Below are 72,089 nucleotides of genomic sequence, written 5' to 3'. Positions count from 1 at the left end.
CTCTCTCTGTTTGTCAAATTGACAAATAGAATATTTTTTAAAAATCAAAAAAAAAAAAAATAAAGTGAAGGTTCTCTCTTGGAAAACATTGTGGAATTTCCTCCAGAGTTTAAAAATAGTTATCATATGTCCCAGCAATTCTATTCTAGGTATATATCCAAGAGTAACAAAGACATAAATCCATGCAATAATTGCTACATGAACCTTATACCATTATTCATAATAGTTCCAAAGTAGAAAACACTTAGATGTCTATTAACTGATGAATTGACCAACAACATGTGGTATACTTGGTACAGTTGAATGTTATTCAGTAATATAAAGGAATGAAGTACTGATACGTGCTACAACATTAATAAACTTTGAAAACATCCTAAGTGAAAGAAGCCAGCCATGAAACACCACATATTACCTAATTAATTTTATGTGAAATACCCAGAATAGGAAAATTCATAGAGATAAAAAGTAGATTAGTGTTTACCTATGCCTGGGGGAGGTGGCAGTAAATGAGGAGTGACTGCTAATGTTTTCTTTATGGAGTAATGAACATACTCTAAAATTGTAATGTACAATTCTGAAAAACCATTCAATGGTAAAACTTTAAATGGGTAAATTGTATGGTATATAAATAATGTCTCAATACAGCTGTTACATATTTTTATAAAATACACTTACTAATGGAAAGGAAAAATATAAGAATTATCTAAAATAGAAATAAAACTTATTTTAATGTTTATTATTATTGTTATTTTTATTGTTATTGTTATTTTGCTCTAAAATACTTACTGGTGGTCCCCAACAAGGCAGATAAAAGAATATGGAATGTTAGGGCAATTATTCTCATGACTGTGCGTGTCTGATTACTTGAAGTCTCAAGTTATGTTTTACTGCTGTCTGAAATGTCCATATAAGAATTTCTAGGCATATTTCTTAAAAATGCAGCATCTTCCTTTAAAACAATTTAGATTAACAAATGCTCACAATTAGATAAATGCAATATGCTTTAAACATATGTTCATTTTTTGCAGCTTTGATTTTTTGTTTGGATTTTATAAGTTTTTCAGACTATTGCAAGTTCTTTTTAACTTATTACTTGAATGTTCTAAGGTATGTATAAGCAAATCCCTAATATTCTTTAGTAATTGTGTGATTCTGCAACAGCTTATTAAACATCTGTGGACATCATTTATGCTGCACAAATTATACTAGAAAACATTATAAATTCTCTTAGAATTAACTTCATAGTAGAATTAATGGTTAGTACCAAATAAATGAGCATGAAATAAGCAAAATCAGAAATTCAGAAGTCTAACCATTGCATTATTTGAAGTTTGAAAATAGATCTATATATCTAAGTATACTTAGATATATAGATATATTGATGTCATGATCAATTAAAATATTTATATATAATAAAGCTTATGGAACTAGAAACAAGAAGTTTGGTGCTAAGGATCATCTATAGGTAGTTGTTTTGCACAGTAGTGTGGGACTATAAAAATGACTATGAAATCTAAAATTGTGGAAAATGACAAGCAGTATGAAAATTATGACTTCTGTAATCCATTTAAAAAGTCAAAATATCTTTTAATATCTGCTATAAATGTTAAGGGAAATGAAAAAAAAATAGGACTCATATGGCCCTGCATCACTCTCCCTGCTTAGAGAGGAGTCTGCCTCCTTTTACACTTTCCCCTGCTCGTGTTCTCTCAGTCTCTCTCAAATAAATAAATAAAATATTTAAGAAACATAGAACTCATATTTATTTGAGGCACTGTTACTTAAAACATTAAAGTATTTTTATTTCTTTAAATAAATTCTTATCAAGAATAGTTTGAGCAATATTGGGCTTCTGTTTATCATATAACTGTTAACACAGAGTGTCCATCTTTTCAATGTCTTAGCAGATTGTCTTACTCCCTTCCAAGTTTGGAACCCACATTTCATCCTTCACACTTTAAATGTTGTGAAATATCTCTGACGGTTACTTTAAAGTGAAATGTTTTGCTGGTGTCACTTTCTCTAGAACAAATTCATCTTTTTTTGTTAAATCATTTTTCTCATTTATTTAGTAAGTTCGCCTTCACTATGTTCCTCTAGTGTCTCTAGTAAAGCAGTGCTATCAACATTTCCAAAGACAGGTATTCTCTTTATAATTTCATTCATGTTTTAATTCTAATTTCTCTTCCAGTGTTATCACTTTTCATTTCTTTGCTGTACTTTCAGCTTTGTCAATTACCACCTGAATTTTACATTTTTTTAGATTTATTGATTAACTGATTGATTGATTGATTGATTGAGAGAGAGTGCATGCAGAGGGGCAGAAGGAGAAGGAGAGAGAGCATCCTCAAGCAGATTCCATGCTGAGCTCCGAGCCTTATGAGGGGCTGGATCCCAGGACTATGAGCTCATGGCCTAAGGCAGAAATCACCAGTCTGTTCCTTGATCAACCGAACCACCCAAATGCCCCTGAATTGTTCATTTTGTAATATGATAAGGATGGATTTATATTATGTGGAAAACTGCACTTTTTTGGGGGGGGTGTCTGTGCATGAACTGAATAACAGCTTACACATGGAGCAATCTTTCACAGACTTTGGAAGAAGTGAAGTGATTACTCATGTAGTTAGTGATTCACTCATAGACAGAAACAGTAAACTTTGTACCTGGTGTAATTAGTGACAATATACCATGGTAAATGGAATATGAACCATGTTATTGGTTACCAGTGTTATTTAAGTAAATTAGGGTAACTGAAATCTGTGCCTATCACAGTTTTGCAGTTAATGGTTGGTTGTATTCTACATAAACTACTTGGAAGCTTTGGGAAAGTTTGAGGAAATTCATTTATATAATTATTATAAACACAGTTTTCTATTTCCTTTATCGTATTTGATGGATATTTACTCTCAGAGAAAGTAGAAATTGATGATCAATTCCTAAAACTCTCAGGATAATCCCAATATGTAGGACTGAAAAGCAAGCTTGTTCAAATTTTTTAAAATCATCTCTTATTGGGTAGCCCCAGTGGCCCAATTGTTTAAATTATTTAGCACTGCTTTCAGCCCGGGGTGTGATCCTGGAGACCTGGGATGGAGTCCCACATCAGGCTCTGCATGGAGCCTGCTTCTCCCTCTGCCTGCCTCTCTCTCTCTCTCTCACTCTCTCTCTGTCATGAATAAATAAATAAAATCTTAAAAAAAATCTCTTATTTTCTTATAAAATAAATGTAAAATATAAAATAGATGAAGAAAAATATTATTGTATAAAGTATAAAATGACTTAAAAAGTAAATAATAGTATTACAAATGCTTAATATAATTAATATAATTTTTCACTGAATACTATGTGACAGGAATTATGTTAAATGCTTTATGGAAAAGTTCTAGAAGTAGGTGTTATCTTCCCATTATATAGTTGAGGCAAGGTAGTTTAAATAAATGTTACAAAATTTTCAGAGCTAAAATTTGGTATCAATATATGAACCTATTTTGTTCTAATTCAAAACTCCATACTTGTTCTTCACCAAATTTGAGGCAAATAATGATCTAATATTTAATTGAAGCTATATATTTGTAACCATATTTGTATCTTTTTTTGATTTCTTATATTTGCAAATTTCTTAATTTCTCTCTGTCTCTCACTTTGTCTTTCTCTCACGTTTTAAATGAGATCTAGATTCTTGTTTTTATTTATTTTTTTATTGGAGTTCAATTTGCCAACATATAGCAAGCATAACACCCAGTGCTCATTCCATCAAGTGCCCCCTCAGTGCCCATCACCCAGTCACCCCCATCCCCTGCCCACCTCCTTTTCCACCATCCCTTGTTCGTTTCCCAGAGTTAGGAGTCTCTCATGTTCTGTCTCCCTCGATCTAGATTCTTGTTACTCAAAAAGTAAAATGCAAACTGAAAGCATGGACTTCACTTGGGAATTCATCAGAAATTCAGAATAGGAGATCCCATCCAGAACCTATTAAAATCAAGCCAATTTTAACTAAATGACTGGGTCACATATTTTCTGAATAAACTTTGGGGAGCAGTTATCTAGATTACCAACTACTCACTCATTTTTTTAAATATGTTTTTTTAAATCACCTATAAAAGGACCTAATAGATAAAAAAGATACTTATAAACCAAAGAGCTCTTATAATTTCATGTCCTTTCTCACCCCCAAAACAATCAATATCTTGACATTTTTCTTTAGGCTTTCCATCCTTTTCTTGAAAATTTTAACAAATATATATCCTTCAAGAATTCTTCTGTATGAATGAAATCATACTGTTGATATTTTCATCCACTTGCTTTATCATTCACCATTATGTTCCTGAAATTCATGCTTATTAATTGTCTTGCTTTATCTCATTTATTTACACTGTGGGATAGAATTTGATGATGTAAATATACCAAAATTTATTTATTTTCTGGCTATTGTTCACTTCGATTGGTTTTAGTTTGAAGCTAGAATAATTATTGCTGTTATAAAACTTCTTGTGTACATCCCTGAAGTATATGGCTATAAATTGGAATCATTGTGTCATAAATTAGTTATATACATTATATGGCTATACAATTTTCAAAATATTTACTTTCAGTGTATGTATTGACCTTATCATGGACTAGTAACAACAGTTCACAGAAGTATAAGCCTCCACCCACAATATAAACAGTACTGAATTATAGTGATTATATTGAATTTACTGGGGAAAAAAAAGAAACACAAAATAGAATCATAGATTTATTTTTCATTTTGACATTTTGGTATGATTATTTCATATGCAATATATACGTATTCCAGTCCACACAGATGGGATTATGCATTCTCAGTTATTACCATTTATTAGCTTATTATTTTATTATTTATATTAGTGTTTATATATCTATATTATTATATTATATATTATATTGTATTATATTTAAATATTTATATTATTTATATTACTATATATTTATATTATTAGCTTAATACTTTACTATTTTAACATTTTTTCATTGAATAACTATTAGAATTGCACACTGATAAATGCTGGATATATAAAAATGGCATATTAACATGACACATATCAATAGAGCTTTATTTGTACAGTAAAGCATTAAAATGAAGCATGATATTCATATTTTGGAAATGGAAAAGGATACTCTTGTACATTGCTTACAAGCAAGTATCTTTCTAGAAGATATTAAATACAATACATTAATAATAATTTTAATAATTTAATAATTATAAATCTAATAATTTTAATAATAATACATGCCAAAATACATGACAAATTCCTCTAAAAGATTTACTTGGAAGTAAGAAATAAATCAAAGGTGTATATATCATTTTATCTGGATATTTAATAGAAATTTTAAAGTCTTTTCATATTTCAATTAAATATACTCAAACTTCAAATATATTCACAATCATTTTGTTAAAAAATATGCATATTTTGGTAAAGTGTGCTCTGGACTACAAGATTTTGTGTAAAGGGAAAAAATGTTATCTTCACATTACAGCAACTGAAGCTGGGTAATATAATCTGATGACTATGTCAAAATCTGATGACTGAATCTAGTAAGAAGATATTCAAATCCCAAAATGCACAGCAAAAGTATAGAAATACAAATTTGGGTAAAGCAGATTAGTATTAAATTATATGTAAATAACTCTCAATTTAAAAAAAAAAACTAATTCTACTTTAGGAAGGCTTTATAATTTTAGATACTTTGTAAATGAATCATTGTATTGTTTGTTTAAAATGAATTTTCTCGGGCAGCTTGGGTGCCTCAGCGGTTTAGTGCCTGCCTTCAGCCCAGGGCGTGATCCTGGAGATTTGGGATTGAGTCCCATGTCAGGCTCCCTGCATAGAGCCTGCTTCTCCCTCTGCCTGTGTTTGTGCCCGTCTCTCTCTCTCTCTCTCTTTCTGTGTCTCTAATAAATAAATAAAATCTTAAAAAATAAACAAATAAAAATAAAATGAATTTTCTCATTATCATATAAAACATACCTACTCCCACTTTCTATTTGTCGCTAAAATGATTTTTTTAAACCAAGAAAACTACCACATTAATTCCTTACCATTAAAAGGGAGGAATTTCTTGTCTCAGACTTTTCCGTTTCTTGGTACTCCTACCTGTATTCTCTTTCATAGTAGCTCCTTAGATAGAAGCTTAATTTTAAATGTTTTTGTTAAACACTGTCCTAATATACACAGAGTACATATGTGAATTTAATTCATAATTGTTAGTAATGTTTATTAAACACTTACATAGTTTATGTTCACATTCTTAAGTGTCAAGGAACTTGAAGTGCAGAGACGTAAGACTTACTTCATTACGGCTCCCCATGAGAATCTTCCATGATCCGTTAGTCATTCATTAACTCCCTTAAGTAACTTTAATAATGAAAATGCTCCCTGAGGACTCCTACTGAGTTATTTGGCTTAGAAAACATTTAGAAGTTGCTGACAACTATTCATGCTAATATTTCTTCCTAAATTTGGTAAAAGTAAGCTTGTCTCACTCAGCATGGGAGGAGCTTTATCATGGAAAATTCTGTAGCTTTGACTTTATTTAAGACACTAAATGAACATTTACTGAGGTAAGTATTCACTGGAAATAATTTCCAGTTATTTTAAATATTCATGAATAAATTTACTTACTGAGCATAGATTTACTGATATCTTCTTTGCTTATACTATGGCTCTATGTGCTATGGTTTCAGCAATGAATGAATAAAAAATTATCCTAGTGGCATGCAGCAAACATTGTTAGATTAAGAGACAAAATAAATAAACCTTCTTTAAATGTCAGGTAATAATCACTGGGGAAGACTACATGGAGAAGGGAGCACTTGAGAATACAGTCCAAATCTTAAAAGGCATGTATGAAGAATATAATTCATAGCATAAAGAAGAAATATCAGTCAATGTGAACAGAATCAAAAATAGTATAGCTATTGTAATGTATAGACAAGTTCTTTAAAATTACCATAATATATATTTAAGGAATCTAATGAAAAAGAGATGAAGAAGATGAAGAATTTTAGAAGGTATGGCAAGTATAAAAAAGAACTAAATGAAAATCCTGGAATTAAATAATTCATCTGAAGTTTTTCATAAAATATATTGAATACAATTGGCAGAACACAACTGAAAAAGAGTAAGCATACTTATAATTATCCAAACTGAAGCATTAAGAGAAAGCAAAATTGAAAAAAGTAAACAAGTCTTAGTGACTTGTGAGACATTATCAAGTGGTCTAACTGAGGTATTCCTCAGCTGGAATTGAGTATAATTGGAGTATAATCGGAGTATAATTGGATTTCCTAAAGACTAGAAAAGAGAAAATGAAAAAGAATATACACTATTAATATATATGTGTATATATACACACACATATTTATAGAGACAGAGAGAGAGGGGGAAGAGAGAGACAGAAAGAGATTAAGAGAGAGACATGTTGGACAAAATCAACATCAAAATAAAAACCAAAACAAGTATGATCACACTTGACTGATGATGCCCACAAATACCCTGATCAGTAAGTACAAAGAAAATCACATGCAGACTGATCACTCTTTTTGATGAAAACCAAAAATAATGCTCAAAATTTAAAAGCAAATGGGGCTGGTAGTAGGGAGTATGTATTACATAGAAGAGAATCATGATAAGAATAAGCATAGGATTATCATCAAGAAATGGGAAAAGAAGCTAGAATATGTTAAAAAAAAAGTCTTTAAATACTGGTTGAATGGTGTGTGTGTGTATGGGTGTGTGTGTACCTAACATCAAAAATTCTATATCATGTAAAAGTAGTTTTAAAAATGAAGCAAGAGCAACGTGATGGCATAAATAGATCCCAGTTTTTGGCTGGCAAACAAGTATCAAAAGCAAGAAGAGTCACTTACACAAATATGGAGCTTAGAAGTTGCTACCCTGTCTTAACAGCAAGTAAAAGCTGAACAGACTGAAACGTCAACAATTCCTGATCCATAAGAGAGGTGCAAACACAGAGTAAACCATTACCCCAATATTGGAAAGATAGGTGATTGCAGGGGCCCTCAGTTTACCGGAGCAGAGACTCCGGGGCAGAAACCACCTCAGGAACCAGACTGGGGTTGGAAAACCTGAACTGTAATTGAAAAATTGCTGGAAGCCCTGTGTTGGATAACTCTCAGAGTTAAAACTCCAGAGCGCTCCAGTCATAGGGGAGTCTCCATAATAGTGTGAGACTTAGCTCCAGGAGCCTCACCGGTTTCCCGCAGTAAGTACTGAAAGAAAAAGTCCTTTTTCACTTTCAGCAGGGGAAGGGGAAAGAAACCATTTGGGGATATATCAGATCACTCTGTTCTTTTTTGACAATGTCTTCCCTTAGGTGAAACTAGTTAATCAGAGCCTTACCTGCTGGAGTATCATCAGAGCCTAAATGAACAGCAGTCTCTAGCCAACATGTCTCATGAAAAGAGAGAGAGAAAAAAATCTGAGAAACACTTGTTAAGTTTACAGTTCAAGGCACAGGCTCAGGAAAAGACTGGGACCTGATCATAGAACTATAGAACGATGGAAATTGGAAAATATTTGTAGAGAAAAATGTAACCCAACACACCAACAGTTATAAGGTGCACAAAGGCAGTTAGCAAGTAGAAATTTATACCCCCAAATACCCTCATTAAAAAAGAGGAAAGATCTCAATCAATAACCTAATTTTACATCTTGGATAACCAGAAACAGAACAGCAAACTAAACTCAAAGTTAGTAAAAGGGAGGAAATACTAGTGTCAATAAATAAAATAGAGAACAGTAAAGCATTAGGGAGGATCACAAAACAAATATTGGCTCTTTTAAATGATCAATGAAGTTGAAAAACATTTAGCTAGAAGAACAAAGGAAAAAAGAGAGAAGACACAAATAACTAAAATCAAAGTGAAGGTAAAAATACTGCTACTGACCTTATGAAAATAAAAAGAACAAGAAGAAAACATATAAACAATTGTACTCCAACATATTAGATCATCTAGATAAAATAGACAATTTCTAGTAACATACAAGTTACCTAATCTGACTTATTTATCTGGAAGAATAAATAAAAGTATAGAATAAATGGAAATTTCAATATACCTGTTAAAAAAAAGGTAATAAGATGAAATCAGTAACCAAAAATTTTCCTCCAAGAGAAATATCTAGATCGTGCCATTGGTGAAGACTATTAAACCTTTAAATAAATTAACAACAATTCTTCTAAAATTTATGTGAAAAATAGAGGAGAATAAAACACTTCCTAATTCACTTTATGAGTTCAGCATTACTCTGATACCAGATAAAGAATCACAAGAAAAAAAATCCAGATCAGTGTCCCTTATAAATGTTGATGCGAAAATCTTTAATGAAATACTAGCAAGCTGAATGCAGCAGCATGTGACCAAGTGAGATTTATCACAGCAAAGGAAAGTTGATTTAGCCTAAGAAAATCAATCAATAAAATGTAACACATTCATGTGGGGGAAGGGAGGAAAAAAAAGGAAAAGAAATCATCTCAATCAAAGTAGAGAAGTTATTTAATAAAATGCAATACACTTTCATGGTTAAACACACACAGACTTGTTTACTCACCCAGAAACCCGGGAATAGGGCCCTGAATAACCATAACAACTTTGCAATAGAACATATTTAGAAGATCCTCACTCCACTTTCCAAAATTACTACAGTGCTATAGTAATAACAACAGTGTCTTTTGTATTGGTATAGAAATAGATACAAAGATCCTTGGAATGGAATTGAGAGTACAGAAATAAACTACATATACAGCCAATTGACTTTTAACAAGAGTGTGAAGCCCATTAAGTGGTGAAAAAACTGTCTTCAACACAGGAGCTGATACTATAATTTTCACAACATTGATTTGTCACACCCTACCTAACTCTATATAAAAAAACTAACTCAAAAAGAGTCAAACACCTAATTATGAATTTTAAAACCATAAAACTCTTAGAAGAAAGCATATGAGTAAATCTTCATGACCTTCGATTTGTAATGGATTTTCATATACGACTCCAAAAGTACAAGAAACAACAGAAAACACAGGTAAATTGGAAATCATCATTTAAAAAAAGTACATCAGTGGATATTTCCATAAAGTACAAAGAGCATGGAAAAAAAATCTGCAAATCATATATCTGAGAAGAGCTTATTATCTAGAATATTTATATTTTCAAGCTCTTGAAGCTCAACATCCAAAAGGCAACTAATTAAAAATTGGGCAAAGGATAGGAATAGAAATTTTACCTACGAAGATATACAAATTGCCAATAAACACAAGAAAAGTTGTTTCACATCATTAGTTATTGGGTAAACACAAATCAAAACCATAATGATATCCCACTTTATATCTCCTATGCAATATGGAGAAAAAGTATTTGAGAGGATGTGGATAAAATGGGGTGCTTGTGAGTGGGATAGTAAGATGGTGTACTTAAAATGGAAAACAAGTTGACAATAGCTCAAAAAGTTAAACATAAGTCTACCACAGGATGCAGCAATACTACCCCTAGGTATTTACTCAAAAGAACTGAACACCAAGACTCAAGAAGATGCATGTACACCAATGTTAATTACAACATTAAACATAATAGTCAAAAGGTAGAAACCTAAGTGCCCTTCAACAGATGAATGAATAAAACAAAATGTGGTTAATACATAGTATGGAATATTTTCCACCATAAAAAGCAATGAAGTTCTGATAAGCCTTGAAAATTTCATTTTGACATAAAGCAGACTCAAAGGACACATTGTCTGGTTCCACTTATGCATAATATCTAGAACAGAGGCAGAAGGTAGATTAGAGGTCACCAGAGGTCAAAACAGGGAGGAATGTGAAATTATCACTTAATTTTTATAGAGGTTCTATTTGAGGTGATGAAAATTGAAATAGATAGTGGTGATGATTGTATAACGTTGCAAAAGTAATTCATGCCACTGAACTATACACTTAAAATGATTAAAATGATAAATGTTATGATATATATATTTTGATATGTTAATTTTTTAAAAGGAAGGCGAAATGAAAACATTTTCAGATAGAATAATCTCTTATAAGATCACAAATCAGTATGTTCATGATAGAATCAGAGCTAAAAAAATGGATAAGATTCAGTATAGTTGTTTTCTATCAGAGATGATTTGTGAATGTTTAGAGACATTTTTGGTTGTCACAACTCAGACAGGAGGCCGTGATGAGTTATGAAACCTAATGAGAAGAGGTCAGAGATCCTGGTAAACATCTTATAATGTGCAAGAGACCCTCTACAACAAACCATTATCATGCCTAAAACGTCAAAACTGCCTAGTAAATCCCCTGAAAGTACTTGGGATTCTCCAGAAATCTCTCAACCTCACTGTTACAGTTTAGTATGGCTTAGGAGATATTTAATGATCGTGACCCCAAAAGATCTAAAGTATGTTTCTCCAATTGCTAGTGTAAATCAGCAAAGAAGTAGTACTATTTTTGTTAAAGAAAAGACTTGTTTAACATTTATCAACATGTTTGCTTGATTTATATATATATATATATATATATTTGATATATATATATATATTTGATATATATTTGATTTATATATAACTTTATTATTATTATGTAATATTATTTATATTTATAAATATATATATTTAATTGCGGGCATCTGTCTCTCATTACCTAACAAAAGAATAAACAAGATTAGGCATGGTCCACTTCTTTGCCAATCTGAAGGAGACTAGACCATTTGTAGTACATTTAAAAAGTTGCCAGCGACCTTTTATTCTGGGAAGGTCTTCTGAATTCACAGAGACAGCAGGATTTAACTCTTCAGTCAATTGTCTTTGATCCCTCCTACTTCTGGGATAGCCATCATCCCAGGGTAACTCCTCAAACCCAGTAACTTACATCAGCATATTTAATGACATTGCCACAAAAACTGAAACTCTCCTTTCACCTTAATGCAATGCAATGCTACTCTCTGATTTTATATCATAATATTAGTTATAAAAGGGTCCTTTGGTATGTGGATAACATCATTCCTTCAAACACATAGCAAAACAGTCACTTCAGATACAGAACACCTAAAACAGGAAGAATAGTTACATATTTAGCAGCTCCTTCTAGGTGAAGCACTATGCTAAGTATTTTCCAAGTAATATTCATAAAACTCTCGCAACTTCTCCATGAAGTGGCATTAGTATTACCTTTTAATAAAAAGGGAAACCAATGCTTAGCATATGGGGAGAATAAGATCACAAACTTATTAGTGATAAAGCCTGGGTTAGAATCAAATTTCTTAAACTCCAAAATTCATTCCCTGTAATCAAAAAGTGATAGTACTTCTTTATATCAATATGATTAACTGTATCTTTAAAGGAATGTCTACTTTGAAAGTTAAGTAAAAATTTGTTCAGAACCACCATTATTGAATAGATGGCCATAGACAACTTCAATGACTATAACTGATAATAAGGCACAATACAGAAAAAAAAATCATAAATTGGAAAGAGAATTCAGTCAACTGAACAATGACTGGATATAAGCTATTTGTAATGAAATATTCTAGGGGTTCACAAATCAATAGCAGTAAATACGAGGAGATCTACATATAGGTATCACTAATCATTAGCTCTATATGCAATCTGTAATAGCTTTTCTGCATATGGAAAAAGAAAACTCAAAAATCATAATTTCTGTGGAAGAGTAAAACCAGAAGGTTTACTAACTCCATATTTGCAATTTTTAACCCATATAATAGGTGCACGATTATATAAATGCAGTTAATCTGCACTTATTCCAATTTAGTAATTTATTTAAATATCTTGCACTCATTAGTAGACTAAGGTGGGTTTTTTTAAACATTTCTTTTTGTTTCAAGCTCCATTTTCTAAGAAATTCCAGAAATTCTTTCTTCCTATTTCTTTCTTTATTACTAGTAAGAAAGGGACAAGTAAAATGTACATAAAAAAACCAAGTTCAAGTTATAAGCAAACTGGAATTTGTCAACAAAGACCATTCTTCTATCAAGTTGCAAAACACCCTCTCTGCTATTTCCCCTAAAATTATGCCCTCTCCACCTCCATCTCTTCTTTCTTCTCTGTCAAATGTCTGCATGCTTTCAAAATTCTGTTTGTCCTCTGAATGTCATTCCAAATGCCAGCCTCTTCCTACTAAATAAAAACAAGAACAACAAAAAACTTTCTCATAATGTAGTATTTACCATCATATATTTTTCTATCGTGGCATTTATACACACACATGCAGACACTGGTTTTGCTTCCACCATCACCTTTAATAAATTGTGCAAATGGTGGCTTGATTTTCTAGGTGTCTTACATCCTCACCAGTATTGAATAGAAGAAAAGTATGGGTGTGTGCCCAACAAGAAAGAAATTTATAATTTAATAGGATAGTAAGGATAATTTAAAACATTAAATACCAACTTTTGGCTATGATATATAGTAATAGAAAAATAAATTCTTTCCCAGATTTTAACTTCTCCAAAACCCTTTTTGAGTATTTTTGATGAGCCAGTAAATTTTCACATATTAAAATAAAAATTGAAAACCTCAAAGAGCGCTTGCTTCGGCAACACATATACTGAAAACCCTCAAAGCAGATAGTGTACTACTATTGATATGTTTGTTACATAGGGTGAAAGTAACTCATTATTAATAGCAGCAACCATGGTTAAAATGTAGCGTCCCTTTCGAAGTATGCTATCTGCTTGGTATGACAGTAGTTTAAGGTTTTTAGGCTGGAAATGTAGATTATTTTTTATAGGGAATTATGAAGTATTTATCCATAATCGACATTTTTAATTTTTATGGATTTCAAGATGGCAAATCTCATGTCACTCCACCACCTTGTAGAAAATAATAGGAAACCACCACAACACACTGAAGAGGCAGGAAGGAAAAAAGTCTTTTCTGATAAAAGAGCAACCAAGAGTAAGCTTGCTATCACATAGATGTAGAGTTCAGATTTATACAACTTTGTAAAAATGTGAATTGCAAACTAAGAAATTAATTTAATGTGGTACTAGATTGATAGCTCTACCTCAGGCTTGATTTCTTTAGTGACAAGCATTACTTCCTATTTCTTTAGTGAAAAGGAAACAAGCTAAATTTCTTTAGTGAAAAGCCTTGCTTCCTATTTTGTGACAACATGGACGGACCTCAAGGGCATTATGTTAAGTAAAATAAGACAAAGAAAGACTATTACTGTGTAATCTCACTTATATGTGGAATCTAAAAAACAAATCCAAACTCAGAAAAAGAGATCAGATTTGCGGTCATAGGAGGGAGGTAGTGAGTGGGTAGGGAGAGGAGGAATTGGATGAAGGTGATCAAGAGGACCAACTTCCATTTACAAGATAAATAAGTACTAGGGATGTAATATACAGCATGATGGCTACAGTTTACACTACTCTATGGCTTATTTAAAAGTTGCTAAGAGAGTAGATCCTAAAAGGTCTCATTGTGGGGGAAAAAAACCACTTTTTTCTTTTTCTTTTTTTTGTGTCTTTATGAGATAATTCAATGCCAACTAAGCTTATATTGGTAATGATTTCATAATACATGTAAATAAAATCATTCTGCTGTTCACCTTAAACTTATACAGTACTATACATTCATTATATCTCAATAAAACTAAAATGAAAAAAAAAAAGGCTTACCCAATTATATACTCAGGATTCCATGGATAAAATTCAAAGAAAAATTGATCTTTAAAAAAGTTAGCAACGAATGAAGAAGGAGTATATTATGAATAAAAGTCAGAAAAGAAACTAAAAAAAAAGGAGCCTTCAATAAAATTAGTTCTTTGATTTGTCATATACAGATATAAAATATCCCCATATATTATTTTTAAATAAATGGGTAAGAGTAAGCAGGGAATAAAACAAAACATCATCAAAAGGAAGAAAGTAGATTTTAAAAGTACCAACAAGTGCTTTTAGAAATGAAAAATGAGTATGATTACTTAATAGATATGTTTCATAGAGTATGAGGCAAAACTAAAGAATTACTAAGCTGAAAAATATAACTAAAGAAATTATGCCGAATTCAGCTTAGAGATATAAGAAGTTGGAAAATAAGAAACAGGGATTACAAGAACTGGAGAATAGAAGTGCGAGATATAGTTACTCTGATTTCCAGAAACTCAAAAGAGAGCTATTGAGCTAGAGAAAATACTGAAGGAGATGCTGATTTACATAAAAATGCTATCTCTGAAAACAATATTTAGATCCCTTCAGTATTGCAAGTAATCAGTATCAAATGTTATTCATGGTACTTCTGCATTCATCCCCTTTTTTCATGCATGTGTCTTTCTGTATCTGCAAAAGATGGACATTTATTGTTTAATACTGCAAAATGTGCATCTGTTGTGAATACAGCACTAATCCCTACACACTACTGAACCAAGTGACTCAAAGAGAAGAAAAAAAAAGAATGTTCAGCACTGTAGAAAATGGCACTTCCTTATAGAAGAACCTAAGCTATTCATGCTGTTTGATGATTAATTAAAACTATGTTTCCCTTACCTAAGTGTTTTCATCATTCAAGTTTTCCTCATCCTGGGAAGTAAAGTCTCTGTTCTATTTGAGTGGTAGCATTTGGCATTCAAATCAGTTAATTTTTTTTTTCCCCTCAAGGATTTAAGACAAGATATGTAGAAATTATCTTCCTGGGACTTAAACGCAGCTAGTAACAAGAGTGGATGTTTAAAGTTATGGGCCATACTGTGCCATCACTGGGGACTAGGTCCTGCGAGAAAAGGACATTCATTCTTAAAGAATGTGTTGTTTTTATAATTGTGAAAATGTAGCACCAGCTAGTGCCAAGGGCAAGGGCCTTTCCTGATTGGTCTAAAGTGGATACAAAATGCAAATGGAAGAACAAAAAAGATAGTATAAAAATTAAGATCAAGTTTCTTTCTAGTAGGAAAGGAGTGTGTGCTTCATCTGTATTGCTGTCTTCACACTATAGCCTCTCATGACAGAAGGGGGCAAGCAAGCTCTAAGCATCTCTTCTATTAAAAAAAAAAAAATGTTACTCTTCTCAGTCACCAGGGTTTCCTCTTTATGATTTAATCAAGTCCCAAATACCCCACCTCTAAATAACCATCACATTTGGGATTAAATTTCAACATATGCATTTTGGAGGTAAAAACATTCAATCTATAGCAATTGTTAATGTTCTGTTTCATAAACAGTGTAGTTCATTCACAGGTGTTTATTATTGTGCTTCATAACTTTCAAAGATGATTATTTGTATAACCAACTATCCCTTTCTCCAATCCCTAAATCCTCCTACAGTCTTTGTAATTGCTGTATAACATATTTTGTTGATATACAGCTTATATTTTACATTATAATAAATATCAAATACTGAAATTCTTCCAGGTGACCATAAAATCACATTAGCACATGTGAATCCCTTCTCCATCATCCCTGAACATGCTATCGCTCAGTCTCTTAGTGTTGATATCTGTAACTGGGATGCCATTATCACAATGAGCCATTTATTTAAAATTGGACAGCATGAAGTGTTGCAAATTCATGCAGCGTATGCACCAAAATATCCTTGTCTGTCAGATTATTCATTTTATCTTTAAAAAAAGTTTGTATTTTGCTTTTTGAAGTCACATAGAAAAATACAGTTCCAAAACAACTGAATTACTATAAATATTTAATTTTATCATCTTACATGAACAATAAGAAACATAATGTTAGCAATTGGACTTCTCATTCATATTTGAATGTTTTATGGCTAGCCCTTATTCCTAAAATTTGCTACCCTAGACTCAACCTAATATTCCAAAGGCGAAATATTATTCCAGAAAATTATGTTTCTTACAATGTAACATTCAGGAAGTTAGCAACTTTTAGGGCACCTGGATGGCTCAGGTTTCAGCTCAGGTCATGATCTCAGGCTCTAGTCAGGCTCCTGGCTCAGTGGGGAATGTTTGAGATCCTTTCTCTCTCTTCCTCTGCTCCTCCCCCCACTTATGCTCCTTCCAAATAAATAAATAAAATATTTTTAAAATTAAATTTTAAAAAAATAAGTTAGCAAGTTTTTTAAAAAGGTTTTATTCATTTATTTCAGAGAACCAGAGAAAGAGCACAAGTGGGAGGGGCAGAGAGAGAGAAGCAGGCTCTCTGCTGCAGGGAGCCCCACTCCAGCTCAGTCCCAGGATCCTGATCTGAGCTGAAGGCAGACCCTTAATGGACTTAGCCACTCAGGCACCCCGAAGTTAGCAAATTTTAATAGCAGGACATTTCCATTCATCTTCAACTAAATGACAGAACTGTAAAAAAGCCAACTATTAACTATACTGTACTAGAAATTGAGTAAAATCATGATTATAGAATTTTAAAGGTGTTAAATTTCATTTCGATGGTTCAGAATTTTTAAGCTATTAAAATGATCTTGAAAATTAAAATCGTAATTTAATATTACTTCTCTCTTGCCTAATTCTTGTATGCACTTAGAAAATCTGCCTTTTGTTCTTTTTAGTCTTTAATTAAAAATAATTTGAATAATTCATAGCGAAGTAAAGAATCACATTGTATTCAACCACAGTCTGCTAGGAAAGCTGATACTTTCCATGTAAATGCTCAAGAGGAGCAAAGTTACATGACAACTATAACTAGTATTCAGCAACCATTTTTTATTATTTCACCCAACCACTGACAAAAATCAGCCAGAGGGACAAATCTTGGTAGTTTGATATTTGGGGTTAAAAGTGACCAAATGAAGTTCAGGATATGAAGATATTAATTCTTACCTGTACATTTAAATTCACGTTCAGAATGTAACGTCTATTTTTATTACTAAAGCCTTTCTAAAGCTTGGCTTTACATTTTATCATAAGCGTGACTGGTTAAACAAGGTAAAATTGCATTTTAAGCCCATGGGTCTCATGTGCTTTCTTTCCTTCTGCTATAAACATATTCCTATATTTGTATTTATGCAATGTGATTATAATTGAATGGTAAATTAATACAAAAATATGGAATTGAATACGTTATATATAACTCTATATGAAATGTGTATCATGAATTGTATGTTGTAGAAAAAGAAGGGTCTCCCTGGAATTGCTTTACCTACAACAAACCAAAAATTTAAATATCTAAATAGATTCTTTCAGATTACTATTGAAGCTTTCCTTTTTCTGTCATAAGACGAAATTTCCCCCATTCTAGTCTAAGGGAATGACTATCATACATTGACAGATGATTATATATAAATTTATAGTGATAAAATATCTTCCTAATAATAATTATTCTTTCAAAAATTTTAACTAATCATGTAGAATAAATCTGTTGGCTTAGGTTTAGGTAGGTTTCAGGATAACTTTTTAGTAAAATTCATCTTTCTGGAGGTACTAGCATTTAGGACAATGGCCTTCAGATATTGGTCTATCAATAACAGTAGGGTGAGTCCTTACAGAAACCCACACTGCTCTCTATTCCTCAGTATATCATCTGTAGAGAATGTGCTTAACTGAGTACCCCTTATGATAAATTCTGACTCTAAATCTCTTTGATTTCAAATAACTTGGTTGCCTTTATAAATAGAATGAAAATTCAGTTGATTTTACTATTCTCACATATGTAATTTTGACTATAACTAAGACTGTCAACATGACTTTACTAGGCTCTTAAAGAACCCTGCAAAGAACCAGAACTCTGCTCTTTCCATAAGTACACATACTTAGCAAAAATTTAAAAAGTAAATACAGTACACAAATTAATGATAATGAAAATTTATAAAATATTTGCAGTGTTTTTATGAATTAACCTAGATTTTGGATTTATAGAAAAATTATTCTAAGAAAGTGTTCATTTATATAGAGTAAAATCCATAATTGTTAAATGCATCCACTGAAAACTTTTGAAAGATTTTTTTATGTGATAATTGCAGTATTGTCTAATTCTATAAAATATTTTTATATATGATCCATAACTGTTTCCATATTCACAAGTACTTTAAAAATGCATTGTAGGAAGTTTTACTTAAAAAAAAAGATTTTACTTATTTATTTGAGAAAGATATAGTGAGAGAGATGGCAAGAGAGCACATGAGTAGTGGGAGAGGAAGAAGCAGCCTGAGCAGGGACCCAGATGGGAGGCTCCATCCCAGGACCCTGGGATCATGACCTGAGCTGAAAACAAACTACTCATGTGCTCTCTTGCCTTCTCTCTCCATATATCTTAACTACTGAGCCCCCCAGGTGCCCCAGTTTAACTTTATATTGACACTTCTTATGATGACTTTAGTAAGATTAGGCTTATACAAAACATTTTTGTTGCTTCCACCATGAACAACCCATATTGTTGTAGCTGGTTTCATATGTGAACACTTGGTCCAAGATACTACATTGCTTTGTTGTCAAATCCACTAGATTTCGCAAAATGCATTTCATGGGGAAACAGGAAGATAGCTCAGTGATCACTTTGCAGTAGCACTGTTACTTCACAGCTGAGTAACCTCAGTGTCTGTTTTTTGTGTTTCAGGTGGTATGAAGAGAGCTTAACTTGATCACATCTTTGAGTTAAGATTTTTATGTTTTTCTAGAGCTAAGATTTTCTTAGCAGGACGGTTGGCTGTCATGGAGTAACTACATTCTTATCACGCTGTCCTCTGAAGCATGACATCATGACTAAAGATGAGAAGCATATACCGGATTGCAGACACCTGAGCTGAATTTTGATAGACTTTCTGTAGCATGTTGTAATCTCTGGGGACAGAAAACCATGCCCCTTGATTTACTAAAGGACCAGTTGATGCTTGGAAGAGAAAGAAGAATAATTTCCTAAAAGACAAATTCTAAAAATGTCATGAGTTATTAAGTTATTTCAGTGATAACAAAAACTGCCTAATTGCAATGTTAGGCTAATTATTTACTACAATATCAAAGTCTATTTTATTAAATAAATAAATAATAATTAAATAAATGTTTATCTTATACATTCGAAATATTCTTTTACTAGAAAATCGCCTTGTATGTATGAATATTTCTATTGTGTTCTGCAGTTTAAAAATGTCACTTATCACATATGCTTTCTTATTTCTTTTTTTCAATAAACTGTGTGTTTTGTAAAACTGTACAGAAAAGAATTCTGAAGTTTTCCAAAGTCACATAGCTGAGTGATTTTCGAGACAAACAACAATAATTTATATCCTGGCTCCTGTAGTTAATATTTTTATTTCTATGTAGCTGTAATATTTCACATAATATGCAAATATATTTAATGGTTTGCTATTATGTTTTGTTGACATCTTTTTTAGGTAGTTTCTTTTTGTAATTTTAAGAATGTAGCTTTCCATTTAGAGTGTTTTAAGTTAACAGAAACCAATATTGAATTGTATAATATGTATTTTAAGTGTAACAGATTACCATAAGAATTTATTGCTGACATATTAACCTAATATAATAATAAGTTCTGTAATTCTAAAATATCCTGAAATTGCTGGCATGTATCTTACCCTGCTATATATATATCCTGTAAAATCTTAGAATAAATTACCTGATTTGACTATTTTTTGCCTATGTCTTCCTAGATCTTTTCTTAGAATATTGAAGGAGAAAAAAATCAACTAATACAAGGCTCTTATGATTCATTCAAACATTACTCATTTAAAAATGGATTTTTGTTTGTTTGTTTGTTTGCTTTGAGTGCCTACCAATTACCAGACACTGTGCTCTATGTTGGGAATAAAACAGCTACAGGGGGCGGGGGTGGAGGGGTGGGAGAGGAGAAAGGAACTGTACTCTTACTTGCAATTTAGTATAGAAGACAGACATTAAACAATTAATTGCCTAAATGAATCATTTCAACTTTGACAAATGCTACAGGGTGCATGCTGATATGAATACCTACAATGGGGAATGTGATCTAGCTTAGGATTTGAAAACAATGTTCTCAGGAAGTGACAACCTGGCTGAGTCGTGAAGGATAAGTAGTAATTTTATAAGAAATGAGGCATGAGAAAGAAGAGAAGGAGCAACACTTTGATACAGCACATATGAAGTTCAAAAGAAGCATGGCATGTTTAAGCCTCTTCAAAAGCATACTCAAACTAGGAATAGAAAGGATGTATTTTTTGAATGCAGTCTGCTGTACTGTATACTTATTCCATTAAAGCTGATTATTCCTCATTGATAGCTCTGTTTTACAGACAAGTTAACAAAGACCCTAAGTACTTCTATAAAGTCACCAAAAGGGAGAAAAATAATAATATACAACAAAGAAGGCCTTGAAATTACATTGAATCAGAGTTTATTTATATTGGAGTTTACTTATATTGGATTTTATATAACATAAACTCCAGTTTGTCTTTCCAATATTATACCCAGCAAATCGTATGAAAAAGAGAAAGACCCTATAAGTAGGATTAAGTCAATTTCTTTACTAATGGGAAGACACATGACTTTGGCAGACAGGATCAGAAATAGTGCCTAGCTGGGACAAAAAAAAAAAAATACTGATCTTGCCTTTATATATAATTTGATATTTTTTCATGGTGGATTTTTATACTAAATTTTAAGTTTAAAATATTACATTAAAATACTGTTTATTGTGATTATGAGCTTTTTGGTGCATCTTTACATTTGTGTCCAAAGCAAGTGCTGTAAAACCCTTCTCTTGTCCCATACATGTAGGAGAGGAAAGAGGACAAGGATTTGAGGGTATATACAAAAGGATGAAAAAAAAAAAAAAAAAAAAAGGATGATAGCAAGATGAACCATGTAATCAAAGTTGGCTAAGAAGGAAAATACACTCGTAAAAGGAATGACAGTCAAAACTAGAGATCCTGATAAAGTGAAATACATATTTGAAGAAAAGGAAGTACAAGGAGAACTGGAAGATTGTGAGGTATTGACTACAGTTTGGATTCCTTGAAGTCAAGGTTTTGGATGGTATGGGCAATAAGATGACTTTTAAAAACCTCCATAAGGCCGATAAAAATAGAAAATCTCTCTTAAAAACACTGCTACCAATGGTACTCGATTTTTTTAAATTTATTTTTTATTGGTGTTCAATTTACTAACATACAGAATAACCCCCAGTGACCGTCACCCATTCACTCCCACCCCCCGCCCTTCTCCCCTTCCACCACCCCTAGTTAGTTTCCCAGAGTTAGCAGTCTTTACGTTCTGTCTCCCTTTCTGATATTTCCCACACATTTCTTCCCCCTTCCCTTATATTCCCTTTCACTATTATTTATATTCCCCAAATGAATGAGAACATATAATGTTTGTCCTTCTCCGACTGGCTTACTTCACTCAGCATAATACCCTCCAGTTCCATCCACATTGAAGCAAATGGTGGGTATTTGTCATTTCTAATAGCTGAGTAATATTCCATTGTATACATAAACCACATCTTCTTTATCCATTCATCTTTCGTTGGACACCGAGGCTCCTTCCACAGTTTGGCTATCGTGGCCATTGCTGCTAGAAACATCGGGGTGCAGGTGTCCCGGCGTTTCATTGCATTTGTCTCTTTGGGGTAAATCCCCAACAGTGCAATTGCTGGGTCATAGGGCAGGTCTATTTTTAACTGTTTGAGGAACCTCCACACAGTTTTCCAGAGTGGCTGCACCAGTTCACATTCCCACCAACAGTGTATGAGGGTTCCCTTTTCTCCGCATCCTCTCCAACATTTGTTGTTTCCTGCCTTGTTAATTTTCCCCATTCTCACTGGTGTGAGGTGGTATCTCATTGTGGTTTTGATTTGTATTTCCCTGATGGCAAGTGATGCAGAGCATTTTCTCATATGCATGTTGGCCATGTCTATGTCTTCCTCTGTGAAATTTCTGTTCATGTCTTTTGCCCATTTCATGATTGGATTGTTTGTTTCTTTGGTGTTGAGTTTAGTAAGTTCTTTATAGATCTTGGAAACTAGCCCTTTATCTGATATGTCATTTGCAAATATCTTCTCCCATTCTGTAGGTTGTCTTTGAGTTTTGTTGACTGTATCCTTTGCTGTGCAAAAGCTTCTTATCCAATGGTACTTGAAATAATTAGCTGCCCCAATAAATTTTGTTGATGTCTATTTAAACAAAAAAAAAATGTTTACTTGTATAAGAAAAATCTGAGTGAGCTTAAGTACTATATAATGCAGGGTTCTATTGTTAATCAACTGGTTAAAATATTTTTCATAGATGTGATGCCAAATTTAATAAAATGTAAGGAATAGAACTAGGAAACAGAACCCACACTCAGGTTCCATATTTATTTTGAACAGGAACTCATTGCCACATCATGAATTTCTATAAACCATGTTTTTTCAAACCTTAAAATATAATTACAAGTGATAATTTATAATTATTGTGCCTGGCTTTTCCCAGAGTCTCTAACTGCTTCTATGATAAATGATTGTTATCTGCAATATGGCATGTTAACAACGGAGTTAGCACATCCTGACCATATGTCTATCACTGCAGGCAAAGTCCAGGAGGATGGTAAGAATAAAAATACAGGATAAGTTCTCCTCATAATTACATGGAAGTAGAAACTGATGGTTGACAGATAATAAATGAGATGTAAAATTATTGCTTCATATGTTTGGAGATTAATAAATGGGGACATTTATGAAAATATATGCAATGCCCAGGAGTTAAGGCAAAGAGTTTCCACTTGGAGAAATATATGTACTTAACCAAAATTCTTCTTAATGAGATCAGATGTAAAATTCATTAATTCAAAGACAAGAGCTTCAAACCATAAATCTGGGTGAGGTTACACCTTTTTAAAGCTGCAAATTGAAGTTAACGGATCAAAATCAATTAGGTCTGCTAATCTGTTCACAAAGGTGTAAATTCTTAATCAGAATTTATTACAAGGCTGACAATGTAATTTAACAGCAGTACTTAAATCTTGATCAGACAATTCAACTTTCCAACTCAGGTCCTTTTTTTTTTCATGAAAGAAATAAAAAGACTCTAATGTTAGCATCATAAGACAATTGTAATATTAAGTTTATATAATACATGTAAAGTGTTATACATGAATATAAGATAAAATTTATGTGTTAGTAATTATATTATTCAGTTTCAATTAGGATTCGAGGCATATTTTATGAGATTTGGCATTTGTATTATTGGCACGTTCTTTTGTCTTGGAATGAATCAGGTGGTAATTTCCCCTAAAATGTCTATTTTTGAAACCATTTCAAGGATGTTCTCGATTTTCTATAATAAGGACTACTTCAAAGCAGTGTAGTACCTTTTGAAATGAAGTCAGCTGTTCTCTCACACTGTCACCCGTGACAAGAGATGCCATTAGCTTCAAATTGTTCAGCAGAATTAGTCCCCTTATAGGTTTTCCAAAGTATGCAATGTCAAGTGTCTTCAGAAAATGATATATGGAATATCTGTGGTAGTTGACTTTGTAGATTCACATTTTATTTTTTGCTTTAAAGGAATGAATTTTTATTTGGAGTCTATTATAGTAAAAACATATTATTTGGAGTGGATATTGATGAATACTATAGAGATTTCAAACTCACATTTTGTTTTGGCAACTAAGTTCTGTCTTGGCTTATATGTGAGGATATATTCCTACATGATGAGAATGAGCTAATGGAAAGTTAATTGTATTAAATTCCTAAAATTTTAAGGGCATCTGGGTGGCTCAGTAGCTTGAGGGTCTGAATCTTGATTTTGGCTTAGGTCACAATCTCAGGATCCTGAGACTGAGCCCTGCTTTGGGCCCTGCTTTCAGTGGGAAGTCTGCTCAAGATTCTCTTTCTCCCTCTTCCTCTGTTCCTCCTCCTCTAAAAATAAATAAATGCATCTTAAAAAATATAAATAAATTTCAAAAATTTTAATTTTTAAAAGTACCTTATAATAGAATTTGGTTGCATGTGTTTTGTGTGCTATTTGGAATATATTACTGTGTCTCCTGATTTTGAAAGTTTTTATTCATCAAACTAATAACAGAAAATTGTGTATTAACATAATCATTAATAAGTCATTTGTGTATTAACATTTATTAGAAATCTACTTGCGATGAACAATTTCAGGGTATTGGTTGATATAGGCGTGGAAGAGATAAACATAATGTCTGCTTTAGAAAAGTCCACTTAATTGGTTATACAAATAGTCACATATATCAAAAATATATTTTACTGTGTTTTAGAGGTAGCACAATCCAAATTGCTGAATATTTGATGGAGAAAGTTCAGTCCAGAGACACTGAATGGCTTTTTAAAGTTAACAAGTTAATTACTATCAGAATGATCTAAGACTCAAGTCTTCTAATTGAATGTGCCATAGCTTTAACTATATTTTAAATTTCCAATTTTTATTCACTTCTCCTGCAATTGCTGGAGATAAAGGACTGACATAAGTTTTTTTTTTTTTTTCTTGGAGTTTTTTTTTTTGGTCTACAAATATTATATATAGATTTAGATAGATATGAGAGGGCTACACACACTCATTGGCCTAAAAGCATTGAAGTTGAAATTTTCAAAGAAAAAGTCACACTCATTTTAACCTAATGCTAATTAAAAATGAGAATTTTTAGGAAAATAATTACTTCAGGAAAAATCTGCCTTTATATATTAATTTTTAGCACTCATTTTGTAGAGTTGGTATAGAGGTTCACAATGTCAAAGAAGTATTATGCAGACATCAGTTTTGTAATACATGTCTGAGTAGAAAATGTTTTAGTTAATCTGATTGATTCTCAAGCTATTTTGAAATCATCAGTGGACCTTAGAAAGCCTTCTAAAGAGGATTTATTTTCAACAACCCCTCAGGTTAAAGTGGTTAACAGCTAGATTAAGTGCTGTACCTTCAATGACCTGAAAGGGGAAGGGAAATAGCACAAATGAATAATTTGTAGAAGTGTTGTACTGTATTCCCATTAAACACAGACCAAAAAAAAAAATTTTTTTAAACTTAGTTACTGAACAGTAGAATTTTAGAACTGGAAATGATCTTAGATCAAATTGGAACACTTTCTATTTGTCAAGTATTTTGCTACTTTGCATTCATTATTTCATTGTAATTCTTACAATGCATAATGAATAGTAATATCTTCATTTGACTGATGTAGAAATGAGTATCCGCATCTTTCTTTTTCAAATAATGCAGCTGAAATTCAAAAACAGAATTTGACTTCTTCACTGTAGTTAAGCAGTTCAGTGCATGAGAACCTCTGACTACCCTGATCTCTCCTAGTTCAGCATTTAGTTGCCTCCATAAATATTAGGTGTGTGTGTGTGTGTGTGTGTGTGCGCAGGTGACAGATGGTACATAGCTTGATACAAATAGATGATAGTGATAGATTAGATACGAAAATATGTATTTGGAAAATGCAAGTAGGAAATTTGTAGAATCTTAATAATAAAGCTAAACATAAAATATTAAATAAACACTTTGAAAATATTCTGCAATAAAAATATTACTATTTTTTTCATTTTTATGAAATCAAAATTTCACTTAAAAAACAAAAGCCCATGTATTATCTTATTGCTTTTTTTTAAGTACAAATATGGCTATAACCCATTAAAATTTGAAAAGACTTTAAGTAAAGAATCTGTTAGTCTTGATTTTTTTCACACAGATTTGAATTTTCCTTTAGTGATACATTATAAAAAATTAATATTGGTTAAAAAACAGAAAAGTATATGTTTAATGTTATTCTCTACCATGAAGGAATTTCTGCAAGTACAAAAGGAAAAATATTTTGAATAATGTTTATATCTATTTGTAATTTTTGCCTTAAATTTCTTTTCATATAAAGATGTAAGTAAAATAAGATAATGTAACTTTCAATTCCTGGCCATAGTAATTTATCTTCATTTGGAAAAAAAAGGCAAAATGTATATATTCATGTATCAGTATGTGATAAAAGTCTTCTGTGTGAATCCATTTTGTATAAAGGATATAATTAATAATGACTTCATTTTATGCAATAAAAATTCAGCTGGGCTTATCTCAGAGAAGTATCGTTTATTGGTATCATTCTAAGTATGAAAAGACAAATGAAGGGCAAATGAAGAATATTAATCTTTGCCATTACCTATTTTTATTAGTTTTCTTTAAGAAAGGGAGAGAGAGAGAGAAGTGAGGCAGGAGAAGAGGGAAAGAGAGAATCCTAAGCAGAGTCCCCACTGAGCAGAGAGCTGGATGTGGAGCTCAATCTCATAACCCTGAGATCATGACTTGAACCAAAATCAACAGACCTTTAAGCAACTGAGCCACCCAAGAGCTCCCATTTTTATTAATATTTTAGGTAACAAAATATTTCCCTGGTTTCTTTTGTTTCAGTGCTTGTGATATGGAAAATTAACAGATCATAATATTAAATATAAAATGTGAGCTTAAAATAAATATGAAATATATCTTGGAAAATGCATGATTTTTATTTCCTGCCTCATACATTTTTTTTGTTTTCCAATTTTTTTTAAAGATTCTATTTATTTATTTGAGAAAGAGAGAGCACATGAGAGAGAGAGAGAACATGAATGGGGGGAGGGGTACAGAGAGAAAGAGAGAAGCAGACTCCATGCTACTGGGGAGTCCCACCAGGACTCCATCCCAGGACCCTGGGATCATGACCTGAGTGGAAGACAATGCTTAACCAACTGAGCTACCCAGGTCCCCCAACATATAGTACCCTTATAATTAGAAAAACTAAACATTATATCTAATAAGAAAATAAAAATTAGCAAAATTACAAAAACAGGGTGAATTCATTGAGTTGAAATACTTTCTTTAGAGAAAATTTACTGTAAAAAATTAAATGATTTAGATAAAGCATTTAGAAAGGTTTCAATAAATAGTTTTTGAAATGAAAAAATAAGAAAGCAAGACTTAATATGCAGTTTCAGATACGGTGTGACCGGAATTTGCTTAGGCTGACCACATTAATAGAAATAAAAAAAAAATGTATATAAACATGAAGATTTCCTAAAGAGATTGTCCTCCTCACCTGTCTCTTTATTATGTGTCAGAAAGCTGAACTCAGGACAGTGAATATCTGCAGGTGTTCATGCAGTTACCCTAGCAGTGAAGTCACCACAGAGGAAGTATGCATGCCCCATTACTGCTAGGGTCTCCCCAAAATTTACATATTGAAGCTTTATTTTAGAAATATTAAAATTTTTTTAAAGATTGTATTTATTTATTCATGAGAGACACAGGCAGAGGGAGAAGCCTCCATGTGGGGAGCTCAATATGGGACTCGATCCCAAAACTCCAGGATCACCCCCTGGGCTAAAGGCAGGCACTAAACTGCTGAGCCTTCCAGGGATCCCCATATTGAAGCTTTATTCCCCGGTGTGATGGTGTTTAGAAGAGGAATTTTTGGGAGGTAATTAAGTCTAAATTAGGTAATGAGGGTGGGTCCCTCATGATGGAATCAAAACTCTAATAAGATTTCCCTCTCTATGCCCCTCCCTCTTCCCCCACTCTGTTTAAAAAAGAGGAAAAAAAAAGTCACCTTTGATAAGGCAGGTGCAGGTGTTTGTAGACAACATTGAGTAATATTGCTCCCATCTGTGATTGCTCTATTTTTTTCTTGATTGTCTTGGCCTTAGGTACATTTCTCCCACTTTGAAAAGGGATGCACTTAATTGTCACTCACCAGGACACACAGAACTTTTTTATTTGTGGAACTTTTTAGAAAATTCTCAATAGTGGAGCAATCTTCCAATTCTCAGCCTTTGCTTCTATTTCTTGACCATACAGTATTGCTGGCAAAAAAAAAAAAAAAAAAAAAAAAAAGACTATTACAGACAGCCATATTTCAAAAATATATTCCCTCAAACATTTATGAACTTAAGGTCACTTAACATCATTTTTACTTTTCCCTAAACATCTTTGTTTAATATTTCATCAAGAAAGAAAAATTCTACTAGCTCCTCTATTCTTCATCACTTTCAGCAAAATGCTTAATGTGATCATTGAAGTGATTAGGCACCCATTTCCCACCTCCAGCCCTATCCCACATTTACAAACTTAACTAAAAACTTAGTTATGAAAAAAAAAAAAAACTTAGTTATGCCATTTTTGCTCAGTGTCAACATGAATCTTCCATCTTCTGTTTTTGATTTAACCTGTATTGTATTTTTCTACATGTTTCTTTCCAAATTAATTTCTCTTGCCCCATTCTTTTGGCATACAGTCATATAAATATTTCTGATGTTAGCCTATAAAGATGCTTATGTCCCTCAATTTCCTGGCCCCAGAAACAAATAATACACAATTTTAAATGCCTCTTTCCTCTATTAGTTTGATGTTACTTATTGAAATATCAACTTTTGGGGCATCTGTGTGGCTCAGTCGTTGAGTGTCTGCCTTTGGCTCAGGTCGTGGGCCTGGGGCCCAGGGATCAAATCCTGCATAAGGCTCCCTGCATGGAGCCTGCTTCTCCCTCTGCCTATGTCTCTGCCTCTTTCTGTGTCTCTCGTGAATAAATTTATAAAATTTTAAAGAAAAAGAAATATCAACTTTTAGTATATTAAACACAGAGGAGTAGATTTTCTCACACAATCAGGAAGCTGGAGGTAATTATTCCAAGATTGGTAATATGTTTTATTAATCTACATGATATTTTAAAAATGTCACCATCTCTATTTTGTTATATTTTGCCATCATTTTTGTCGCCTCATAGTCATAAGATGGCTCCTGTACAACCCATTTCTACCTTTGCTTTACAATGATGAAAAGGTAAAAGGAAAGTGATGAAGCCTATGTTAATTAAGCAAAAATCTTTCCAGATGTCTGAGAGAGACATACTTACATATCAAAAATGATCAAAATATTTTCCTGTGACAACCTCTAAATACAAGATTCTGGGAAGGACAGCAACGCCTGAGTGGCTCAGCAGTTGAGTGCCTGCCTTTGGCTCACAGCATGATCCTGGATTCCCAGGATCGAGTCCCACATCGGGCTCATTGCATGGAGCCTGCTTCTCCCTCTCCCTGTGTCTCTGCCTCTCTCTGTGTGTCTCTCATGAATAAACAAATAAAATCTTAAAAAAAAAAAAAAAGATTCTGGGAAGGACAGAAATTTTAGCTGATAATGTTACTAATATCCTAGTTTTTAATACTGAATAATAAATTACTATAAGTATTGCTCAAAACAATATCCATTTATTAGCTCATAGTTCTATGGGTCAGAATTCTTGGTTCTCCATTTAGGAGATCACAAGGCAACTCCTGTGTATTGGCCAGGCTGGGCTTGTATCTGGAAGTTCTGTGGATGAATTTCTTCCTAGCTCATTCAGATTGTTGGCAAAATCCAGATCCTTGCAACTGTAAGTCTGGGTCCCCATTTCTTTTCTGCTATCCACTGGTATGTCTCTCAGTTCCATCAGTTACCCACATCCCCTCTCACAAAGTCACCTTTGATAAGGCAGCAATGGACCATCAAATCCTTCTCACACTTGGAAGCTGTTCTACTTTACTGCTACTAGCTAGAGGTTATTCTCTATCATCAGGCTCATATGATTACTTTAGGCCCATCTGGATAATTTCTTTTGGAAGGTTGACTACTCCATGTAACATAATTACAATCAAGGGGGAGATATCTCATCATATTCACAGGTTCCAATCACATTGAAAGGGAAGGAAATTACATAATTTGAGGGTGTGAGGTCATTCTTAAAATTTTGTGTGCCACAGTTGCTTTGAACAAAATCAAGACTTTCTTGTAAGAAAGAAGGTGGGAATGGATGTTACATAAGGAACAAACAATATTTGCCATAATCTCTAGTTCTATGCTTAAATCACTTATTCTCATTCAAACTCTTAAATACAACATCAAAACTTACTTACTTGATAGCCCCAGTAATCTTTTTTTTTAAAGATTTTATTTATTTATTCACGAGAGACAGAGAGAGAGAGAGAGAGAGAGAGACAGAGATACAGAGGGAGAAGCAGGCTCCATGCAGGGAGCCCAACGCGGGACTCGATCCCGGGTCTCCAAGATCACGCCCTGGGCTGAAGGCGACACTAAACCGCTGAGCCACCATGGCTGCCCTAGCTTCAGTAATCTTGATAACTATCTTCTTGACCCACTCCAATCCAACTTCTCTCATCCCACCAGTTAATATAATGTGGAGGTAATCACTGTGATATCTGCAGATTGAAATCTAGAGAGTGGTTTATGGACTTATTTTTCGATGACTTAAAAATGTTGACAGTAGTGAACCTTCTTCTTTTGAGAAATTCTAATCCCTTAATTTATGTGTCTTTGACTTCTAGTTCTATTCCTACTTTCAGCCATTTCTATATTTCTGGATCTGCAACATAGCACACAGTCATATGGTGGCATGAGCATTATTATAGTAGGAGCTTAGATTAGTTGATTTAGGCAGCCCCTTCCTCATGCTCTTGGAGACCAGCAGCAGGAACAGGATGGAATGGGAGTTTTCTTCCCACTAGGACAGAAGATATGGAACCTGGGGTTAGAGGGCCCAAACTGGCTGGGCTGCTACCAATGCTCATACACGGACTGAAGTATTCCATTCAGTTATATGCCATAACCCTCCCCCATTTACACACCAAGCAGCTAGCACTTATGTGCATTCAGCACAACCTCGGACTGGTTGTGCAGCTCCAACAGAAAAAAATTAACTGGGGAAACTCAATTACATAATACGCATAAAACCAAGAATTACCAGATACTGGAAGAAAGCCAGCATCATAATAGAGTAAAAATAGAAAAGTTTCAGGAAATAGAGTTAATAGATAAGCTGAACAGGATGTTACAGCAAGTATAACTAATAACAACAGAGTGATTCAAAAGTATACTGCATGCATTAAAATACCATAAAAGTGTAAAATGATCATGGGGAAATAACTCAATAGATAGGATGAATATATAATGGATACAGTTAAGGAACACATTGAGAGCTCAAAGAGAAAGCTGAGGAATATTCTGAGAGTGTATCACAAAAGCATATGGAGATGGAATTTATGAAAAACAAGTAATAAATCAGAAGACAACTCCCAGGAGACGCAACATTTGCCTAATAGAAAAATAGACAACAGTGAGGGAAGGTTGTGAAATCAATACTCAAGACAATGAGATGACAATGGCCCAGAGAGAAAGAAAAAACTAGACTCTTAGTTATTTTACTGATCATTTTTAACATTTAGAAAAAGGGGAAATGTTGTATCTTCACAGGGAGGAGGATTACACTTAATCTACAGAGACAATGATAAAAGTGATATACATATGTTAATATCTATATATCTATGTTATCTATATTATTACAACACTGGTTGAAGTCTTAGAAGATAGTACAGCAATAATCATGAGGAAACTAATTTAAAATATACATTCCAATAGGCAACCAAAATGTAATTACTGTATAAAAATTAAGTAAACGTGTTCAAATATATGAGAATACTGTTTGAAATAATTTTACAGGATTTATTCCAGACAGTAAAGTTATTCCAGAAGATGCTTTTTCTTTCCTCTGATTTTTTTTTTTTTTAGAATTTAAAGATGAAAATGATATTCCTGTCTTGAACAGAAACATCAATAGTAAAACATTTTTATTTATCTTGGTACACATCTTTTTGAATAATGCAGACATTTCTGATCATTTTCCTATTTGAGTATATATAGTCAGAATAGAATGTATAATATGGACAAACAATGTTAAAAATCCAAACTACTAACCAAGAAAACAGAAACAGAATCGTAAATACAGAGAACAAACTGGTGGTTGCCAGAGGAGGTGGGGAATGGGTATAATAGGTGAAGGGGATTATGAAGTACCAACTTCCAGTTATAAAATAAATAAAAGTATAGCATAGGGAATATAGCCAATAATGTTGTATGGTAAAAGAAAGTAACTTCATTTCTGTGGTGAACACTGTGCATTATATAGAACTCTTGATTCACTAGGCTATATACCTGAAACTAATATAACAAATATGACTAGTATTTCAACTCTACTTCACTTAAAAAATACAAATGTTCAAATGTTCAGAATTTTTAGTATCTTACATATTTGCAACATATCTTATTAGAGTGCTGTTTCCAACTTATTTTCACTGTTAATTACCACTTAGTTCTATGCATAAAGTAATATATTTTTTTTGGCTGTGATTTGAAAGGTAATATAATTTCACCATAAAATTAAAGACTTCTAGGATTTTAAGAGACTCTAAAGAAAATGCAAAATATATGACTATCATATTTGCTGAACAGGCCCTATGAGCTTTGAAAACAGAAATTAATCAAAGTAAAATCAATATTCAATTATCTGTGTGTGATTTCATATGATTACTAGGATCCATCACTATCTGCTCTGTGCACAACTGGGTTCTAAGTCCTATATAAAAAGTTTTTTTTTTGTTGTTTTTTTTGTTTTTTTAATTTATAACTGTTTCTTGTTTTCTCTCTATTGCCCCTAGTGCCTCATCGGAAAATAAAGGTCTAATTTTATGGAATTTTTTGAGTTCAAATAACTCAACCAAATCAAAGAAAAGCATGTGGGTTGAGCAACTGACAATACCAAAATAAGAGATTTTAGGCTTATCTAGCAAAACATTACTGAGAAGCTTTCAATATGATTTGCCTAAAGCAATTTCTTCTGATGCACCAGGCTTACATACTTGGAATTTAACATTCCCAGTAATACAATGGATTTTCTTCCTGTTAACGCTAATAGAACTCCTCACTGGTGTGGATCGAATGCCCAACCTCAGACCAATCACTCTGCTAAAGCAACAGAGGGCCTTCATTGGGCAAACTTTAGTCTTGTGACAATTTAAGTCAGGATCATATAAAACATCTGAGCTGAGAAGCAAATAAAACAAGAAACATATGCCCATAAAAAATACCATAATCTCTGCCTCTATGTGACTTCCTTTTAAAGATGAACATATGGAACAAAATTAATGCATACCAATTACCCAGAATATAGAATTAATCTTTGTAAGGGAATCTTACTGAAATATCTATAAGAGAGACAAATGGAGGGACATACTTGTCTCTGTATTTCAATTGAAGCTTTATCAAAATGTAAAATATTGCTTATGAACCACTCTAAAAGTTGTATGTTAATCTAAAGTATTCGTTTTTTTTTTTAATCTAAAGTATTTGTAACAATCTTCTTTCATTTATATAAAAATCAGTCATCAGTACTACAAAAGTAATAACATGAAATAGTTTAGTCAATATTAGTTCATGATACCTATTTGGCTTTGCTTTGAACAAGTGACATTTATTCTGGCACTTAATTAACCACAACCAGGTTTCTCTTTTTGTCCATAAGAGATATACCTTGGTGAAGACAATGGATTTTATTTCATATTTTATGACTTGATTTCTGCCTTCAAAATATTTGTTTTCTTCTTATTATTAACAGTAGTTTTCTAATTCAAAATAATTCTTCCCTACCCCCACTATATTTACCTTCTGGCAGATTATGAGATGCTTGTTCTATTTGGTAAGTTTCTATCACAAATGTCAAAGTTTATACAAATGTGTTGGGAGGTCATGGGGTGATATCTGAACAAATACAAAATCTCAAAGTTTAGTAGGCAGAGTTTATCACATACGTGGTATCAAAGCTATCTTACGATGATTTTATATTTCCCTAAATACAGCCACTCCCATATATCCTAGCTTTGTGTTTGTCTTGAGCATATGCCAAGAGATAAGAATGAGTAATAATAAATGTGAAAACAGTGAAAATTACCAGTAGTCACTTGAAGTCTATTTGCTCCAATTTTGTTGACGATTTCTAATTTCCTTTCAATATAATATATTTTGCCATATCTGAGTACCCGAGATCATTCAGTTTGTCTTGCATCTCAGGCCCTTGTTGTACTCCTGGCTTTGAGTAATTGTTTTTTTTTTCCTTTATTCTATAACGGTACCATTCAGTGTTCTCTGAGGATAATGCTAGGATTCTATAATTTAGCTTTCACTTCTTTTGGCTGATATGAGTAAATTCTTCACCTTAGTGAAGGGCCCAGTAGCTCGTCTCATGGTGTTGGCAACCCAACCAGTCTTGGGTTGGAAGTAATAAGTCAGTCTTCATTGGAACTAATGAGCAAGTTGCCATGTACAGTAGATGTCACAGTACTTGACAGTATATTAAGAAACAACAACTGGGTACACATTTAGCAATGTGAAAATGTGTAAAGAGGTTATAATGATCCTCAATATAATTCTTTAAGGATTGACTGAATTTTAACCATGTGCCTAAAAGAACAAAAAAGCAAAAAATTTGCAAAAGGATGACTGGAGAGCAAGATTTCACAATACTATAATGCACTGTTTTTGTTAAAAGTCAAATTCAAAAGTTTATCATGTTGAGTAAATATTTGTTTTAGCATTTGCTCTTAATGAACGTGGTCAGATAAATTGAATGAGATATATTGCCATCTGTAAATACCGAGGTGTTACTTTTACCTCTTACTGATTTTACCTGGAAGTGGATACTGTGGTGTGTCACTCATGGCCCCATCAGGTACAGACCTCTCCTTCTCCTTGCTGCTCAGTGTCATCTGTGGATGGCTCACCGCCGAGTCCACATGTAAGCAATGTACTCTGCTGAAGAGAACTAACTCCCCTAGTATTATTCTTCCTCCTGAAAGCAGCCCACATTCAATTATTGGTCAACATGGGAATATAAAGACTTGGCTTTCTTCTTTTCATCTGAGACACCTTTGAGAGATCATTTCAGCTTCAGGTCTCCTTCCAGGTTTGAAAGATTTTGTTGTTATTGCATTGCAGTTTAACTTCTGCTTCGGCCAAATCCTGCTTCCTTCACTCACTGAAGAATGTTTTTCTTGAATAATTCACTTAGAGGCAAATCTTGATCCTCCAACCGATTTCCCAGAGATGTAACCAACAACATACTGCTTTTGGGCCTATATTAAAAGGTGAAATAAACTGAATCTTTCTAAATCACTTACACTTATTTTAATTTCAAATTCAGATGACATCAAATGATGCCACACTTTATGCAATATAAAGTTTTGTTGCCTGTTTTACAGAAAATATATAACAGAGCACATTTTATTTGCAAAAGATAAAAGGATGAAACATACATATTGCATAAATTTTCAAGATAGAATTGATTATACATTGATCTGAAAAATAAAAAATCTCTAAGCTCTTAGATTTTCTTTACCAATGTGGACTTAAATTGGGTGCCTTCCAGCAAATATACACCTTTTATCAACATTAGATTTGTTTTGCTTTAATTGTACTGTTTTAGAGCCGTTACAAAAGTGCCTAATGAAATTACCTCATATATTATCAGAGCACTTCAGAAAGCTATCTCTCTTCCTCTATTGAGGCTGACAACTTTCTTGTGAATCATGAGTTTATATTTCTTCATGGCTCTATTAATGTCAGCCTATCATAAATAAAATCTCAAATCAGTAGAAGACTTAGTGGGAAGGTAACAACTAGTAATTTCCTAAATTATACTTAATTTTTTTCTGATTACTTTCAATATGCTGGTTATCTATCTTTAATTATTTGAGATGTGTATACTTATGTATTATATTTTTCATTAAGGTAAATTATATATCATAAAATGTGTACTTTGTCAGTATAGAGAACTGAAAAGAATTTTTAAAATTATAAATACAAATATATATTTGAACCTATCGTTGAAATAAGATGTAGCATAGTGCTTACAACTTTGTCTTTACTCATTTCATGTTACGTTTTCTAGAATGTGAAAGTCCAGAAGCACTAGAATTTATCCCTCACCACTATTTCACTATGGTTTAATGTAGCTCCAGTCAAAGAATAAATATTGCTATAAATATTTGTTAAATTATTAATGTAATCGTAAGGGATGAATAAGAAATATATTGTTTCACAGTGAAGAAATACTGATGATTGAGATTGATGGATGAGAACATTGAGAGAAGACAAAGGAGAAAGCGAAAGAGAAATAAAGAATGAGTCCCAGGATTCTGACTTGAACTGGATAAATTCAAATGGTGCCATTTGTTGGGAATGTAGAAATATAAAGCTTTAAATTAATATTGGAGTGTTGTGGGCATAATATTGGAGAACTGGGAATTTTCTTGGCCATATTGATTATGAGATGCTGGGATCTTTATAGAGTCTTCAGCATCTTGCCCATTGCCTTACAAATACATACATAATAAGTTGCATTAAATAACTCATTCTTAATGAATCATTTAGGAATTCCAGCAATAATTAACTCCATATGCTTTCAAACTAAATAATGGTGTTATATATGGTTAAATATTAACATTAATGTTAACAGTGGTAAATAATGCTATTAGAAATTGCCAGATATTATCAACCACCAGTTACCGATTTTTGAAAGTAATGTTTTCCTCTGTATCAAAATAAATAAGTATATGAAATTATTTGCCATTTTTCTGTCTTTGGAGATCTCTGCTGCTATCTATGAGTTTCAACCAAGCACCACGATGGCCTAAACAAATTCCAGGTTAGTAAGAAAGCAGAGGAGAAATTACTGCCTGTGTATTCTTCTAGGATTTTTATGGTTTCAGGTTTCAGGTTTACATCTTTAATCTACCTTTGTGTTTATTTTCGTGAATGGTGTTTTAAAAAATGGTCTAGTTTCATTTACATGTGGCTGTGCAGTTTTCCCAGCACCATTTCTTGAAGAGGCTGTCTTTTCCCCGTTATATATTCTTGCCTCCTTTGTCATATATCAGTTTACCATACAGCTGTGGGTTTATTTCTGGGCCCTATTCTGTTCTATTGATCTATGTGTCTGTATCTGTGCCAGTACCATACTGGTTTTGATTACTACAACTTTGACTATATCTTAAAAATGTGGACTTGTGATACTTCCAGCTTTGTTTTTCCTTATCAAGATGCTTTGAGCATTAGGGGTCCTTAGTGGTGACATAAACATTTTAGTATTATTTGTTCTTGTTTTGTGATCCAATAATTCTATTGGGTATTTACCCAAAGAAAACAAAAATGCTACTTTGGAAAGATATATACACTTCTATGTGTTGCATTTTTCATAATAGGCAAGATATGGAAGCAACCAAAGTGTCTATCTATCCACAAATTGGTGAGGAAGATCTGGTGTATGTAGACACAGACACACACACACACACACACACACACACACACAGAGGAATATTTTATATACATAAAGAAGGATAATGTCATGACATTTAAGACAACGTGGATGGACCTGGAAGGTATTAGGCTAAGTGAACTAAGTCATAATGAGAAAGACAAATGCCACATGATTTCACTCATGCATGGAATCTTAAAAAAAGAAAGTGAATAAACAAGTAAAAAAAACAGAATCAGACTTATAAATGCAGAGAATAAACAGAAGAGAGAAAGGTTGGAGGGCGTTGGGAGAAATGTGAAGAGTGGGAGAAATAGGCTTCCAGCTATGGAATGAATAAGTCAGGGAATAAAAGGCACATCATATGGAATATAATCAGTGATATTGTAATAGTGTTGTTTGGGGACAGATAGTGGCTACATTGTGGTAAACATAACACAATTTATAAACTTGTTGAATGACTATGTTATATACCTGAAATGTATGTAACCCTGTGTGTCAATTATACTCAGATTTTAAGAAAAGAAAAAAGAAAAGAAAGCAGAAGATAAAGGATCAAAGTAAGAAACATTTGTGTCTTCCCAAGAGAAGCAAGAAATGCTCTATTCAGGTACAGATAAAAGTATTTTTAGATAATCTCAGTTGAAACTGATATTGCTGTTATGTTTTTATTATGATTAACTTATCTTGAAAGTTCTTCTCTTTTACCTGCTCTACAAAAAAGATGGAAGAAATAAACTATGCTACTTTGCTCTTCCTTTGTTTTCTTAACAGTATCCAATCTTCTCACTCAGTGGTCCTGCCCCTGTGTTGTTCTTTCTGCCACTACTATTTTACATTGTACCTCAGCTCTTTTTAAATATTAGTGTTCCTGACATTACGACACAGTTGTATCTCACATATTGCAATGTTCTGTTTCTTATTTACTCTCTAGATTCAGCTCAAATTTCTTCTTGAAGATTTTCCAGCATCCCTCAAGTAGATGTCTTGTGACTATCTATGTGACAAATATTTGAGTACCTATTTTGGACCAGTCATTCAATTAAATGGTAAAAATATAACACAGAGCCAGAGGCAATATTCTCATGGAGTTGATATTCCGTGGAAGAAACACACATTTAAGGAAAATTTAAATTTTAGTAAGCTATATAGGCATGAAATAAAGATTGTGAAGTAATAGAAATTAATAAAGTTGATAAATTTAGATGTTTATAGAAATGTTGTTTCCACTTCCAGTGTGCATTTTGGCATTTTTGGTGTGTCCCTTTTCTTCATTTCCTCTATTAGTTTAACGGTCTCCTTCTAAATTCCTTCCCCCTCTGCCTCAACATAAGTGCCAAGAATCATTACAAATATACAGTGTAATTATATTAGTAACAGACGGCCTGTGAATAGATAAGGAAAACAATTTTTGATCAGTGCTGGAAATTATTTATTTCAAATGAAGACTCTTTCTATTTGAGATGCTTAGAGCTCAAGCATATGTTTACTGTCATATTCACAGATCTGTGGACTGTGAAAATAATCCGCAGCTACCATATGTTAAAAGGAGTATTTTAGCTGATGTATGAAATCTACTAATATTCTTGATACTTGTTTTTTTTCTTAAACAATGTCATAATAACTCTTTACTGTTCATCAAGCTTTTTATTGAATTTTAACTTCCAAAGACATGATTATAATTATTTTAAAAATATTTGTATGTGTCTATTGTGTCAGTAGCCTCTGGAATACTTCAGATATGAAATGAATTGAAATATTTAATAAAATGAGTCATTTGTTTTTATTGTAAAATAATTCAAATAAAGAGGCATTTAGAGATGGTTTAACATCAAATCCAGGTGTAAGATTAAAATCTTTGGCCAGAAATTAAAAGTGACCAACCATAGTATTCTGTAATGATCAAAGTCTGGTGGCAAGAATAACATACCATTTGTAGAAAACAAACAAAGAAACACAGAAAAACAGAAATAGAGCAGAGAGGAAAATTTGGTCATAAAACTCCTTCACTAAGAACACTAAGAAATAAACCTTCTTAACATGGTGACACATATACTTCCATGCTTTATTAAAAGCTCTTTCACATCTCCATCCATTAAGCAAACTTAACTGTGGTTTTATATTTTCTTCATGAAAGATACAGACTGATGTGCATGAAAAGATAAATTGTTATGAAGGCTAGACTATTTTTTCTGCATCTAGCATTCTTCTACTGCCATTAATTGAATGGTATGCATACCAAAATCAGTTTTGTTTGTCTCAGTTATTAGTACTACCATATCATCAATTTTTTTTGTCAAAGTATTTTTAAAAGCAATAAAATATCAAGTCAAAATATGGTTTGTTTGCTTGTTTGTTTACTTGGAAATCAAGTTAAAAGCTTTGGAATTATTAGATAAAAATGGTTCACTTTGAAAATCTGAGTCAATCGTTCATGAGACATTGCAAACGATTTTCAAAGTTTTGATAATAACCAGGATTTTTTAGTCTGGTTTCTTCTTGGTTTCTAAGTTCTTCCACAAAAAAAAAAAAAAAAAAAAAAGCTAGATCTCTAAATTACAGATAATGGATCATTATTTTAGTTTTTAATAGGAGAAATCTTGAATATTCAATATATGCATCAAACTCTAAACCACTGCCCTGAAGTAAAGAATGGCGACAAGAATGATAGAGTAGATTCTTAGAAATTTCTCATTCAGAGAAATAATTATTATTTGCATCAGATATGAGACAAAGCCAGCGTCATAGTTCTTCAAAATAACAGGAATACTATAAAAACCTCAAAAACTGGAAACTACAGAAATAGGGCACATGAGCTGAAGACAATAGTTTGCCTTTTTTTTTTTTTTTTTTTTTTTTGGAAAGGGTGGTTTATTGTATAAAGAGGCTGATTGTAGAGAGCAAAGATTGTACTAACACAGGTAGGGTGAGGGAGACCCAGAGGCCAGAGCTGGAGGATGGAGGGGTAGCACCCAGTCATCCAGGCAGTGGGCAGGGACAGAGAAGATTGAACAGCTCCCTCCCCACCCTTCTGTCCCACCCCCATACTGGATAACAGGGAGTCAGGCTATATCCTAACCACCAGGGAGTATAAACAGAAGACTCTCAGCAACCCGTCCCAAACCCCTAAAATGCATGAAGCTCCCCAATCTGGCTTCATTTGACACCAAACGAAGCAGTGGCTATAAAGCATAATGAGAAGTGTATCATTTAGGAAAGGATGGGTGTGTTGTTGAAACAAAGGATCCCCAAATCTCATTAGCTTTCAACAACAAAAACAAAAAGTATAATTTCCCTCCTACTATACTTTCTATGGCTGACCTGAGGTGGTAATTATTGTCAATCTCATGGCAAGGATAAAAGGGAACATAGGCAGGTTACCTGCTGGCTTCTAAAACTTCTACTTAGAAGTAAAATGTCCCTTCCACTCATGTTCCATTTGCTAAAATGCTCAAGGATAATCTTATGTCAATGAGGAGGGGAAGTATAATACTTCCACAGAAATGAACAGGAATAAGATTATAAATAATAAATATATAGTATAATCTCTTCTACTTACACATGACCTTTCACTACTTTTTCTTCTTCTTTGTGAAATATGATCAACAATACCCCTCAATGAGACAAACCAAAAGCCTGTCCATTACCTCAAGGTAATTTTTATTTTTAAGATTTTATTTATTTATTCATGAGAGCCACAGAGAGAGAGAGAGAGAGAGAGAGAGAGAGGCAGAGACACAGGCAGAGGGAGAAGCAGGCTCCATGCAGGGAGCCTGATGCGGGACCCAATCCTGGGACTCCAGGATCATGCCCTGGACCCTTTGGGCGCTCAACCACTGAGCAACCCAGACGTCCTCATGGTAATTTCTATGTCAAGTTTCATGTATTATTTTGTTCTAGATAGCTATGAAGTGAAAAGATAGGAACTGCTCCCTGCTCTCCAACAGTCTGTTAGTAGAACCAGGATGAAATAATGAGGAATTATCATGGCATCTCCTCCCTGAGACTAGCTTCCTGGTTCATATTCTTCCATTTTCCCTTAGTTTGTTCTGATAGAGTATTTCCTTTTCTAGTACCCTTTTTGATGACATTTAAAGAGGTCAGAGGGAAGTGAAAGATATAAAAGACAGGATTGTGACACATGAGAAAGAAAAGTAACATGGACATAATCAAGAGTTTAAGAGATCTAATAATGGTGCCATAGAAGATAGGCAAATGAAAGCCAACACATACATTCATTTTTGAAATTTCCAGTAAAGACAAGATATATTTAAATAGAACAATATTAAGACATATTTCAAACCCAAATTCTAAACTGAAAAGTTTGACTATACCTATGGAAATTTCATATCTTATACTTGGAAATGTGAAAATAAAATGTGCAATATTGAGATGTTTCCTAGTAAGGTTGCTTTACTTCAAAGAGATGTGTTGAATTCACTGATCTGACTGGCACACAAAGAAAGATGGTAGCTGCTTCTTGTTCTGTTACCTCAGTTTGGTCTTTATAGATTTTCAGTTCTTTGAAATCTATTAAAACAATCCTCCATAATAAATAATCTTTGCTAATATAATTGGTGTTTTTTGTTTGTTTGTTTGTTTTCCTGACTGATATGCTAGGCTAAATTGTAACTGACATTAAATAGTTTTGTTCTGTTTTTTCCATAAAATAATATATGGTACCCATATTTTCTCCAACTACATACTTTTTCAGGGTTAAGTATATTGAGAATTTACTGCATAAGGGCCAAAATATAGTACAAAAGGTAAATATTTACCATCATTTACCTTTTTTTTACTTCTCCGTGAGGGGAAGTATTTATGTCAGCTTGCTAATTACTTTATTCCAGCTTGTAGTACAATGAATGATATATAGTGCATGCTCCATAATGTATTGACTGAATAAATTTTTCAACATCCATTTAAAAAATTTTAAGTACAAATGAAAATGAGTAATAGTGGGAAAATAACTGTGATTTTTAAATGTAGAAATTTATTGTCTCATAATATTTGCTCTTCGTAGATGCAGAAATAGATCTTTATATAGCCATATTCCTTCGGCTATATATGTGTATGGTCATATATTTTTTCCTGAGGATAGTTTCATCAAATTTTCAAATGGTTCCATCATCCTTAAAGTTTAAAAGTCAGTGCCATGGAGGTTAAGTTCCTCTGCCAATAGCAGGACTGCTAATGGCAGAACCAAGAATAGTTCACAGAACTTCTGACACAAAGCACAGATTCCTACCTTTTACCCAACATACCTTCTTATGAAACTGTCTACTACACATAGGGTCTCTCATTTGCTTCAGCAGCATGCTGCTGACCTATTTTATAGAACTTATTACTTTGTATTGTAATTTTTATAAGTGGTTCCCACACAAGTATATGCATTAGTATTTTAACACAGTATTTGGTACCATTCTCAGATATATTCAGAGATCAAAATGGTCTACTAAACAAATGTGTAAATATGAAATTAAGCAAAAGTTGCACTTAAGGGAAATGAGACCACACTTTAGAAAAGATGACTAAGCACTAATAAAGATTCTAAAATGAAAAAAAAAAAAAAAACAAGTTATATGACTTCTGGGTTCTGCTCCCATATACAAGAAACCTGGGAGTCACCATTCTGTCCTAATAAGGAGAAAGCTATCCCAATTGAAAAATCAATAATTCTTCAAAGATCCACAAGAGAAGTTAGATTACAGGACAAATTGTTTCCCCTCAAATTTGAGACACCTACACACAAATACAGATAATGACAACTTATTGGAGCACAAACCTAAGAGTTGAAACTTGCACAGGAACCAGTAGGTGGTAAGGAAATTGAATTGTAATCGACAAATTACTAATGGCCCACTCTGGATACCTCTGAGATATAGAAACTCAACCTCACACAGAGTTATCAGGGGCACTGATGCTTTTATGATGTTTTCTTCTTGGAGCTCTACTATGTTTTCACAGTGAATATTGGAGCAAAATTCCCTCATACTTCTGCCAGGGGGTGGCAGGAAAAACATTTTGAAATATATCATAGCATTCCGATCTTCATAACAATGTACATCTTCAGGAGCACATTCTGACCTGCTGGGTTTTTTTGTTGTTTTTGGTTTTGTTTATGTTTTTCATAGCTCACCAGAGCTTGGGAAGAGGAAATGGCCACCTGTAGACAGATTTAGCCTTCCATTTGGAAGTGGTAAATATCCAACTCTGGCCCACTCTAGCTATACCATCTCATCCACAAAGAGGAAAATAGCAATGGTAAAAATTGACTAACATGTGAAGTTAACAGTCCAGAGGCAAAGACTCACTAAAAGACTGAAATCTAATTATAGGACTATAGAATGCTTCTTTCCCCTGACCTTTATGAACACATTACCAAAGGCCTATTTTCAAGCAGTTTGTTTTACCTAATATATCATACATGTCTGTTGAGAAAAATGTTACATTATAAACTAAAAGGCAAATACATACTCTGAAGAGACAGAGCAAGCATCAGAACCAAATTCAGATATGGCAAGGATATTAGAATTATCAGACTGGAAGTTTAAAACAGTTATGATTTATATGCTAAGGGTTCTAATGGATAAAGTGCACCACATGCAAGAACAGATAGGCAATGTAAGCAGACAGATGGAACCTAAGGAAGAATGAAAAATGAATACTGGAATTTGTAAAACTCTCTAACAGAAATTAATTATGTCTTTGGTGAACTTATAAGTTGACTCAGCATGGTGGAAAACAGAATTTCTGAATTTGATGACATCTCAATGGAAACCTTCAAAACTGAAAAGCAAAGAGAGCAGAAAATAAAACAAAACAAAATAAAGGAGAAGACATTATTTAAGAACAATGAGAAACTTGTTCATAATTTGAAGGACCAGGCCCAGACAGGATCATAGATGATTATAGCCAAACATTTAAGGAAGAAATTATACAAATTTTCTGCAATCTCTTTTAAAGGATAGAGCAGAGGGAAAATTTCCTAACTCATTCTATGAGGCCAGAATTACCCTGACATCAAAACTAAACAAAGACATCACAAGGAAAATAATAATTCCAAACCAATATCTTTCATGAACGTGGATGTAAAAAGCCTCAATAAAGTATTAGCATGTCAAACCCAGAAACGTATTAAAAGAATTACATACCATGACCCAAAGGACTTTATCCCAGATATGCAAGAATGCTTCAACTTTTGAAAACCAATTAATGTAATGCATCATATAGTAAAAAATAAAAAAAAAACATGATATCAACAGATGCAGAAAAAGCATTTGACAAAATCCAACATTCATTCAAGATAAAAGGCAAACTATGGAGACAATAAAAAGATCAATAGTGCCAGGAGTTAGGTGAAGGGAAAGATGAAAAAGCAGGGTATCCATCTTTTTTTCAGACAGTGAAATTATCATGAATGATATTACAATGATGGACACATGCCATTACCCATTTTTACAAACCCATGGAATGTACAACACCAACAGTGAACCCTAATAAACTATGGAATTTGGATAATAATGATGTGATAATCATCAGTTGTAACAAATATTTTATTCCGCTAAGGGATGTTGACAATGGAAGAAGGCTATGCATGTGTGAGGTTAGAGGATATATGACAAATTCCTATACCTTCTGCTATAGTATATAGAATATATAGTGTATAGTCTATGCTATAGGATCTAAGTAGCAAATCTCATATCTCATACATGTATTATCTTGTATAATAGTCTATAAAAATGCCCTCGATACTTATACTTAGAAGCAAAATTTCTACCATTTTTTCCTATCATGTTTATTAACAATCCTTAATAAAACTGTAACTATTTGGGGATCCCTGGGTGACTCAGCGGTTTAGCGCCTGCCATCGGCCCATGGTGTGATCCTGGAGTCCCAGGATCGAGTCCCACATTGGGCTCCCTGCATGGAGCCTGCTTCTGCCTCTGCCTGTGTCTCTGGCTCTCTCTCTCTCTCTCTCTTTCTCTCTCTCTCTCTCATGAATAAATAAATAAAATCTTAAAAAAAAACTAACTCTTCATACCATTTATTGTAAAAATGTAAAGATTTGTTGGAGAATTTCTTTCAAAAAATTTATGTTCCTTCTAAAGTATATGCCATCTTGGAATTATGTTCACATACTTTTTCCATAATGAACATACCAAATAAGAATCCAGGAAAGGTAAAGGTAATTAAATCATTTCCCACTTTACATCCTGGTTCAATAGGACATCAATAGGATTACTACAACTTAGTGTCAAACCTTCCAGCTGATAAACAACAGCATGTAATTGCCAACACAACACATGTAATCTACCATCACTCAATTTTATTTCACAATTTTCTGTCAACACATCCTACTTCCCTCCAATTTTTATCTGAAGCAATAGAAATGGAAGTATCTATTTTTCTCATAATCTCAAGAAACTATATTATAAGATATTTTAAGTCTACTAACAGAAGATAACAAAATAACAGTATTTTGAGGATTTTCAATTTTTCTCATTATAGTGCAGCTAGTGATTGACATCAAACTTTGTCAGTCAAAAATCAGTCACTGAATACACTTCACAATAGACAACTACCTATGTCTCACTTTGCACCAATCAAAGTCAGTGTATAATTGATCCACTCAGCAACTCATACTTTAAAAGGGAAAATTAAAAGTATAATTTGATACTTCTCTCTACTTCAAAGTCTTTGTTGTATTAAAGAGCTGTCTTTAAACTTAATATTTACCAAGTCACTTTGCTTCAGAACTTGTGGAAAGGAAATCACCTACTTATCCCCACCTTAAAAGGTTCAAAGAGTCTTCTGATTAATTCAATAAATTTGTATTGAGCCTCTCATATATATCAGTTATTGTACAAGGTGCTGGACATTTGTATAATGTTGAACAAAATAGGAGCTGTTCGCGCCCCTTGGAACTTTCTGTGATACGCCTTGTTAAAATAATCATACTAACATGTATGTGCTAAAATGACAAATAGAAGTGTGGCAGTGACACAAAAAGAAAGGCATTTTGTGCTATGAAAAATTAAAATATGTATTCATGCAATAAAATGCTCATTGAGCACCTTTAGATGTCACTTACTATGTTAATTACTAAGAATCAGCCAGCAATAGACTTAAATTCTCTGCCCTCTTGGAATTTCTATTCTAGTGATGGAAATACAAAAACAAATAAGGCAATAAATATATACTATGCAGAGGTTGGTGAGTGGTATAGAAGACAATAAGCAGAGGAAGACAGCTAAGGAGTTAGGTTGTCAGAGAATTTTTTTGAGAAAAGGGGCCATTCGCTCTATAAGCATTTCCAGCTTTCTTTTTATAGTTCAGTCAATCCTGAATAAGAGTTCCATTCCAACTGAATCTGCTAATACACCATTTGGTACACCCTGAATACTGGCCTTGGCTCCATTCACTTTCCCTTTTTTTTTTTTTGCATTAACATAATTTTGAAAAGTCCTTTTGGTTTCAGCATGTTTGCACAGTGTTGGTATAACTTCTATTTATACTTTGAGACCTACTTTAAGTAACTATTTGAAGTACCTTTATTCTTCAAGCACATTTATTATAATAGGATGCAGAGAAAAGTTACTAAAACAACACGACCCAGAAATGCAATTGCTAAAGAACATTATTTTAATGACATGTAGTAATCCCTGATGAGTTTTTGGTTTCCGGTCAACATAGTAAGTAGACTGTTCTGCTAATTACAAGATATGGCTGCCAAGGGTGATTGTCTTCATTTACAACAGGCATGAAGAAAAGGTGAGGTGTGAGAAAGTAGGATAAGTGTCATTTAAGCAAAGAAACAGGGGTCACTTACTGTCACACTAAACCAGTGAAACCCCATGACCACTCATTGCCTTAAATAAGCTTATATTCCTATAATAAAAGGAAAAATGGATTTGGTTGGGCAAATTAGTCTCCCTCATAGTGAGAACTTTAGAATTTAGCCTTCCAATGTTCCCATAGAGGAGAATGGAAATGGAATTCGAGAGTGTCAAGTATCTGACCTAATTATTCTCTGGGAGTGGAAATAGTAAAATGATATATTTATCAAGGACGCCTGGGTGGCTCAGTGGTTGAGCATCTGCCTTTAGCTCAAGGCTTGATCCCGGGGTCCTGGGATCGAGTCCCACGTCAGGCTCCCTGCATGGAGCCTGCTTCTCCTTCTGCCTGTCTCTCTGCTTCTCTTTCTGGGTCTCTCATGAATAAATAAATAAAATCTTAAAAAAAAAAAAGAGTGTGTCAAAAGAAAGTATCTGACTTAATCATTCCCTGGTAGTGGAAATAGCAAAATTATGTATTTATGAAAAGAAGTTAGAACTAGAATCAATAGAAATTATGGAGCAATTGTATGTAGAGGCTGAGAGAGCTCAGGAAATAAGACAAAGTCTAATAACCTAACAGTTTAAAATTAGAAGGGTAATGCTATAGCTACCAGAATCTTAGTCCACTGGTTCTCAAATACTCTGGTCACAAGACCCTTATACACTCTTAAAAATCATTGAGGATCCTCCCGAAATAGCTTTTGGTTATTTGGTTGTAGCTATTGACACTTACTATATTGGGTTGTACAACTATGAATTATATATACATGCATATTTATTAATTTATAAGTATCAACATTTCTTGTTAGTATACTTAATGGAAAATAACTGCTTTTACCAAAACAAAAACTAGGTGAGGAGAGTGGTACTGTTTCAAATATTTATCTATTTCTTTGGCCTGATTTAACAGAAGATAACTGCTTTCTTGCTTCAGCTTCTATATTTAATCCCTTACACTCACACATGTTATGTAGCCTCTGGCAAACTCTACTGCACACTTTGAGATAATGAAAGTGAAAAAGGTAAATCCTATCCTACCACTATTATGAAAAAAAAATAGTTTTGACCTTGCAGATCCACTGAAGTGTCTCATCTTGCTCAAAAGCTCTTGGACCACACATTAATACCACTATCCTGGCCCAGAATTGACCAATATCTAATTGGTAGACTACTCGGAAAACTGTGGAACTGATTTTCTTTCTTTACTTCTTGCATTCCTATAATCCATCTTCTCTGTAGAACCAAAGAGATCTTCTGATAGAGAACAAAATAGTTACTTGACTCTGCCTTATAAGCCTAAAACTCTGCAATGATTTATCTCCAAGGCTTATGGCACTATGATAATTCAAAACATTCATAAGAACTTTTGACTTGATAGACCTTCAATAGCTAATTAAGAATGATTACAGATATTCTGTTTATGTTGTTCAATGTTTTTTATATTGATACTTCACAGATTTCTCTCTCCAACATTCAAGGCACAAAAATATTCATATATATTTTAATATAAACCAGTCAATGTTGATGTTCCAATAAGCTTACCCTTCACAAGAATTAATACTTTTATACTACCAAAGAATAAAACAAAATGGTCATTGAAACAACCGAAATGTCTCTTTCGTCATATAACAGCAAGTAATTATGAGTCATTGTCTTGGACACTGATGTGTTACTGTCAGTTTCAGATTGAATGGTATTTCCCAACCACAAAATATAACACATTAATATACAAAATGCTAGTGAGATTAGCAGTATAGTGCTCTAAGGAAAGAGTGGATTGGATGTCTAATGATTGGATGAGAAATATGAAGATGTAAATGACAATTATGCCTTTGCATCAAAGAGTACACTAAAAGATAAAGAATTAAAGTCAACAAATTGTCATCTATTCGTTACGATTGCTGAAAGCCATTGATTTTATCCCATGAAAATCAAGCTGGCTGACCCATAAAACAGAAGTGTCCAGGTATATCATCTAGATGCATGGCGAGTATACTATTCCACAGGCATTGGAAAATCAATATTTGAAACTTGGTTCCATGTCAAGGAACTAGGAATGAAAGTACTATTCATATATTTGGCCATAAATATTGGGATTACTCAAGAATACTTAGAAAGCAAAAAGAATGTGTGTCCCAAACAAATGTGATTTACACAAAGCTAATTACATTGTCATGCTTATAAAAATAATGAGAATGGCCTCATATAATTTTAGTGTACACAAATATTTTTCTACATTTTTTGCTGAAACTTAAACACTGTTCTCTGAACACCATCATGAGAAATATTTGCCTTTGAATAAGTTAGAAATATTTTGAATAAAAATTCAGGTGATGAGCAATATTTAAACCTCTTTATTTATGCAACACAAGTTTATTGAGCTCCTACATATCATATCAGCAGTACGATAAGCTCTATAGAGACTGAACTAAATGAACCAGTATTTTTTAGCCTTATGGTGCAGTAATATTAATATTTTGTTATTGTTGTAATTATCCTGATTAATCAGTTCAGTAGTTCACTGAGCCTGAGTGGCTCAGTGGTTTAAAGTCTGCCTTGGGCCCAGGGCATGGTCCTGGAGTCTCCAGATGGAGTCCCTGGATCACAAGTCCCACATTGGGCTCCCTGCATGGAGCCTGCTTCTCCCTCTTCCTATGTCTCTGCCTCTCTCTCTCTCTCTGTGTCTTTCATGAATAAATAAATAAAACCTTTAAAAAATTAGTTCAGTAATAGTAAAATGTTTTTATATTTTATCAGTTGAATTAAAGTATGTTCTTTGTATTTTCTATAATTTGGGATGATTAATAAAAGTGAAGAATCAATGCCTTGTTTTTCATATAAGAAACATTACTCAAATAATCCAAATGACTAGCCACAACCAGTTATTAGGGAAGAACAATAATTCAGTATCAGCATACATACATAGAGTGAGTGTAGGCTGTGCCTACTTAGATCTTTACACTCTATAATAATGTGAAATATTTATAAGCACATAGAAAATACTTTACTTATACTAATAAATTACCCATTTTAATGTCTGCAGGATCTTTAGTGGCATTTCTCCTATCATTCCTGATATTTAAAATTTGTATCCTTTTCCCTCAATCAATCAGACAGGAACCTTATCAATTTTATTGATCTCAAGTAACAACTTCTGGTCCCATTAATTTTTTAAAAATTTCTATCTGATGACTTATGCTTGTTATTGTTTCCTTTCTTCTGTTTATTTTAGACTTAATTTGTTTTGGGTTGTTCTTTTTTTTCATTTACAATGGAAGCATTAGTCATTGATTCAAGACCTTTATTCTTTTCCAACATAAGTGTAGAAGGCTATGAAGTTAGTTCCCTTTTAACACTGCTTTAATAGCAGCCCATAAATACGATCTTTTGGCTCAGTTTAAAATACAGTACTTTTTTTAGTTTTGCTTTTGATGTTTCCATTTTTTAATGGATATAGATTTATTCAGTTTATTTCTCAAAGAGTGAGCTTTGGTAACCCGTAGCTTTCAAGGAAATTGTCTATTTTATTTGTTGTGAAATGCATTGTCATGTTAGCTACTGTCACTGCCCAGCAAATAATTTTAAACCCAGCAACTTAAAAACAACAAACCTTCATTATCCCACAGAATTTCTTAGGGTCAGGAATCTACAAGTTGCTTAGCTGAATTCCGCTGGCTCAGTGTCCTTCATGTCGTTGCAGTCGGGCTGTCAGATGAGGCTACAAATCATATCAGGGCTCAAATGAGCAGGAGAATCTGCTCACACACTGTTTTGCTAGCAAAGCCTGATTTCTCATTAATCAGAAATCTCTGTTAGTCAGAAACCTCTGTCTCTTATGTAGGCCTTTCCAAAGTCTGCCTAATTGTGATGGTCTCTCTCATAAGGGACAAAGGAAGAGAGAGGGAGATTTGAAAAGACATAATCTACACTGTTTTATAATCCATTCTTGTTAGTGACATACATCTCCTCTACCATATGCTATTGGTTACACAGATTAATTCTGGATAACAATATGTACCTTTAACTTATCATTGTACACTTAATATGAATATTGTTCCACTCCATATAAGTTTAAGAACATTAACAACATTTCCTTCAGACTGAAGAGTTCATTTGAGGTTTTTTTTTTTTTTTTGTATGTTTGTTTTTGCAATTTTACTGACAACAAATTCATCTTTGGATTAAGATTATCAGAAAATGTGCTTGTTTTTCCTGCTCTTAAATAACATTCTTGCTGGATATTGATTTCTAGATTGGCAGTGATTTTTGTTACTGTTTTCATCACTTTAAGGATTCTGTTTCTTTGTCTCTTGGCCTCCGTTTCTGAGGCAATTCATCATTTATTTGTATACCTTCTCTATGTAATGTGACTTTTTTCCTCTGACTACTTTTAAGTTTTCTCTCTATCCTTGGCTTTTAAGGTTATCTATGATGTGTGGTTATTGTTTGTGTCCTACTTCGATTTAATTGCATTTCAGAAAACCACATTGATGTTTTTCACCAATTTTGAAAATGTGCAGCTGTTGGATTTTCAAACATTAGTGCAAGATATTCTTCAGTGATCTTTTTCTTCAATCTGATGCAGCTATCAAACCTATCTAAATAACTACTCCTTTTCAGATATTTTACTTAATTTCAATTTTTTATTATTTATTTATATTTGTTTCACTTTCTTTTCTGAAATTTGTTATCTGTCCACATACTATATCAATGTTTTCCTTAAGAGCTTTGAACATATTTAAAATACCTCTTTTAAAGTCCTTAACCTAATAAAGGGGAAAGGAGAAAAATGAGCAGGAAATATCAGAAAGGGAGACAAAACATGAGAGACTCCTAACTCTGGGAGGTGGGTGCGGGGTGGGGGTGACTGGGTGGCGGGCACTGTGGGGGGAACTGGATGGGATGAGCACTGGGTGTTATTCTATATGTTGGCAAATTGAACACCAATAAAAAATAAATTTTTTTAAAAAATTAAAAAAAATAAAGTCCCTTGACCACTGAGCCCAACACATATCAACTTAAAAACAAAACAATACAAAACAAAAAACCTTTTTTATGTCACCTTCTTCTGCTTCACATGACATAAATTTTGTTTTATTCTATACATCTGCATGATACCTTGAAGAGATTTTTAATTATATTCAATGGCTTTGTTCTGGCAGACAACTAATGGTAGATCATATTTGTCCTTTCACACTTATTGTTTGATAGAGTTGATATATTTTTAACTTTGCCTTAGACTCAGGGTATGTCATATGTTGGAGGGTAGAGCCCTTACGGCCTGTCTTTCCATTCAGGTTTCTGAACTAAATAAATTCCCCAGTGAAGTATGCCCACCCTGGTTGAGCCACAATTCCAACAACCTTCAGATCTGCTTAATGTGTAATACCTCTCTTCAGTGTTAGGTGCCACCACAGCTACTCTCCACTAAGTTTTATGGAAATTCACCCTGCATATGCACAGATCAGCCTTGCAACAGGGCCTTGTAGATTGTTGAGTCCTCTTTTCTGCTCAGATCTTTCTTTTAGGCCCTCCATAAATTCAAGCTGCATAAGCAGCACCGAATGCTGATTCCTACCTTCTCTACTCATAGTGCTTTGTCTTGCTTGCACCCCACTTGCATGGGCCCCAGTCTAGAGTATGACCTAAGGCAAGGAGCTAGGATAAATATAGAACTCACATTTTATGTTTTTTTTTTTTCCATCAAGGATTATAGTTCTTCACTGTCTGTTGCTTAATGCTTATAATAAAATACTTGAAAGTAGTTGTCTCTTATATTTTGATCAGACACACAACTATTTATAGTGGAGAGCTGGTTCAATATAGTTATTTTACCATGCTCTAGATGGCAATGAATGAGTAATTTAATGAAGTTTAGGATAACAAATGGATGCAATACAATTTCTTTTTATTTTTTTAATATTTATTTATTTATTTATTTTAGGGAGTGGAGAGTGATAAAGGAAGAGAGAATCTTAAGCAGATTCTGTGCTGAGTGGGAAGTCAGTTGTGGGGCTCAACCTGAGCTGAATCCAGGAGTTGGCTGATTAATCAACCAGCCACCCAGGTTTCCCAGATATAATATAATTTTAGTGCATATTTGTTGACCAATTAGATGAATAAATGTATTACTCATAGACAAACATGATCTACTGTTAAAATAATGCACAAAGATCCTGAAGCCATCAATTTTATGAACTTCTGGTCCAATTCCTACATAATATGCATTTCTCCAAAGATTCACATGGTCAAATTGTTCTCCAATATAAGTTATCGAATTTGGTTGTTATGTAATAACTTCCAACCAAAAATCATAATTTTCAAATTAATGCTTTCTAGAATACCTATGAAAGGATGGATTTTCCTTTTTAGATATTATAAAAAACAAAAATAACTAAATATATAAATATATATCATGGGCAGTCCCGGTGGCGCAGCGGTTTAGCACCACCTGCAGCCCAGGGCGTGATCCTGGAGACCCGGGATCGAGTCCCACGTCCGGCTTCCTGCATGGAGCCTGCTTCTCCCTCTGCCTGTGTCTCTGCCTCTCTCTCTCTCTCTGTGTGTCTCTATGAATAAATAAACAAATCTTTTTAAAAAAAATAAATAAAATAAATATATATTATAAAAAACAAAAAGGAACCTATTCACTTCCTCTTAGATTTACTCGTAAGAATATATTGAAGGTAAAAAAAAACAGCCATTACACCTTTCAGTTATTTTTAGAAATTTCAAAAATCTATTCTTTAAGTAAAACAGTATGAAAATAATTTAATTTTGTGTCCCATTTGTTAAAAATAATAAAATTTCAGTTTACCATCTTAAGCCATAATATTTGCAGTTCAACTGATTAAAACTGCCATTTTTTTGTAAATAAGACAATTTGGTGATTTTATGAGCAATGGATTTAATGATATTTGATTTAATGATATTGATCTCTTTCTTTATTTCTTGAATTAATTGTATTTTTCTGTAGTAAACTTTATGTGTCATGATTACGGAGATCTAAGAAAATGTAGAATGGACATTAAATGTTCATCCCTAATTAATAATTAAGGCACAACAGAGGAAACAAGACAATTTATTCTGACAGGCAATATTACCTATCTCCCAGATCACTTTGTTCTGTCAGAAGAATCTCAGTCCCAATGACTTTATTTCAAATATATTGCTTTTGAAATAACAGCAGGGACTTGTGGGCTTCTCAGCATCTCTTGTTTACCATCTAGTGTCATGCTTAATGATCAACATTAAAGTTATGGCTTCCAAATCACCTTAATTAGGGTTGCAGAAGCTTTAAAAAGTTCCTTTCAAACAGCTCAGATCATCAAATTAGATTGCCCTCGTATATTGTGATTATATAAGGTCTCATAGTGAAACATCATAAAAACGTTTCCAATCAGACATCCTGCAGTTCCTTTTCAAGATACATTTTCCCATCCACAGCTCTTCCATGAGTGCATTGTGTCCCTTCTCCACTCTCCAAGCTTATAGTTGATTGGATCAGAACAGGGCACCTGAACCAAGTAGCATAATGCTTAGGTTAACCCAGGGCTATGGAACAGGTCAGCTACATACCACTGTGCCAAAACTGTAACAATCTACTTTAACTGAATTCTCCTTCCGTTTTTTAAAAAGATTTTATTTATTTATTTGAAAGAGAGAGAGAACAAGCACAGGCAAGGGGGCGGGGCACAAAGGGGAGGGAGAAGAACGTTCCTCAATGTGGAGCAGGATCCCAGGACCCTGGGATCATGACCTGAGCCAAAGGCAGACACTTAACCTACTGAGCCACGCCTGTGCTCCATTATTCAACTCTTTGAATTGTGGATTAGGAAATGTTTTTTTGCATAAGTAGTCTGATATATTTTTTCTAAGTAAACTCACTGAAATATGACATATACAGGAAAATATAGGAATCATATGTTTGCAGCTTGTTAAAGTTTCACAAATTGAACCAACCTATGTTACCGCCACCAGAATTATGAACTTGAATATCTTCAGCACTCAAGAATTTTCCTTATGGTATTTCCAGTCACTAACAACTCACTAGGAAATCACTATCCCTACGTCTATCACTGTATAATATTTTTTCTCTGTTTCTAAAGTTGTTTTGAATAAATAAAATCATATATTATTTACCTGCTTTGACCTAACATCTTTTGCTTAATTTGCTGTTTTTAAGATGCATCCATGTTGTTGAGAAAAGTCTATACTCAAGGTGTTGTAAGGGCAGCATTACTTCTAAAGGTTTAAAGGAAAAATGATTTTCTTGCCTTTTCTGGCTTATAGAGGCTGCCTGCATTTCTTGGATCATGGCCCCTTTTTAATATCATTCCAATTTTTTGTCCCATCATCTTCTACTTCTTACTTTGAGTTTTCCTGCCTTCCTCTTATAAAGACTTTTGTGGTTACATTGGGTCTACTCAGATAATACAAAATAATCTCCCTATTTCAAAGCCATTAATCACATCTGAAAAATCCCATTTGCCATGAGATAATATATCAAAGGTTCTGAGAGTTAGGACACAGAAATTACTCTGCCAACCACAATGATGAAGAAAAGAGTAGAAGTCTAGATTTTAGTTCCAAATGTTTTTTTGTTGTTTTTGTTTTGTTTTGTTTGGGATTTTTTTTTGTTTTTGTTTTTGTTCCAAATGGCTTGAAGACTATTAGGATATGAGCATTAGAAGCAATTTTGTGGTGTGGCCTGGGCTGCCATTACTTTTTCTTTTTTTTTTCTTTTCTTTTCTTTCTTTCTTTCTTTTTTTTTTTTTTTTTTGAACACAAGAAGTGAGGATTTTTCTACCACCCTGTGTATATGTATACATGTGTGACTATTAGCTCTACAGTGTTCTAGTTGTCTTTGGTGGGTCTCACAAACTTCTTAGGATGACCAACTTATTTAATACCCCATGAACTAAAAGGTGTAAATTGAGACCAAGTAACGGAAATAAAGACTGTCGGGATCCCTGGGTGGTGCAGCGGTTTGGCGCCTGCCTTTGGCCCAGGGAGCGATCCTGGAGACCCGGGATAGAGTCCCACGTCAGGGTCCCGGTGCATGGAGCCTGCTTCTCCCTCTGCCTGTGTCTTTGCCTCTCTCTCTCTCTCTGTGTGACTATCGTATAAAAAAAAATAATAATAAAATAAAAAATAAATAAAGACTGTCAGATTTATTAAGTCACTTTTAGAAATAATGTATTAGGGATGTAAAAGTCCAAGTGTTAAGATATTTCTTTATAGCTACACTTAGTTCTTAGGCTCATGACTCTTTAGTATTAAACTTTTTTGTGAATAGTTTATAGCTACAATAAAATTATACCTCAAAGCAATTAATTAATATGCATGACCTTGAGAAATTTGGGGGGAAAAACAAAATGTGTCTAAAAAATAACAAAGTTTAGATTGATTTTTAAAATGCATATTTGATCTCTATAATAAAATGTTCTTTGTCACATGAGTATGTTTATAATATTTAAAAACCTAACTTAGATTCAATAATTCTATATTGGTAATATGTCACTGTGTTTTGTCTTCCAGTTTGATTTGTTTTAGTTGTTATTAGTGAATTAGATTTAAGATTAAAGGTATTCAGTTGTTTGTACATGCAGTTAGATGAGGCAAATGAAGGACATTCTCAAAGCATTTGTTTTATCATATATATTTCATCTTTAATAACAATTTAATACCCTTCTTATATCATTTCATGGAATGCTACTTCATGACAAATTTAATTTTCATAAAATATATATATATATATATGAAAAGCAAAATAGAATTGTGGTTATCCACAGTTATATTTGTATCTATCTATCTATATATTTATATAAAATTCCTTATATCTGAGAATTAGTGTGTCCTCAGTAAACCATTCTTATCTTACTATTTCTTTCTAAGAAGGTGGCACGCTTCCTTGGAGCTTCTGGCTTACTACCAGAAGGAATCTATTCATATTTTTTCAGTTCTAAATCTGTAGTAAAAGATGTCAAGATGAGCTCTCAAGCAATTATATATTAAAATTATCTCACATTTTAGTACGTTAATTGCCATATTAAAATGTGATATTGATCTAATATTTTAGATACTTATACTTAGTGAATTCAGTTAGCAAATTCAAGAAATATGTCAGGTTTTAGATGAAAGTTATTATGTTTTATTCAGTCTTTATAGAGTGCTAATGTAACAAGGGTTTATTTAATATCTATTTCTGTGCACTTCACCAAATGTTGGTTAAGTGGGAAAAACTATTATACTATGCAATTTATCTTAAACAGGGACTTCAACTCTAATACTTCTATCAGAAGAGTTTGGGGTACACTGAAGGAAGTTTTGGAAGACAGTATCACCAATGTACACCAATATTCAGGTTTTATTTCCCCTTCTATGCACAAATATATAATCTACTCCAGTTTCCACTTCCAGTATAACCACCTAAGTTTCTAACAGGCCAACATTCTTGCAGATTAGAACCATGAACTCTGTACAATACACAACAAGCTACCTAAAGGATCTAGAAAGTGAATAAAGGTAGAAGATTCTAGAAGGAGGTAGAAACTTGGATGAAGAGACGCGCATGTGATATACTCCACCACCACCACCACGTCCTCCCTTTTTTATTTGCTATGCCTGTGGGAATGCTGCAGTCATCCATTTTTGTTGTTCTGTCCTGTTTTGTTTTGTTTTGTTTTGTTTTGTTGTCTTTTGGGGATTTTTTGGCTGGCCAAAACTTTGATGGCTCACAGCCTTTTGACTTTGAAATGCAAGAGGCCAGTGATCAGGGCACCTATAGCCACTAAAATGATAGAATGAGATGAAAATAGTAGAAGATAATTGTAGAAAATGGAGAACAGAGACAGAAGCCAAATTTCTATGTACATGTGCAAATCTTTGGCTGGCCCCATTGCTACCACACATGGACAGACTATAAACAACCCAGATAAAGAGAAAGAAAAGAGAGAAGAAAAGTAATGAAAAGAAAAGAAAAGGAAGGGAAAGAAAAGGATGGGAAAAGAAGGACCAGACCAAGATGTGAGCTCCTGTAAAAGACAGAATTTTTAGTTTGTATACAACCAAGTTAATTGCCAGTTGAAGCAATAATACTAACACTCATGGAAGAAACTGAGTAGAATCTAAAGTATACACAACATAACATACAAGAACAATCCAAAATTGCTTGATATATGAAGAAATAGGAAAATGTAGCCCATTCTTAGAGAAAATAAAATCAATGGATACCAATCCTGATATTTTAGAATTATCAGAGAAAGAATTTAAAATAGCTGCTATAAGTATGCTTGATGAGATAAAGGAAAATTGCTTGTTTGGAACAAGAAGATAGAAAATATCAGCAGAGAAATTACACTTAAGAAAATGAAAAATGATAAAGTACCTGAGTGACTCAGTAGGTTAAGTGTTCAACACCTGGTTTCCCCTTACGTCATGATCTCAGGGTCCTAAGACCGAGCCCTGTGTAGGGCTCTGTGATCACTGGAGAGACTGCTCAGTAATTCTCTCTCACCCTCTCCCTTTTCCCTTCCCCACTCAAGTAAATAAATAAATCTTAAAAAAAAAGAAAAAATAATAATGGGGCACCTGGCTGCCTCAATAGGTATGTGCCTAACTCTTGATCTGGCTCAGGTCACGATCTTGGGTCATGAGACCGAGCCCCATTATGGGCTCACAATGGTTGTGGAGCCTGTTTAAGATTCTCTCTTCCTCTCCCTCTGCCCAACCCTCTACACCCAGCTTGAGCCTGTGCTCTCTTTTCTCCCTCTGAAAAAAGAACAAGATGGAAATTGTAGAACTGAATAATATAATATCTAGAATTTAAACATTTCTAGACAGCTTAAATATCAGAAGGATGTTCATATAAAGCATCATCAAATTTTCAAACAGTTCAATAGAGATTATCCTATGTGAAAACAGATTGTTTTAGAAAAGGGGAAAAAAAAAACATAGCAATTTCTTGAGTGATATTAAAAAGTCCAAAATATGTGTAGAATTCTACAGAGAGAAAGGAGAGAGAATGTCAGAACTGATGGCCCCAAATTTTCACAATTTTATGAAAGACTTAAATCTGTATATTCAATTAGCCCACTAGACTCAAGAAAGATAAATGTGAAGAAAACCATGCCCACAAAACACTGGAAACAAAAGATAAATAAAATGTCTTGAAATTAGCCAGAGAAAAATGACCTTTATACCGGGGAACCATAATTATAATGACCATTGATTTCTCATAAATAACAATACAGGCCAGGTAACAGGACCCTGAAATCATGACCTTGAGATCATGACCTTAGCTAAAATCAAGAGTCAGACATTTAACTGATTGAGTCTCCCAGGTGCCCCATGTTTGCAAAACTTTTAAAGTTTTGCTGTGTTACAAAGAAATAGAGACAATAGTAGTGCATATTTTCAGCTATGTGTATATGTTAATTTTCTCTGTCTCTTACTGGGTCAAATATATCCATTGACAAATATGAAATCTGAGCCTATATCCATTGTAAATTTACCTAAAAGTGTAAGTATGAAATACAGAGATTAAAATAGAGAAAATAAAACATAACAGGATAAGTGTAAGCTACATATCACATTAGATTTCACAAAGGTACACACTACGTGATGATATTATAAAAACTTTTTGACGGAATAATGGGGAAGATGAAAACAAATAAAAGAATATAATATTTCTCCATAAAGAAATTATAAAGTTGAGAAATAAGTCAATCAGAGAAACAAATACCATATAATCTCACTCATGTGTGGAATTTAAGAAACCAAATGAGCCAAAGGAAAAAAAAAGGAGACAAACCCCAGAAATAGACCCTTAACTAGACAAAACAAATTGATGCTTACCAGAAGGGAGTTGGGTAGGGGGATAGGGGAAAGAAGGGATGGGGTTTCATCATCATAATGATGAAAAAATAAGATAAAATCAAATGATTAAAAAAAAATTCTAAAGTTGAATCACAGTAAAACTAAAAAAGTAGGAAACCTTATAGTAATTGATTTATTCTACAAATTACAAAGATCTCTAACAAAAACAAATACCAAGTAATTAAGTGAGATAAAAAATACTACAGCTGATAATATGGAAATGGAAGAAGGGACTTCTGGCTATTCTTTAATATTTCTGGATTTCTTATTTAGACAATATGTATGTAAAAAATAGGTAATTAAATTTCAGTAGAGCTTTTTTTTTTCTTCAGTAGAGCTTTTTAAGCCAAATTTCTCATAATTTTTAGTCTGCAAAACAGTTAAAATGGTAAGTAAGTGGAGTAATATGGAATATTTTGCTAATGTGAAATGTTATCTACACCTGAAAAGGGCCAATACAATAGGAGGTTATGCCCTCCCTTTTGCTCTTCATCAGCTCTTTGTAAAGCTTCTCTTCTGCCTTATTTGGTTCTTATGCTGGTTAATATAACTTGAGTTCTTTTCCTTAAATTTGTTTGTATTTCCCCTTCTTCAGTGAATTAGATCATTATCTTCAATAATCTGGGACTTCACTGTCCAATGAACAAATCGTGTAAACAGCAGGTAACCTGTGGGATGGCACACTTTTGAGGAGTCTAACCAGGTAAGATGTTACTTAGCAATATCAAACACTAGCCAATTCTACAAGTGACAAACACACAGTGTATTTGTGGTTAACCCACCACTCCCAAAGGTCTGCCATGCCAAGAGGGTGAAGAATTGGATGTTCAAAATATGCTAGTCTAGCATCTTAAAATTATTCTCAGTTTTTGATGCTTCACGGTATTCTTGTTCTTAGTAATTCAATTTTTCCTGCTTGATAAAATGTTTGAAGTTTCCAATAGTCCATGTCATTACACTGTTTAGTGTTCGCAGTGAATGGTGACCTTGATCATTGCTTTCCTTTGTATATTTTCAATAAAAGGACTCATGAGCCTAAAGATACTTTAGCAACCATGATATCTCCTTCTAAAATAGATCTGACATTGTCATTAGTCATTCGGAGAAGCCTGAGCTGTTAACCTACTTTGTCTTTTCACTGGACATCAAATGCTGAAGTTTACAAGGCAAAATTTATTTTCCTCTCAATCAGATGTCTGTCTGCTATTTTAAAAAGCATTGAATACAGCACTGCAAATATAATTCTGGAATAATTAGAGTTTCTTTTCTCTTCAGTTCTTTACACTAGTCTTTAAAATTTGAAATAAATACAAATTTTTCTTAGATTTTTGATTACTTTTCTCTCATGAGGTTATGTACCGTTCAAAATGTTCAAAGTTAAAAGAAAGTAAATAATGTTAAACGCAACTAGAGTGTCTTTTCCCCAAATGGTGTTCTCCTCAAACGCCAAAATAGAATTCTGTTTCCTATGCTGTCAGTTTATCACATTTCAGTGTCAGAAACATTGTTAAGTGAGGTCAGACATGCTTTCTGTTTTTGAAACTGATTCTGATAAAGCTGCTGAATTTATAATAATGTAACACAAACATCTCAAAACTTACCATAAATCCTAGCAGCTAAATAAAGGGTATCTGGTCAGTGGGTTCGCAGTGACAGCTAAGGATGGCTCTGATGGTCCCAGTGGCAACCTGGCTTGGTGTGATGTGGTTTGCTAACATGGAAAAAGAGAGACAAAAGCCTTAACAACAGGAGAGAGGGTAGAGTATAATTAAAGCCACAGCCAGATTTATACTCTCATATGGTTTAGGATATTGCATACACAATACTACATGACTGGCCCGCTCAAGCATATAGGTTTCTTTTTTTTGTTTTTTTGTTTTTTTGTTGTTGTTTTTGTTTTTTTTTGTTGTTTTTGCATATAGGTTTCTATTGAACAAAATAGAGCAACACAGAAGGAATTTAAGCACACCAATTTTAGAAGTGAAATGTGAATCTGAACAAGTCTTTGTATCCCAAAAGAAAAGGGAATTATTTTTGCTTAATTTTCCTAATAGCTACAGTGTGCATTAGATCTAATTAAATACCTATAGAAGGTTATGTTTGTTAGGTAGCTTAATTCAGTGAAATAAGTCAATACAGTGAGTCATTTGCCACCATACAAACTTACATAGAAGTAATAGTTGACTATTTTCAGCTGATTAGTAATCTGTACTGGCATCATATATAGTATCAGACAGTTCAAGAAAATATGAAAAACACACAAAGATTAATAAAATTCAATTATGAAGTTATAATTAACAACATTCCCATGAATCTTATACATATATAGTATTATATATATGATACTAAGCACTGCTCCAATAGCAACAGCCATTTTTCAGTTTCATGTTGTTACATTCTTAATTATAAATTAAGTGTGCATATTTTACATAATTCAACGCTTCTATCCTTTATATGTTTCTTTTTATATATATAAAGATTTTATTCATTTATTTATGAGAGACACAGAGAGGTAGGCAGAGACACAGGCAGAGGGAGAATCAGGTTCCATGCAGGGGACCTGATGCGGAACTCAACCCCAGGACGCTGGGATCTCGACCTGAGCCAAGGGCAGACGCTCTACCACTGAGCCACGCAGGCACCCATATCCTTTATGTTTCAATCACAATGATCATAGAACATTAGCACATGAAAAGAACAGTATTAGTCTATGTACTGGAATTAATTAGTATTAATACCAATTAATAACCTTGAGTTATTTATAAAAATGTCATATAGGAATATTTTGTCCATTAGTACTATCAAAGTGCTTCAAAAATTACAAACATTGATTTCATTTGGACTAGCCCTTCCACTTGAAAGTCACCTAAAATATGTAGGTACTTAATGTCTCCCAATTTTGTTGACTAGAAGTGAAATTACTAAAGAAACATTTAAACATGTAATTCTATTTTGCTTCCTCAATTTATGCAATGTCTCCATGCCCTTTCTTTTTAAATTTCCATAGTCATAGAATAAACTTATCTGTAATAAAGCTAGTGTCAGTCAGTCCATAGGGAGTTACTGATTCTATACAGACAAATAGTGGGAACAGGTGAAGAGAGTCTAAGTAAAGGGAACTTTGATCTGGATAAAATTATACATATCATTAGGAAAGGTATACATTCCCTAAAATTAAATTTGAAATAATCAGTAGTGCTCGATGGAACCATATAGTAGCAATAAAAGGAATCATTTACCTTAAACAAGATATTTCTGTGAAATAATATCCCTCATGTAACTATATTTTAGATAAGAGACAATGAAACTAGTTTATTTTTTTGAAAGTCTCTTTGGTTTACTCTTTGGTTGTCGAATCCCGGAAGCCACCCAAATGAAAAGGTTTACAAAGTGAAGAAGTTTGACACTATGTCATTGATCTGAACTAATAGTGATAACAAAAACAAAAATTAAAGTCAGTAGTGTCACCACAGAGAATTTGCATTACTTCAGGGGGAAATATGAAACTAAGTGGTGGTTGTTGCATCACACAGGACATGTTCTCTTCCATTTTTAAATTTCCACCTGGCCTGATCCACTTATTGACAAAACCTCCTGGTGCACAGGGACTCAGAGTCTGCTACTATTAATAATGTGATTCAAAGAAATTGAGATTTCTCAAAAATTGAGATTTTGAGAAATTGAGAAATTAAGATTCTCAAAGATCTAAGAAGAAGACTCAATGGGGGTATTTCCACCGTTTTCTAGAAAATGGGAAAAGAAGAACAAGTGGATGAGGTAAACTACATGTGGTATCAGGCAGTGGGAAGTAGAAGTTTAGTCAATACATACATGAACAATTATTTATTAGGCCCCATTGTTATCAGACACTGTAATAAGGATGGTCTGTTGCTGCCTGAATTACATTTGTGAGGTGGCTAGTGTGACTAGGGAACTGAATTTTTTAATGTAATTAATTTTACCTATTTTAAATTAAGTCACCATGTAGCTAGTGGTTTTATTATTGAGCAAAACACATCTATATTATTCACTTCCACAAAATTTTTTGATCTCTTCAAATTCAATTTCTGTGTTTCTATTCCACATCAGCTACTAATTCAAAGAAATATGTCCTGAACCTTAGGGTCAGAGTTAATGATATCTCTGAAATCTTAGAGGAATATTGCAGGGTTTTCTAGCTGCCCTTCCATCCATTATTTAAGATTGATATGCAAATTAGACATATCCAAAATCACATACATTTATCTTTTCCCCAGAGTTAAGCTATGAGAAAGAAGCACTGTAATAATAACTTAAAAGTGTAAATGCAGAGGTGTGTTTAGCATTATAATGGGAATATAAATCTAAAGTTTAGGTTTTTCTTCTCTAAAAAAAAAAAAAAAAATTACTGCCCAAACTGCTGTCCGAAATGTGTGGTGGAGGAAGAGCGGTTCTGCATTGCAAAACCAAGTGACAAAAACCACAGTATTCCCATTTTTATTTTAGTTCCAAAGAAACCCAGATTGGACCATGCCAATGCTTTAAATACCCAGAATCATTAAAGGCAGAGACATTTGGATCTTCAGTCTTGGTGACGATGTGTATCAGAGGAAGAGGCTTAACTAAATGTATATGTAAATCTCCCCCCAGAAAGGCAGCCGGTAATGTGTGCCTCTAGGTTTGGAGCCCCACAGAATAGGACTCTTAGACCTCTGGCTATGGACATCTATTTTATAGATAGAAGCTAAATTAGTGATACCTAGTGTATAACATTTAATGACCTCCCTCCCCAATTCCCAGGCAGAGGTAATGTACTTGCTCCCCAGACTCTTTGGGCCTCTAGTGATATGCTCAGATCATTATTCTAGAGCTCCTTACACTGTATTTTTCCACATTATATTTTGGTGAAGTCTTTGCTTGTCTGTCTTCTCCACTAAACATTGTCATTCAGCAGTAGATGTCTTGAGACAAATTCCCCAAGAAATTGCAAACAGAAATTTTACTGGGACAGTATTTATAGGGAAAACAATGGGGACGCCTGGGTAGCTCAGCGGCTCAGGGCATGATCCTGGGGTCCCTTCGAGGAGCCTGCTTCTCTCTCTGCCTATGTCTCTGCCTCTCTCTGTGTGTCTTTCATGAATAAATAAATACAATCTTAAAAAAAAAAAGAAAACAACAACAAAGCAAAACAAATGAAAACAAACAACAAAACAAAAAACAAGCAAACAAGAAAAACCTACCTAGGAAAGAGAAGTAGAATTGGATAGAAGTTAAAGTAAAATAGCACCTGCAGCCAAAGCCTGAGCTAATCCTCTGGGAAAACTATGAATTGAGATAGCCTTTTAGAGAAGTTCTAGATCGAAACAAGAGGATTGGATTTTGTGCTATAGAAGGACAAGCCACCTAATGCAGGCTGCCCCTAAGCAGAAGCTATTATTTTGGGCAAGATATCTACCCTCAGCTGAGGAACATATCTAGGAATAAATTCATTGATAAGTCAACAGACAGTACTCCCAATAGATAGGGAATGTTTACTTCTGCTGAACGGGGATCTGGTCAGTGCACAGCAGCTTGAATGGAGTATATCCCAGCACCAATTGGATCAACTTTTATGATATGTTTATCCCATTTGGGGACAGCTCCACCAAGTTTCTTCTATTTTCTTAGGGAAACTCAATTTATCTATTGATAAATAAAAGTAACCACAACCCCTACTTTTGTAGTTGGTCTTAGGACTACATTTGAAACCTATCATTTTTCTTCCTGTTAACCATTTGTAATCATTCTATGTTTCTCTCACATTTAACAAACACCCAAATGAACTAAGTGGCTTATCCAGCATGGTGACCTAGACTCTCGTCCTAGCCTGGTTTCAACAAAGCTCATTGTCTCCTTTTTAATCATAGCTGAGGGGGCAGCTGGGTGCCTCAATGAGTTATGTGTCCAACTCTTGATTTCAGCTCAGGTCATGGTCTCAATATTGTGAGATCAAATCCTGCATAAGGCACAGAGCCTGCTTGGGATTCTCTCTCTCTCCCTCTGCCCCTTGTAGACCCTGCTCCCGCCTGCTCCAACTCTCTCTGTCTCAAACAAAACAAGACAAAACAAAGAAAACAACAAAAACATAGCTAATACATTTGTTGACTTACCATCAAAATTAACCAGGGAAGACAAAGAGATGTCCCAGTAATCACCTGAGTGCCAAAGATATTACATTCTTCCCTCAGTGTGTAATAGGAGACCTCATTTATCCTGATGATCCAGATCAGTTACCCCTGCCAAGCTGGTCTCTTGACAAAAAAAAAAAAAAAAAAAAATTTTTGTGCAAAATGACAAAATGGTGGCTGGAGTCCCCAGATGGAAGCTTACCTCCTGGAAACCTGGATATGTACATCTGCAGAACCTAGAGCTGTAGAGACAAGAAGCATGATTTTCCCAAGGGAGTACAAAGAATAGTAGTAAGTCTGGTCCAACCTTTACCTACCTCTTGCTTCCTGGATCTATATATTCCCTTTTGGGAACCCATCTTTATATAATGGTTATCAATTTAATTTGTTTTAAAGCACAGCACTCTATATTTACACAATACCATCAAGTTGGTGCCTCAGCTATTCCTTTAAAATGCCATTTATCATTCGCTCAGTTTGCACATTTCTGGGTAGTACAGTAAATGATATGATCAGTAGATCCCAAGATTATGTATCACCTGGTATACCTCCTTTACTGTAAAATGGTCATTTGGTCAAATATAGTGTCCCATCAGATTCAGTATTAGTGGTTCAAATACCCTGTAAGTCCTCGGATAATGGTAATAGTGGAGGCCCTGAAGACAGGAAAGAAAGCTCATACCTGGAAGATGTATTGAGTACCATCAAGACAAATTGCTGCCTCCTCCTGGGCATACAGAGTCAGTATAATCAATGTGCGACCAAGTAGCTAGCTAGTCTCCTAGAGGAATGGTACCCTATCAGGGCTTAATATATGTCTGCACTGCTGCCAGTTTAAACATCAATTTGGGAAAATACTTTAATCAGCCTCTGCTGATACGTATGTTGTTAGAGTCATGAATGCCTCCAACTCTAACACCACAGCTACTCTCTCCATACTAACCTTATGCTGGCATTGGGTGACCAAAGACAAATTCTAGTAAACGTCAACTCCTTAAGTTATTTGTTCTTCTCTGGTGCTTCTGTCATTGGTGTTTTCAAATAAGACATACCCCTTTCTGTAGGTTATCCACATGCCTCCTCCTCTAGATTCCTTTTTCTCTGACCTTCCAGCTTTTGCCCTTCTAGGGTCCTCAGTAACCAGGCAAGTATTTATCATTGCCTATGAATTGGCATATAGTCATACCTCAGGCCACTGCCTTTTCAAGGAGAAGATACCCAGGTATACGACTTGATGGTCGGCCTTTAGGTAGGATTTCTATTCACCGCTATCTTTTAGGAACACCTCTGAATATAATTTTAGTGCAATTTAGAGTCTATTTTTTACTTTCCCAAGTTTGCTAGTTTACTCATATATAACAACTCCATCCAATCATAGGATTAAGCAGAGTTGCAAGAGTGGTGTTGACATCAAAGTTTGGGATGATTTATCATGCAGTTTATGTGTGCCCTTTGGACTATTCATGTTTAAACATGATGGTACTACTTCCATCTTCTCATGAATTACTGATGGTACTTGGTTTTCACCACATAGTCACATTTTATCACAGGGACAAATACCAGTACCATGCCAAGGGTATGTCCTAATTTTCTTTAGTTCTCTGGCATACACTAACGATAAACTATTATTCATCGTTAAAGGGGAATTAAATTCTGACACATGCTGCAACATGGGTGAATCTTGAAGATACCATACAAAGTGAAATCAGCCAGACACCAAAGGACAAATGATGTATGATTTCACTTATATGAGGTATCCAGAGTAGTCAAGAGTCATAGAGACATAAAGTGTTATTGTGGTGGCCAGGGGACAGGGAGAGGGGATAATGAGAAATTAGTATTTAATGCGTACAGATTTTCAGCTTGGAAAGATGAAAAAGTTCTGGAGATGGATGATGATGATTGTTGAAGGTAGTTATTGCCACTGAACTGTAAGCCTACAAATGGTGAAAATGGTACATTTTATATTATGTGTATTTTACCACAATTTTTAAAATCTATGTTTTAAATGCAAAACAAATATCTAGGTATTTCTCTTTCCATACCATATGGTTAAATAAATGCCTATATGATCATTTGGAGAAGGTCTGCCATTACAGCCCTGCTATGGCACTGCTAAGTATTTCCTCTTGAGGACCTGGTCTCACTTTTAGTCAATTGATTTTGAAGATACATTCTCTATTTTTATTGTAATACATAGAGTAATATCATTTCTTGCTGGCCTAAGGATTCCATTTTATATTAACAATCTCCAAGCCTCTCTGTGATCAGTCTTCTCAGGTGTCACTCTTCCTTATCCACTCATCATAATAACTGTAACCACTTGCTTCTTATGGTGAAGAACTGCTACTTGATCCTTCCCTGGGAAAAAATACTCTAATAAGTACCCATCAAGATAATTATGAAAGAAAAGAAATTTATGATGTCTCATGTGGAAGCTGCATTTTCCTTTAGAAAGATGTAGCCAATGTGGACCTGTTTACCCTATTTCTCATACCTGATACTCAAGATGAAATTAAAAAAATAATAATTTATTTATGATAGTCACACAGAGAGAGAGAGAGAGGCAGAGACATAGGCAGAGGGAGAAGCAGGCTCCATGCACCGGGAGCCCGACGTGGGATTCGATCCCGGGTCTCCAGGATCGCGCCCTGGGCCAAAGGCAGGTGCTAAACCGCTGCGCCACCCAGGGATCCCTCTCAAGATGAAATTTTAAGGTAAATGCTAACATGTAATGGTTAAAAATGATTTGTTTTAGCAAAACAAAGAATTCCAAGAAGTATTCTAGTATTTCTTTATAAGTTCTGCTTCTTAATAAAACCTTTTTACCTTTCCTGTGACAACAGAGCTTTAAATGGCTTTAACATGATTGTGAAAAGCAGGAAAGCAACTGCCCCAATTGACTCGTAAGACCTTGTTCATAGTTTAATCTCATTTGTGGTTCACCCTACTGTTCATTGCTGTGCTTTGATGGTCTGAAATCCCATAAAACAGAACCTCAGACAATGAATGACAGATTCACTTATGTACAAATGGATGAATGTTTACAATATCAGCCAGATATGGGATATGCTGAGAGAAATATTTGAGGAGTCAAGTATCACAAAGGTCAAATAAGCAGTTCCTTCTGTGTAGCAAGTTTTACACATACATACATATATGTATATGCACACACATACTCTTTGAAACAAAATTTCAGTTATTTTTTACAAACACAGATAAATGCATGACAGTTTGCTGCTGTCATATTATTAAAACATTAATAAGAAAGTGAAAACATCTTCCCTGTGTGTGCAAGTTATGGTCTAAAGGCAAAAGAATGTAATTATCTTTTAATGAGGCATAAAAAAAGACAATATAGTTATCTAGATTTGGTTAAAATTATATATAGGCGCAAAAAAATAATATTGAATAGGTGCTTCTAGTTATATTTAAATGTACACTATTTTATATCTTGTTTATTTCACAAGTCTTAAATATTAGTGAAATTATAAAATATAGTGCACCAACTTTAAATGCAAGTAATCATTTCATTCAAATTTTTATTTTGTGTATATTTATTATTTTTTTTTCCCAACAAACACCAACTTCTAGTTACTGAACTGATCTAGGATCAAACAATTAAATACATCTTGCTGGTCCGTCTGATGCATGCACAAAATAAAATTATTTTTCAGTTAAGAAATTCAACTTGTGGTTAAAGACTTTTTTCTTTAAAAATGACATTTCTTTTTATGTAGAATATGGAAAAAAATTTAATTGGATGGTCATTTATCTTAGCACTTTGAAATATGTCCCAAATGATCACATAAATTAAGTTACAACATATAAATTATGTTTTATTTCTCTGTTGGGAAAGCAAAAGACATTTTAGGATGCTATAATGTAGACAGTAAGTGGCAATTTAATAACTCTGCAAAAATATACATAATCATGTAATAACTTTAATATTTACAAGGTAGAAGACACTGAATGACAAATCAGAGTTGATGGACCCTCAATAAAACACTGTGATATCTTTTATTTATCCTTATCCTTTAAAAAAAAAGATTTTATTTATTTATTCAGGAGAGACACACACAGAGAGAGGCAGAGACACAGGCAGAGGGAGAAGCAGGCTCCATGCAGGGAGCCCCATGTGGGACTCGATCCCTGAACTCAGGATCAAGCCCTGAGCCGAAGGCAGGCACTAGACCTCTGAGCTACCCAGACGTCCCTATCCTTATCCTTTTGAAAACAAGAAAAAATTGTGGCCTAAGGATTAAGTGACTTTCCCACAGTTATATAACCACTTGGTAGCAAATTAAAGAATTGGTTTAGAGAATTTCTGATTCAGAGAAACATTTTTTTTTTTTTAATACATTGGAGAGAAAGAGAAGGGTAGGGTAGAGGGAAAGAGAGAATCCCAAGCCACTCTATGCCAAGCATGGAGTCCAACACAGGACTGGCTCCCTGGACCCAGAGACAATGACACAAGCTGAAATTGAGTTGAATGCCCAACTGAGACACCCAGGCACCCAGAAAAACATTCATTTTATTCGCTTTTCTTATTCTTTGCAAATATATTTATTTTTTCCTGCTATGCACAAGCAAATTCTCTCATCTTCCTTGAGAGAATATGCTAACGTAAATAAGCAAAGCTAATAAACTTTAGCTACTTGAACTAAAAAATGTTTGCATTGGGATTAAATGTAGAATATCATATGTTTAGCAAAACCCAGGTATTCTTGTGAGATGGGACAGTAGCCATAAAATAAGCAAAAGCTTCAGGCTCCATAAGCCTTATATTTGAATCCAGCCCAATGTTTAATTTTGTCAGTCTCAGTTTTCTCACTTATGAAATAAAGATAACATTATAGCATTGGGATTGTTGTAAGCTTGAGTGTATGTAAACATATGAAGAGCTGCTGGCATCCAAAGTTGTTCAATGATATTCTTGCTCACAAAAGGACCAAAAAAAAATCTGCGTTGATATAAAAAAACATTCCAAAATTACATGATTGTGCTTTTTCACACCGAATTTGGAGAACTTCAAAGACATTTTGAAGTCCTATAAAACTTGACTTCCTCATTGAAATACGGTAGTGATTTGTGTATTCCATATTATTCTGGCCTTTCATTCTTTATGTGACCACTATATATACGTTAAGCATCTACTAAGTACAAACAAATGAAA

The 72,089-nt window shown here is 33.6% G+C and overlaps 1 long non-coding RNA gene across 1 annotated transcript; it reads right to left on the bottom strand.

The window, feature by feature from the left end:
* Positions 1–22,550: 22,550 nt before the first annotated feature.
* Positions 22,551–59,465, bottom strand: LOC140610558 (uncharacterized). Its single transcript, XR_012012165.1, has 3 exons — positions 59,278–59,465; positions 28,468–28,720; positions 22,551–23,065 (listed from the first exon to the last, which is right to left on the bottom strand). It is a non-coding gene; the product is annotated as an uncharacterized lncRNA (long non-coding RNA).
* Between the last annotated feature and the right edge of the window lie 12,624 nt (positions 59,466–72,089).

This window comes from Canis lupus, chromosome 2, assembly GCF_048164855.1.
Source record: "Canis lupus baileyi chromosome 2, mCanLup2.hap1, whole genome shotgun sequence".
NCBI classification, from domain to species: domain Eukaryota; kingdom Metazoa; phylum Chordata; class Mammalia; order Carnivora; family Canidae; genus Canis; species Canis lupus.
Note: the sequence above shows the minus strand (reverse complement) of the source record. Positions and strands in the feature narration are given on the sequence as shown.